The sequence below is a fragment of the Triticum urartu genome, chromosome 2A (assembly GCF_056163025.1).
Source record: "Triticum urartu cultivar PI428250 chromosome 2A, HENAU_Tu73, whole genome shotgun sequence".
NCBI lineage: Eukaryota > Viridiplantae > Streptophyta > Magnoliopsida > Poales > Poaceae > Triticum > Triticum urartu.
This window is the reverse complement of record NC_141874.1, coordinates 458,109,496-458,181,584: the sequence shown is the minus strand read 5'-3', so window position 1 is coordinate 458,181,584 and position 72,089 is coordinate 458,109,496. Positions and strand designations below refer to the sequence as shown.

The 72,089-nt window shown below is 45.5% G+C and overlaps 3 protein-coding genes and 1 pseudogene across 3 annotated transcripts; all 4 read right to left on the bottom strand.

The window, feature by feature from the left end:
• Positions 1–40,988: 40,988 nt before the first annotated feature.
• Positions 40,989–41,964, bottom strand: LOC147985457 (uncharacterized). Its single transcript, XM_087541584.1, has 2 exons — positions 41,730–41,964; positions 40,989–41,455 (listed from the first exon to the last, which is right to left on the bottom strand). Exons 1-2 carry the CDS (start codon positions 41,962–41,964, stop codon positions 40,989–40,991), a joined length of 702 nt encoding a protein of 233 aa, XP_087397710.1.
• Positions 41,965–52,595: 10,631 nt separating this feature from the next.
• VPS11 (vacuolar protein sorting 11) lies at positions 52,596–58,355 on the bottom strand. Its single transcript, XM_048701086.2, has 5 exons — positions 57,956–58,355; positions 57,233–57,406; positions 56,626–56,949; positions 54,207–55,985; positions 52,596–53,310 (listed from the first exon to the last, which is right to left on the bottom strand). Exons 1-5 carry the CDS (start codon positions 58,193–58,195, stop codon positions 52,954–52,956), a joined length of 2,874 nt encoding a protein of 957 aa, XP_048557043.1. The 5' UTR covers positions 58,196–58,355; the 3' UTR covers positions 52,596–52,953.
• A 1,101-nt stretch (positions 58,356–59,456) lies between these two features.
• LOC147985456 (uncharacterized) lies at positions 59,457–61,421 on the bottom strand. The gene is made up of 6 exons (XM_087539886.1): positions 60,596–61,421; positions 60,335–60,522; positions 60,184–60,264; positions 59,954–60,112; positions 59,683–59,880; positions 59,457–59,603 (listed from the first exon to the last, which is right to left on the bottom strand). Exons 1-6 carry the CDS (start codon positions 61,419–61,421, stop codon positions 59,457–59,459), a joined length of 1,599 nt encoding a protein of 532 aa, XP_087396012.1.
• A 3,670-nt stretch (positions 61,422–65,091) lies between these two features.
• LOC147985455 (uncharacterized) lies at positions 65,092–65,809 on the bottom strand (annotated as a pseudogene).
• Between the last annotated feature and the right edge of the window lie 6,280 nt (positions 65,810–72,089).

Here is a 72,089-nt window from a genome sequence, read left to right as displayed (position 1 = left end):
GTTGCATGATGACATGATGCAATGCACATGATGCAAAGATGAAATGCAGCGGACCAAACAAAACACACGACGAAACCCGGAAACCCTGGAAGGCAACTGAAGCTCCGGTCTTGGGGCGTTACACCCCCCCCCCCCCGGCGCGCCCTCCACCCTCGTGGGCCCCCTGTTGCTCCACCGACGTACTCCTTCCTCCTATATATACCTACGTATCCCCAAACGATCAGATATAGAGCCAAAACCCTAAATCCACCACCATAACTTTCTGTATCCACGAGATCCCATCTTGGGGCCTGTTTCGGAGCTCGGTCGGAGGGGGCATCGATCACGGAGGGCTTCTACATCAACACCATAGCCCTTCCGATGAAGTGTGAGTAGTTTACCTCAGACCTTCGGGTCCATAGTTATTAGCTAGATGGCTTCTTCCCTCTTTTTGGATCTCAATACAAAGTTCTCCCCCTCCCTTGTGGAGATCTATTCGATGTAATCTTCTTTTGCGGTGTGTTTGTTGAGACCGATGAATTGTGGGTTTATGATCAAGTTTATCTATGAACAATATTTGAATCTTCTCTGAATTCCTTTATGTATGATTGGTTATCTTTGCAAGTCTCTTCAAATTATCAGTTTGGTTTGGCCTACTAGATTGATCTTTCTTGCAATGGGAGAAGTGCTTAGCTTTGGGTTCAATCTTGCGGTGTCCTTTCCCAGTGATAGTAGGGGCAGCAAGGCACGTATTGTATTGTTGCCATCAAGGATAACAAGATGGGTTTTTTATCATATTGCATGAATTTATCCCTCTACATCATGTCATCTTGCTTAAAGCGTTACTCTGTTCTTATGAACTTAATACTATGGATGCATGCTGGATAGCGGTCGATGTGTGGAGTAATAGTAGTAGATGCAGGCAGGAGTCGGTCTACTTGTCTCAGACGTGATGCCTATATACATGATCATACCTAGATATTCTCATAACTGTGCTCAATTCTGTCAATTGCTCAACAGTAATTTGTTCACCCACCGTAAAATACATATGCTCTTGAGAGAAGCCACTAGTGAAACCTATGGCCTCGGGTCTATCTTCCATCATATTATTCTTCCAACACTTAGTTATTTTCATTGCCTTTTATTTTACTTTGCATCTTTATCATAAAAATACCAAAAATATTATCATATCATATCTATCAGATCTCACTCTTGTAAGTGACCGTGTAGGGATTGACAACCCCTTATCGCGTTGGTTGTGAGGATTTATTTGTTTTGTGTAGGTGTGAGGTACTCGCGTGTAGCCTCCTACTGGATTGATACCTTGGTTCTCAAAAACTGAGGGAAATACTTACGCTACTTTGCTGCATCACCCTTTCCTCTTCAAGGGAAAACCAACGCAGTGCTCAAGAGGTAGCAATTTCCCACGCGCATCGTCACTTCGTCCTTAGCCAATCTTTGTTTAATTCATAGCTCATGTTTCGAGTTGCAAATATGAGCAACAGAACCAGTATCAAATACCCAGGCGCTACTACGAGCATTAGTAAGGTACACATCAATAACATGTATATCCAATATACCTTTCACTTTGCCATCCTTCTTATCCACCAAATACTTGGGGCAATTCCGCTTCCAGTGACCAGTCCCTTTGCAGTAGAAGCACTCAGTCTCAGGCTTAGGTCCAAACTTGGGCTTCTTCACTTGAGCAGCAACTTGCTTGTCGTACTTCTTAAAGTTCCCCTTCTTCCCTTTGCCCTTTTTCTTGAAACTAGTGGTCTTGTTAACCATCAACACTTGATGCTCCTTCTTGATTTCTACCTCCGCAGCCTTTAGCATCGCGAAGAGCTCGGGAATTTTCTTATCCATCCCTTGCATATTATAGTTCATCATGAAGCTTTTGTAGCTTCGTGGCAGTGATTGAAGAACACTGTCAATGACACTATCATCAGGAAGATTAACTCCCAGTTGAGTCAAGTGGTTGTGGTACCCAGACATTCTGAGTATATGTTCACTGACAGAACTATTCTCCTCCATTTTGCAGCTATAGAACTTATGGGAGACTTCATATCTCTCAATCCGGGCATTTGCTTGAAATATTAACTTCAACTCCTGGAACATCGCATATGCTCCATGACGTTCAAAACATCGTTGATGTCCCGGTTCTAAGCTGTAAAGCATGGCACACTGAACTATCGAGTAGTCATCAGCTTTGCTCTGCCAGACGTTCATAACGTTTGGAGTTGCTCCTGCAGCGGGTCTTGCACCTAGCGGTGCTTCTAGGACGTAATTCTTCTGTGCAGCAATGAGGATAATCCTCAAGTTACGGACCCAGTCCGTGTAGTTGCTACCATCATATTTCAACTTAGCTTTCTCTAGGAACGCATTAAAATTCAGGGGAACGGTAGCACGGGCCATTGATCTACAACAACATAGACATGCAAAATACTATCAGGTACAAAGTTCATGATAAATTAAAGTTTAATTAATCATATTACTAAAGAACTCCCACTTAGATAGACATCCCTCTAGTCATCTAAATGATCACGTGATCCATATCAACTAAACCTTGTCCGATCATCACCTGAGATGGAGTAGTTTTCAATGGTGAACATCACTATGTTGATCATATCTACTATATGATTCACGCTCGACCTTTCGGTCTTGGCGTTCCGAGGCCATATCTGCATATGCTAGGCTCGTCAAGTTTAGCCCGAGTATTCCGCGTGTGCAAAACTGGCTTGCACCCATTGTATGTGAACGTAGAGCTTATCACACCCGATCATCACGTGGTGTCTCGGCACGATGAACTGTAGCAATGGTGCATACTCAAGGAGAACACTTATACCTTGAAATTTAGTGAGAGATCATATTATAATGCTACCGCCGTACTAAGCAAAATAAGATGCATAAAGGATAAACATCACATGCAATCAAAATAAGTGATATGATATGGCCATCATCATCTTGTGCCTTTGATCTCCACCTCCAAAGCACCGTCATGATCACCATCGTCACCGGCTTGACTCCTTGATCTCCATCGTAGCATTGTTGTCGTCTCACCAACTATTGCTTCTACGACTATCGCTGCCGCTTAGTGATAAAGTAAAGCAATTACATGGTGATTGCATTTCATACAATAAAGCGACAACCATAAGGCTCCTGCTAGTTGCCGATAACTGTTACAAAACATGATCATCTCATACAATAATTTATATCTCATCATGTCTTGACCATATCACATCACAACATGCCCTGCAAAAACAAGTTAGAAGTCCTCTACTTTGTTGTTGCAAGTTTTATGTGGCTGCTACGGGCTTCTAGCAAGAACCGTTCTTACCTACGCATCAAAACCACAACAATTTTTTGTCAACTGTGCTATTTTAACCTTCAGCAAGGACCAGGCGTAGTCAAACTCGATTCAACTAAAGTTGGAGAAATAGACACCTGCTAGCCACATGTGTGCGAAGCACGTCGGTAGAACCAGTCTCATGAACGCGGTCATGTAATGTCGGTCCGGGCCGCTTCATCCAACAATACCGCCGAATCAAAGTAAGACATTGCTGGTAAGCAGTATGACTATTATCGCCCACAACTCTTTGTGTTCTACTCGTGCATATAACATCTACGCATAGACCTGGCTCTGATGCCACTATTGGGGAACATAGTATTTCAAAAAAATCCTACGATCACGCAAGATCTATCTAGGAGAAGCATAGAAACGAGCGAGGAGAGTGTGTCCACATACCCTTGTAGACCAAAAGCGGAAGAGTTTAGTAACGCAGTTGATGTAGTTGAACGTCTTCGCGATCCAACCGATCCAAGCACCGAACGTACGGCACATCCGCGTTCAGCCCACGTTCAGCTCGATGACGTCCCTCGATCTGTTGATCCAGTTGAGGACGAGGGAGAGTTCCGTCAGCACGATGGCGTGGCGACGATGATGATGACGTTACCGGCGCAGGGCTTCGCCTAAGCACTACGACGATATGACTGAGGTGTGTAACTGTGGAGGGGGGCACCGCACATGGCTAAGAGAAGGCTTGGTGTGTCTTTGGGGTGCCCCCCTCCCACGTATATAAAGGGGGAGGAGATGTGGTTGTCCCAAGGGGGGTGTGCCTTGGTGGGGAGTCCTACTTGGACTCCCGGTCCAAGTAGGATTCGCCCCCCCATTCCTATTCCCACTAGGAGAAGGAGGGAAGGAGGAGGAGGAGAGAAGGAAAGGCCCCCCCCAACCCTAGTCCAATTCGGTTTGGGCTTCGGAGGGTGCACGCCACCACCTGGCCGCCGCCTCCTCTCTCCACTAGGGCCCATGAAGGCCCATTAACTCCCCGAGGGGTTTCCGTAACCCCTAGTACTCCGGAAAATGCCCGAACCTTTCCGAAACCATTCCGGTTTCCAAACATAACCTTCCAATATAACAATCTTTATGTCTCGACCATTTCGAGACTCCTCGTCGTGTCCGTGATCTCATCCGGGACTCCGAACAAACTTCGGTTCATCAAATCACATAACTCATAATACAAATTGTCATCGAATGTTAAGCGTGCGACCCTACGGGTTTGTGAACTATGTAGACATGACCGAGACACATCTCCAGTCAACAACCAATAGCGGAACCAGGATGCTCATATTGGCTGCTACATATTCTACGAAGATCTTTATCGATCAAACCGCATAACAACATACGTTGTTCCCTTTGTCATCGGTATGTTACTTGCCCGAGATTCGATCATCGGTATCATCATACCTAGTTCAATATCGTTACTTGCCCGAGATGCATTACGGATCGAGTAAAGAGACTTGCCGGTAATGATATTGAACTAGGTATTGAGATACCGACGATCGAATCTCGGGCAAGTAACATACTAATGACAAAGGGAACAACATATGTTGTTATGCGGTTTGACCGATAAAGATCTTCGTAGAATATGTGGGAGCCAATATGAGCATCCACGTTCCGCTATTGGTTATTGACCGGAGATGAGTCTCGGTCATGTCTACATAGTTCTCGAACATGTAGGGTCTGCACGCTTAACGTTCGGTGACGATCGGTATAATGAGTTTATGTGTTTTGATGTACCGAAGGTTTTTCGAAGTCCCGGATGAGATCAGGGACATGACGAGGAGCCTAGAAATGTTCGAGACGTAAAGATCGATATATTGGAAGGCTATATTCGGACATCGGAAAGGTTCTGAGTGGTTCGGGTATTTATCGGAGTACCGAATAGTTACGGGAATTCGTCGAGGAGTATATGGGCCTTATTGGGCTTTTGGGAGAGAGAGAGGGGATGCCTAGGGCAGGCCGCCCCCCCCCCACCCCCAAGGCCTAGTCCGAATTGGACTAGGGGAGGGGCGTGTAACGCCCCAAGACCGGAGCTTCAGATGCCTTCCAGGGTTTCCGGGTTTCATCGTGTGAGTTGTTGGTTTATTGCATTCATCTTTGCATTTGTGCATTGCATCATGTCATCATGCCATCATGTCTTTAATCTTTGCAACTCAAATAAATGAACCATATGGATCTTCGGTCCATTTAAACCGAGGGAATTCACATGGTGAGTTCTCTTTATAACATATCCTCCCGATATTAGGGAGCTATATTAAATATTTCATTTTCGGAATCACCCATAACACACGTGCAAAATATTTTCCATGTCTATTCCTCTTCGAGTTTGACCTTCAAACCTTGCCAATATTTCTCATCTCTTTTATCGAGGCTCCTCTAAAAATCTCACCCTTTTAGAGTCCTTTCGAATGGGTTTCAAAATCCAAACATGTTGAATTAAATTCAACATGTGCGAATCTATTGTTCTCCAAAAACCCTCTTGCCATTTTATTTAAATTCCTCACATTTTTGTGAGTCCAAGGAAATTATCCGCATGTCCAACTTCTTCCCCTATCACCTCCTTCCTTTTTCTTCTCTTCTTTGTTTTTTTTCTGTTTTAGAAATGAGAGAAAGGAGTTCAGCCTAGCCCAGCAGCCTGGGCCTCCCTACCTCCTGCGCTGGCCCAAGGCCCAGCCGCACCCACCAACCCTAGCGCTAACCCTAGCCCGTTTCCCTTTCGCTCCATCTCTCCCCTCGCGCTGCCAGAGGGAGACCCGCAGCCCGACTCCCTCTCCCCTCGACCCGATCCCCATTGATCTCCTCTCTCCTCTCGTTCGACCCCAAACGCAAGAACCCTCCGTCGGCCTCTCTTTTCCCCTCGACCAGCGCCGCCCCTTGCGGTCATCGTAGCGCTCCACCGGTCGCCGTCCGTCCCCTCACCCGCGCCCAGGGTCCTCTCCCTGCTTCCTTGTGCTGCAGCTCGCAGGAGGCGCGAGCTCTCGCAGGCATAGCGCAAGGGAGGAGCCCCGACGCCCGCGCACCCCTACGTTCCTCGCGACCCCGCTCCGCGGTTCTTCCTCCTTGCCAGCGTCCAGCCCGAGGAGCTCCGCCCAAGCCTCGGCCCAGTGCCGCCTCGTCTCCTCTGCTACGCCCGCACCTCGCCTGCGACCTCTCCGTGTTGGCGACCTCCATCGAGCCTCCCTGCTTCGTCCGGCCGCCGCGCCACCATGCTCCAGCGCCGCCTCGAGCTCTTCTTCCTCGACCTCCATGCCGTCCCGGAGCCCCTCGCCCGCTGCTGCACGGTCCAGCCTTTTGCCTCTCCTTCCGCTGCCATGGAAATCCACCTCGCCTGCCTCCTCCCGTCGGCCCTCTGCCTGCTGACGATCTGCCATCTCCGGCCGCCTGCTGTGCTCCACTTCCCTGCTCGAGCTTCCTCCTTCGCTGCCTGTTCTCGTTGACGTGAAGACTGCAACTGCAACACCCTTGGTCGCCAAGTTCCTCTTCCGGACCCGTCAAGTGTACGACGACTCGGGTGCGACCACGTGCATTTGTCAAGTACCCTGGAACCGCCGCCGCCGCCTTCAAGACCGGCAAGTCCAACTAGCACCGATGCCCCAAGGACCATGAGTATGACTACGCGGTGATGTGTCAAGTACTTATACTGCGTCTCCGGAATCGCCAAGACCGTCCCGGATATCGCCAACTACCACTCCGGTTCCGGAACGCGACAAGTACCACAACACCCATGCCCCGTCAAGTTCGAACACGTGACGACCCTGGATATGGAATTGCAAAACGCAAGTACCCCTTCGAGTGTACGAGATTGGCGAGTCCGAAGACCCCAAGTACCACGACAACCTCGAAGGGATTCAAATCCGCCAAGCTCCTCTAACGATGACCCGAGAACGTCTATGATCCGTGCACAACTACCGTCGCCAAGACCGGACTGACAAGTTCCCCGACAACGTGTGTACAACTACCGTCGTCTTTGGATTCGCTAAAAACGACAAGTACCTTGACGCCCGATGCATAGAACAACTACCATCGACCCTCGAAGACCCCGTGGATGTCAAGTTCCTCGCCGTGACCCCGAGCATCTACGAACGTGGCGAGAACATTTACTTCCGCTACGAACTTGATCCGTTCCGAAAAATCCAGCCTCGAAGGTATAACCCCGAGACGACGCCCGTGAACGAATGAATGCATGTTGGATGAGATGCTCCCTCTGTCTGCACCATGTCCGGGTTGTCACTCGTTTCCATGCCACTAACCCGTGGGAACCCGGTATCCGGGAGCGCCCCACCATCTTATGCACGCATCCGCACTTTTCCCCTTTGCATTGGTATCTCAATCAAGTACCGGAACCGGAACGTTGCCGTGGCACCGTTACCGTTATCGTGGCTGTGGCACCCTTTTTCGTTTTCGCCACGATGACAAAATGCTTCATAATGCTCTTGTCAACTTTTAATAAAAAATTGCATAAACTTGTTCATGTCATCCGCATCATGATAACAACAATTAAAATGTTTAAATTGTTGTTGCAGTAAATTACTGATGCATATGGGGATTTACCAGATTTGTTGTTTGTTATATCCGGCCCATTTAAACTGTTTAAATGGTATAGTTTTGTTATGCTTCACCTCTTGCCATTTTAACCAACATTTAATATTGTTGAGTACTTAAACGGGAGAGAACTAAATAATTGATGTGGTGTTTTGTCAATATGCATCCCGATGCATATTGAGCTCCACTTAACTTGTAGTTTTGTTTGTGCTCTTGCCATGCCATGCCATGCATATTTAAACCGGACATGCATCATACTTGATTGTGCATCATGCCATGTTTATGTGATGGTTGTTTACTATGTTGTTTGCTCTTTTCCGGTGTTGCTTCTTCGGGTTGGTTCCGGTAACGTCGCGTTTGTGAGGATCCGTTCGACTACGTCCGTTTGTCTTCTTCATGGACTCGTTCTTCTTCCTTGCGGGATCTCAGGCAAGATGACCATACCCTCGAAATCACTTCTATCTTTGCTTGCTAGATGCTCGCTCTTTTGCTATGCCTATGCTGCGATACCTACCACTTGCTTATCATGCCTCCCATATTGTTGAACCAAGCCTCTAACCCACATTGTCGTAGCAAACCGTTGTTTGGCTATGTTACCGCTTTGCTCAGCCCCTCTTATAGCGTTGTTAGTTGCAGGTGAAGATTGAAGTTCGTTCCTTGTTGGAACATGGAGATGTTGTTCCTTGTTGGAACATGTTTACTTGTTGGGATATCACAATATCTCTTATTTAATTAATGCATCTATATACTTGGTAAAGGGTGGAAGGCTCGGCCTTATGCCTGGTGTTTTGTTCCACTCTTGCCGCCCTAGTTTCTATCATATCGGTGTTATGTTCCCGGATTTTGCGTTCCTTACGCGGTTGGGTTATAATGGGAACCCCTTGACAGTTCGCCTTGAATAAAACTCCTCCAGCAATGCCCAACATTGGTTTTACCATTCGCCACCTAGCCTTTTCTTTCCCTTGGGTTCTGCAGACTCAAGGGTAATCATTATTTTAACCCCCCGGGCCAGTGCTCCTCTGAGTGTTGGTCCGACCGAGTAGACTGCGGGGCCACCTTGGGGAAACTTGAGGGTTGGTTGCACTCGTAGGATGTCTCATCTAAGTGTGCCCTGAGAACGAGATATGTGCAGCTCCTATCGGGATTTGTCGGCACATTCAGGCGGTGTTGCTGGACTTGTTTTACCATTGTCGAGGATGTCTTGTAACCTGGATGCCGAGCATGATCGGATTGTCTTGGGAGAAGGAATATCCTTCGTTGACCGTGAGAGCTTGTGATGGGCTAAGTTGGGACACCCCTGCAGGGATTTGAACTTTCGAAAGCCATGCCCGCGGTTATGGGCAGATGGGAATTTGTTAATGTCCGGTTGTAGAAAACCTGAAGTTGACCTTAATTAAAATACATCAACCGTGTGTGTTACCGTGATGGTCTCTTCTCGGCGGGGTCCGGGAAGTGAACACGGTGTTGGAGTAATGCTTGACGTAGGTTGTTCTAGGATCACTTCTTGATCATAGTTGTTCGACCGTGCTTTTGCCTTCTCTTCTCGCTCTCATTTGCCTATGTTAGCCACCATATATGCTAGTCGCTTGCTGCAGCTCCACCTTATACCTTTTACCCTTCCTATAAGCTTAAATAGTCTTGATCGCGAGGGTGTGAGATTGCTGAGTCCCCGTGACTCACAGTTACTTCCAAAACCAGCTTGCAGGTGCCGAGGATACCGTGCAGATGACGCAACCAAGCTCAAGGAGGAGTTCGATGAAGATCTTGTCATTTGTCTTGTTTCGATCTAGTTGATCAGTAGTGGAGCCCAGTCGGGACGATCGGGGATCTGTGTAGCATTTGGGGTAGTCTTCTTTTATTTTGGTTCCGTAGTCGGACCTTGATTGTATCTGGATGATGTAATGCTTTATTCATGTAATTGTGTGAAGTGGTGATTGTAAGCCAACTATGTATCTCTTTCCCTTATGTATTACATGGGTTGTGTGAAGATTACCTCACTTGCGACATTGCTTTCAATGTGGTTATGCCTCTAAGTCGTGCTTCGACACGTGGGAGATATATCCGCATCGAGGGCGTTACAAGTTGGTATCAGAGCCTTCCCCGACCTTAGGAGCCCCCTGCTTGATCGAATCGCTAGCGTTATTTAGTCTAGAAATGTTTTGAGTCATTTAGGAATTATATATATCGGAGAGTTAGGACTTCTTTTTACTCCTCAATCCCTTCGTCGCTCTGGTGAGGCATCCTGACGTAGAGTTTTGACTCTTCTCTTCTCAAATTTCACTAAAAAAATTTAGGATCACGTGGGTATCTTGGAATCGTTCCGATGGTTTTGTGAGGAGATCATTGTTCTTGGTGCCTCCTGTCATTTAGGGGTTGTGGCAGTGTCCCGAGGAGTTGAGCTCCGAGGTGTTGTCGTCACAAGTTTATCGTTGCAGTTCTGGAATACCTGAGATTAGTTTCGCCGACATCGAGAATCTCTTTTATGCAGTTGTTGGTGAGATAACCTCGACGCCACCCAGTACTGGGGCGGGAGTTCAGGAGTATTGCCATAACTCGTATAACGGATGCTTTTCGAAGGTTGAGGTAAGCGATTTCCGAAGGTTTCTTGGTTATGTGTTGAAGGATGGATACAACTGGATGTAGGATTTGCTAGTTTTGGGTGAGATATTATGCTTCCCCTGTATCCCCAACACCTGATTGCATAACCGGAAAATTTCGGGAGTTTATAAGTGGGAATTCAAGTAGCTCTTAGGATATCTTTCCGACAGATGTATGATACGAAATTGGGGTTCGACGTCTAGTGGTCCGCCTATTCACGGTTGGTTTTACAGTGGTCTCATTGTGTCTTAAAGAGTCCTTGTCTATGCCGACTCGGGGACGCTTCTTATGTCATGTGCACTGCCTTGTACATGATGGTGCTGTATGATCGAGCCCGTGTAGGCCCCACCACGAAAACTTCGGACGAAATCTCTATCATTTGTTTGTTCTGGCTTATTCCGCAAGCCAATCCTTTGTTTTGTTTTGAGTTGTGGTATTCGAGTTGCTTCGAAGTCAAGTGTTGATTCCATACCTTTCCTAAATGGTGTTCTTATACTCCGATGTGAATACTAATCCTTCTCGATCATCGAGTTTGTCTTGCCAATCCTTTTCAACCGGCGTGTTTTCTCTTCAAGTGGACCCGATCATTTCAACATCCGCAAGATCAACTCAAGTCTTTGCAACGGTGTTTGTTTCATCCGTCTCCAAGTTGCCTTTGGTTTTCCCACCCTCCCACCCTTGTTTCTTCTAGGACTCGGATTTCTTTATCGGGTATCCATCTTATTGATGTGAAGTCTCTCCATTTTTTTCAATCAATATCCTTATCCGGTGATTCTCATGAAGATTTTTAACGGAGCTTCTAGTTCACCATTATTCATTCTTTTTCTTCTCCGGTGGAACCAAGTCAAGCTTTGTTGATCATACCCTTTTTCCTCGTTTTAAATACCTTCTCATGCCGGTGCACCTCTTAATCATCCACTTCTTTCTATTCTTTTGTTCCAGAGTGCTCAAGATATTTCGAAGATTCATGTTTCTACTCTGCTTTCGTTCAAGATCTTTCGAGGATGTTATCTCATTCAAGCCATTTAAATCAACCGGCGCAATCTATATTTTAAATCATCAATGGTGTTTCTTTTGAGTGGGCCCTAACCCACAGGTCTTTTTCCAGGATCTTACCTGACTCTTCTATTTTCCTGGAGCTACCACCAAATTCTTTTCGAAGTTTGACGTAAGAATGAATTGTCATCAGTCAAATGTCTTTCTCCAAGATCTTTCATTTCTTTTCATCGTTGGTTCAACCTTTCTATTCGTCATCCCGGAGTATCTCAACAATTCATGGTGGTGTTTCTCATCGACATTCTCAACATTTGAAGACCGAAGAAGAGTTTTCTCATAAATCTTGCTCCGTTCTCTCAAAGATTCATGGTTCTAGCTTTGACGCCATCCTCTCTTTATTGTTTTCGATTATCAGAATTCTTTTCACCTATCCAGAACATATTCAGGAGTATTTTCAGTTTGATCATCCGGAGCCCATCATCTCAGATTTATTCTTTCTTAGCTTTCAGTTATCATTCTTCAAATTTTTACCGGTGCATCATTCAAGTGATCTCTAATCAGTTCGTGAGCCCTTTGTTCTCATGTATCTAGATTCACTCAAGCATCTTCGTTCATTTGCAAATTCTTCCGGGTGTTTCGGTATCTTTTATTTGTTCATTTTCAATTCTTACGGTGGTTCGTTCAAGATTTCGCTTCCTTTATTTTTGTATCAATTCATCCGTTATGTCATCCTACCGGTGGATCATCAAAGACATTCTCAAGTTGCGCTATATCTATTCTAATCCTTTCTTCGGGAATAAGTAATATGCCAAATCTGTTTGCTCGTCATCAATTTAAATTGATGAAGGATAAGCATAATGTAATTCTTATTCTTGTTTCATCCAAGTGATTAATTCCTTATTCTGGAGGCTCATAAAATTCTTGGTTTCATTTGTTTCATCTTTCTTTTCCGGAGTTCCAAGCTTTTCCCCATTATCTCGTCGCGAAGCTCCTTCTAAATCATCACAAGGCTTCACCTTGTGTTTTCAACTTCTCTTTCTTTTTGTTTGATCAGTCTTTTATTACCGGAGTTCTTTGAGAGTTTCTTCATGGTGGCTCATCAAGGAGTTAATTCATTCTCGAAGTGTCCATTGAGATTTCTTTTCAAAGGAGCTCAAGCATTCTTCATCTTCCAATCCAGAGTGCTATTATTTCACGCATATGTTTTGAGGTGGTGTTATGTCTTTCTTGATAATTCCCCTTCGTGCTTCGTGATTCACAAGTTATCAAGTATGAGATATTTTAAATCCATCAATCTCGTCATTGGAGTTATCTGGGGTGATATTTCACCTAAAGCTTTCCCTAAGGATTGTTGCTATTAATGGTGATAATATATTATCCAAGTTCTTCATCTATCCTCCCGGTGAAATAAGTTTCTCGTCTCCTTGTTTATGTCAATTCAATATGTTGTTTCCGCTAGTGGCAGAATTTCACCTCAGTTTTGAGATGTTCCCCATAAGCCCACTTAAAGCTTATCCTTTCGTTGTTGTTAATTCAACGACTCCGTTCTAGCATTTGTTGTAAGCGTGCTCTCTCAAGACCTTGTTTTTACCTCCGTTCATGCCATTCCATTCTTTCTTTTTCTTCCGGAAGCATTGTGATGTTGCTCTTTTCAACCCATCATCTTGTTTTGTCAAAGATCATCTTCAATTCCTTCCATTTCCAACCGGAGTGTTGCCGTAATTGATCTTTATCATTCCTTGTACATCTTGTTCCTACCGGAGTGCTTGCATGTACTTCTTGTCCATTGAAACCCTTTTCTTATGTCCGTCAACCTACAAGTTTTCCATAATGATCCTTGTTCCTCTTTTCTGATGGAGTGTTTGCAACTTTGTTCTTCTCCGGGTTTTTTTGACAGAAAGACGATAAGGGAACCCCCTACAGTATAATTGGTGCAACAACCCCAAATTGCAAGTACCATGCCTTGAACCTGGGTGGGTGGGAAGGCATCAACCCCTTCCAACCACTAGGCTATGCCTTAGTCTGCAAATTTGTTCTTCTCCGTTGCTTTCTTTCAATTTTCTTAACCTTTTCAAGGTTCTTTGGTCTTACTCATTTGTCAAAGAAGCAACTTAGTTTTACCTCTTCTCTTTCTCTTCATTTTCCCTCCGGTGCCATTCTAGATCTCGAGACGAGATCCTCTCGTAGTGGTGGAGTGTTGTAACGCCCCAAGACCGGAGCTTCAGATGCCTTCTAGGGTTTCCGGGTTTCGTCATCTGAGTTGTTGGTTTATTGCATTCATCTTTGCATTTGTGCATTGCATCATGTCATCATGCCATCATGTCTTTAATCTTTGCAACTCAAATAAATGAACCGTATGGATCTTCGGTCCATTTAAACCGAGGGAATTCACATGGTGAGTTCTCTTTATAACATATCCTCCCGATATTAGGGAGCTATATTGAATATTTCATTTTCGGAATCACCCATAACACACGTGCAAAATATTTTCCATGTCTATTCCTCTTCGAGTTTGACCTTCAAACCTTGCCAATATTTGTCATCTCTTTTATCGAGGCTCCTCTAAAAATCTCACCCTTTTAGAGTCCTTTCGAATGGGTTTCAAAATCCAAACATGTTGAATTAAATTCAACATGTGCGAATCTATTGTTCTCCAAAAACCCTCTTGCCATTTTATTTAAATTCCTCACATTTTTGTGAGTCCAAGGAAATTATCCGCATGTCCAACTTCTTCCCCTATCACCTCCTTCCTTTTTCTTCTCTTCTTTGTTTTTTTCTGTTTTAGAAATGAGAGAAAGGAGTTCAGCCTAGCCCAGCAGCATGGGCCTCCCTACCTCCTGCACTGGCCCAAGGCCCAGCCGCACCCACCAACCCTAGCGCTAACCCTAGCCCGTTTCCCTTTCAGTCCATCTCTCCCCTCGCGCCGCCAGAGGGAGACCCGCATGTAACGCCCTCGATGCGGCTATAGCTCCCACGTGTCGAGGCACGACTTAGAGACATAACCGCATTGAAAGCAATGTCGCAAGTCAGGCAATCATTACAACATCCCATATAATATATAATTAAAAAGGGGGAGATACATAGTTGGCTTACACTCGCCACGTCACATCAAAGTACATAAATAACATCCATCATACCAACACTCATGGCCCGACTACGGCGCCAAAATAGAAGAAAACCCAACATGCGACAAGGCCCTGAATCGAACCCCAACTAGGCACCACTACTGATCGTCGGGAAAGGAAACATAATAACGCTGAGAGTCCTCATTGAACTCCCACTTGAGCTCGTACTCGTCACCTGGAGCGGAATCACCTCGACCTGCATCTGGAGTTATAGTAATCTGTGAGCCACAGGGACTCAGCAATCTCGCACCCTCGCGATCAAGACTATTCAAGCTTATAGGAAGGGTAAGGCAATTATAAGTGGAGCTGCAGCAAGCGACTAGCATATATGGTGGCTATCTTATTCGCAAAAGAGAGCGAGAAGAGGAGGCAAAGCGCGAGCGAGAAACTAGAAGGCAACCTGCGCAAACATTACTCCAACACCGTGTCCACTTCCCGGACCCTGCCGAGAAGAGGCCATCACGGCAACACACTCAGTTGATTCATTTTAATTAATTAAGGTTCAAGTTATCTACAACCGGACATTAACAAATTCCCATCTGCGCATAACCGCGGGCACGGATTTCGAAAGTTCAATCCCTGCAGGGAGTCCCAACTTAGCCCATGACAAGCTCTCACGGTCAACGAAGGAATAGACCTCCACCCGAGACACACCGATCAGACTCGGTAACCCGGTACAACAAGACAATTCGACAGGTTAAAACAAGACCAGCAACACCGCCCGAATGTGCCGACAAATCCCGATAGGAGCTGCACATATCTCTTTCTCAGGGCATACTCAGATGAGCGCTCCATACAACTAAAACCAAACCTCGAGTTTCCCCGAGGGGGCGCTACACAGGACTCTAGTTTGGACCAACACTCAGAGGAGCACTGGCCTGAGGGGGTTTAAATAAGATGACCCGCGGGCTCCGGAAACCCAAGGGAAAAAGAGGCTAGGTGGAAAATGGTAAGACCAAGGTTGGGCATTGCTGGAAAAGCTTTAATCAAGGCGAACTATCAAGGGTTTCCCATTATAACCCAACCGCGTAAGGAACGCAAAATCCGGGAACATAACACCGATATGACGGAAACTAGGGCGGCAAGAGTGGAACAAAACACTAGGCGAGAGGCCGAGCCTTCCACCCTTTACCAAGTGTATAGATGCATTAAGATAGCAAGATAATATAATGATATCCCAACAAGTAAATAAAAGATGTTCCAACAAGGAACGGCCTCCAATCTTCACCTGCAACTTGCAACGCTATAAGAGGGGCTGGGCAAAGCGGTAACATAGCCAATCAACGGTTTGCTAGGACATGGTGGGTTAGAGTTTCAACATGGAAATTGGGAGGCTGACAAGCAAAAGGTAGGCATCGTAGCATTGGCATAGCAAGAGCGAGCAAACTAGCATAGCAAAGATAGTAGTGATTTCGAGGGTATGATCATCTTGCCTGCACAGTTGTCAGAGTTGACTAGATCCTCACAAGCAAACTCAATGGGCTCCTCGGTAGTGAACTCGTCTCCCGGCTCTACCCAACAAGACAAACAAGCAACAAGGATACAATCAACCACGTGCAAGACCAAGCAATATGATGAAATGATGACATGCTATGCGGGATGCGATGCGGGATGCAAAAATGCAAGATATGACAGGAAATGCATGAACCTGGCCTCAACTTGGAATTCCAAGGGTTCCACCGGAAATATGAGATGAAATCGCTTGAAAACGATATAAAGATCATCGGAATCGGAGTTACGGTTTGGAAATGGCAAGCGTTTTAAGAATGACACCGGTCTGCGATTTACAGCAAGTAGGCATCTAAATGCAATGAGATGAACATGCTACAGCCACCAAACATGACAACAAAATACATGGCAGGGATGCACACAAGATACTTAACAAAATACTAGCACTGAGCCACGGCCAATTCATCCATTATGAGGTTCAAACAAGCACGGCAAAACCGCAAATGCAAAACAGATTCCAGACTTAGTGAAATTAATACTTGTCTGAAATTTCAGATCACGAAGCCCTGTTTGGAGCAGCAAAACAATATGATACATGACCTGATTAAGATAAATAAGAACATGGCATGGAGCTACTCAACAAGCTTAACAAAATACCCAAAGTGACCTAGGGCCAAAAGGGTTCACAAAATATATAAACGAGCACACGAACATAGCTAAAACACAATCAGTTTTCAGACTGTGAAAACTGAGACATGCTGAAATACAACTCACGAAGGCATGTAAACGAGCTCGATGCACTCACCACGGTGCAAGTCATGGCAACACAAGCATACATCCATTAAGAAGGCACAAAATACAAGCTAGACATGGCAAGAACAATGACATGGCATGCACGGATCAACTACAACAACATCGGCAAAATCGCAAATGAGTTGACGATCTGCCCAGATTCACCACGAAGCAAAAGTAGAGCTCGATTGACTCAAGCTAGGGTGCTCCATAATTGCAAACAAAGACATGAATGGATAGATCATAACATGATTGACAAAACTCCTTTACTGATCATCCTCAAAAGAGGCACGGATCACTAGGAAACAAGCTGAACATATGGCATCATGAACTAAATAATCCCAGACTTAGTGAAAACAACTAAGTCTCTGAAAACAGATTTCCCGGGTGCCTCACTTTGCAAGCTTGCACAAGTCACCACACACATCCTAAAAATGCATGGGTTGCACCTCTGGAAAGAAGACAAAATCCTTAACAAAACATATGGAGGGCTCACAGGCATAGCATGCACACAATAATCATGGCAAAAATGACAAAAGTCTAAGATGAACTAGCAGATCTGGCAATTAACTCACGAAGCCCTCTTCTAACAGCATTTTTGGCATCAAGATGAACTCAAATGAAAATGATGCAATGGAATGAAATGATGTACTCGTCGAGACGAACATTGTGATATGCTATATGCCCAAATCGGAGCTACAGATGCAAAGTTACGGCAGGTCAAAGTAGGCATAAAAATTAGGGTTCGAAGGGAAAAAGTCAACCCGAAACTCAGATCTGGATCTGGCACGGATTACGAGGATCGCCGGATTTACTGTAGCTCGCCGGAGTTTGTCGTGGCCGGAGAGGAAGGAGAGGTCCGGGGCGAGGCCGGCCGGATCCGGGGCGGAGGGCGGAGGCGGCGAGGTGGCGCGGTGCGGCGACGGGGTCGGCGTGGAGCGGCCCGGCCGGCGAGGGAGCACGGCGGCGCGGTCCGGCGCGGTGGCGGCGGCGGCTCCGGCCGCCTGAGCCGAGGGAGAAGGCGGCGGGAGGAGGCCGGGAGGCGCGGGGCTCCTCTGGCCCGCGGAGGCGGCGGCGGGGTCGGCGTGGAGCGGCACCACGTGGCGCTTGGGGAGTGGCCGAAGGGGCGCGGCGGACGTGTCCGGCTAGACTCCGGACATGTCCGTCGGCGGCGGGATCCTGTTTTTTTTAGACTAGGGTTTCGGGGAGAGAGAGATCCGAAAACGAAGGGGGTGTATTTATAGGCATAAGTGGAGCTAGGAGAGTCCAAATGAGGTGTGGTTTTCGGCCACGCGATCGTGATCGAACGCTCTAGGACATGGAGCAGAGTTTGGTGGGTTTTGGGCCAAATTGGAGGGGTGTTGGGCTGCAACACACACGAGGCCTTTTCGGTCCCTCGGTTAACCGTTGGAGTATCAAACGAAGTCCAAATGATACGAAACTTGACAGGCGGTCTACCGGTAGTAAACCAAGGCCGCTTGACAAGCCTCGGTCCAATCCGGAAATGTTTAAACCCCACACACGAAAGAAAGCTAGAAATGACCACCGGAGGAGAACGAAGCGCCGGAATGCAAAACGGACAACGGGGAAAATGCTCGAATGCATGAGACGAACATGTATGCAAATGCAATGCTCATGATGACATGATATGAGATGCATGACAACGAAAACAACACACGGAGACAAAGACCCGAACCTGAGAAATAAATATAACTTAACGCCGGAAACAGCAAGAGTTGGAGTACAAATTGGGAAAGTTACATCCGGGGTGTTACAACACTCCACCACTACGAAAAGATCTCGTCCCGAGATCTAGGACTGGAAGAACTCCGGGTACTCAGAACGGAGGTGATCCTCGCGTTCCCAGGTAGCTTCATGGTCGGAATGGTGTGACCACTTGACTTTGAGAAATTTGATTGACTTGTTGCGAGTCTTGCGTTCAAACTCTTCAAGAATAGCAACTGGGTGCTCACGATAGGAGAGATCTTCTTGGAGCTCAATGTCCTCGAAGTTGACGGTGCGGTCAGGAGTCTTGAAGCACTTTCTAAGCTGAGAGACATGGAACACGTCATGAACATTTGCAAAGTTTGAAGGAAGCTCGAGTTGATAGGCGAGGTCGCCTCTCTTGCTGACAATCTTGAAAGGTCCCACGTATCTAGGGGCAAGCTTCCCTTTGATACCGAAGCGACGAGTACCTTTCATAGGAGAGACGCGGAGGTAAACATGATCTCCGATCCCGAAAGCCAAATCACGGTGCTTACTGTCATAGTAGCTCTTCTGGCGGGATTGGGCTTCTTTGAGGTTATCGCGAATGACTTTGCACATTTCTTCTGCTTCTGTGATTAAGTCATTACCCAGCAGCTGACGTTCACCGGTTTCAGACCAGTTGAGAGGGGTACGGCACTTCCTGCCATACAGAATTTCAAAAGGGGCCTTGCCCGAACTTGCTTGAAAACTGTTGTTATAGGAGAATTCAGCATAAGGAAGACAATCCTCCCCATGCCGAAGGAGATCACACAAGCCCTGAGCATATCTTCAAGAACCTGGTTGACACGCTCGACTTGACCGCTTGTTTGAGGATGGAAAGCTGTGCTGAAGCGGATGTTAGTGCCCATGGCCTTCTTAAAAGAATCCCAAAACTTCGAGGTAAAGATGCTGCCACGGTCTGAAGAGATCACTTGAGGAATACCGTGCAGAGAGACAATACGAGAGGTATAGAGTTCCGCCAATTGAGCTGCAGTGATCGACTCCTTGATAGGCAGAAAGTGAGCCACTTTGGTGAGTTTGTCGATGACAACGAATATAGCATCATTGCCACGCTTGGACTTTGGAAACCCAGTCACGAAGTCCATCTCAATGTGGTCAAACTTTCATTCTGGAATGGCAAGAGGTTGGAGGAGACCTGCTGGCCTTTGGTGTTCTGCCTTCACTCTTCTGTAGACATCACATTCATTCACGAATTGAGCGATCTCGCGCTTCATTCGAGTCCACCAATAAGCTTGCTTAAGGTCCTGATACATCTTCGTGCTCCTAGGGTGGATGGAGAGGAGAGAATTGTGAGCCTCGTTCATGATCACTTTACGAAGTTCACCTTTGGGCACAACAATACGATCCTCAAAGAAGAGAGTGTCCTTGTCATCAAGGCGGTAGCACTTGTACTTGGACTGACTCTTGGCAATCCCAATCTTCACCTTTTTCACCATAGCATCAAGAAGCTGGGCTTGGCGAATCTGGTCTTCTAAGGTAGGAGAGACTTGAAGGTTGGCGAGGAAACCTTGAGGAACAACTTGCAGATTAAGTTTGCGGAAAGCTTCACAAAGCTCGGGTTGATAAGGCTTAAGAATCAGACTGTTGCAGTAGGCTAGGCCTTTCTGCTCAAAGCGTCAGCAATCACATTGGCCTTGCCTGGAGTATACTCAATACTCGGATTATACTCTTGAATCGTTTCGACCCATCGAGTTTGCCTTAGGTTGAGATTAGGCTGAGTGAAGATGTACTTGAGACTCTTGTGATTAGTGAAAATGTCCACTTTTCTTCCCAATAGAAGATGTCTCCAAGTCAAAAGAGCATGCACAACTGCCGCCAACTCGAGATCATGAGTGGGGTAGTTCTTCTCATTAGGCTTCAACTGGCGAGATGTATAAGCAACAACTTTCTTCTCTTGCATCAAAACTGCACCAAGACCTTGGAGAGAGGCATCACAAAATACCTCGTACGGTTTGGATTCATCAGGCGGAGTCAGCACTAGAGCAGTGATCAATTTCTCTTTCAAAGTGTTGAAAGCAATATCACACTCCGGAGACCAAACGTACTTGACGTGCTTCTGAAGAAGATTTGAGAGAGGCTTCGCGATCTTAGAAAAGTTCTCAACGAATCTTCGGCAATAGCTTGCGAGACCGAGAAAACTGCGGAGTTGCTTCACGTTCTGAGGAGGTTCCCAATTCACAATTGCAGACACCTTCTCGGGATTCACGGAAATGCCCTTGGCAGAGATGATATGACCAAGATGAAGAACCTCATCGAGCCAAAATTCACACTTGGAGAACTTGGCGTAGAACTGATGTTCCCTGAGCTTGTCAAGAACCAAACGCAAATGCTTGGCATGATCTCCCTTGTTCTTCGAGAAAACCAGAATGTCGTCGAGATGGACCAAAACGAAGTCATTGGTGTAGGCGTTGAAGATGAAATTCATCATGCGAGAGAACGTCGGAGGAGCGTTGGCGAGGCCAAAAGACATGACAGTGTATTCATATGAACCAAAGCTTGTTCTGAATGTTGTCTTGGGAATATCTTCTTCACGAATGTGAATCTGGTGATAACCCATACGGAGATCAAGCTTGGAGAATACTTGGGCACCTTTGAGTTGTTCGAATAGCTCATTGATGTTGGGAAGTGGGTATTTGTTCTTGATGGTCTTCTTGTTCACTGGACGGTAATCAACACAAAGTCGGTCCGTTCTATCCTTCTTCTTCACAAAAAGAACACCACAACCCCATGGAAAAGAACTAGGCCGGATAAGACCCATTCTTTCTTGCTCATCGAGTTGCTTCTTCAACTCCTTCAACTCTTCAGGTCCGAGCTTGTAAGGACGTTTGCACACAGGTTCCGTACCAGGCTCAAGTTCAATAACGAATTCAACTGGCCGGTGCGGAGGCATTCCTGGGAGCTCTTCTGGAAAGACGTCTTGATATTCGCAAACGACTGGAATTTGAGAGATGGCATCCAATTCACCCTTCTCATTGAGAGAAAACAGACGAATGGTATTATCCCGAGCGGCAAAGACAATTACATCCTCAGACGAATGAGTCAATTGAATCTGCCTGGCAGCACAATAAAGATGTGCCTTGTGCTTAGAAGGCCAATCCATTCCGAGAATAAGATCAATATCCGAGTTACCAAGAACAATTGGGGAAGAAAGGAACTTGTAGTCACCCAATGTGATAGTAACCTCAGGGACGCAGGTGTTAGCTGTCATCTGCTTGCCCGGTGACACGATTTGCAAGGAACTTTGCAGATACTGATAATTACACTCATACTTTGATGCAAAAGGTTTGGAAATGAAGCAATGCGATGCACCCGTGTCAAAAAGAACTTTTGCAGGAATATCATTAACAGGAAGGTTACCCATGATCACATCTGACGAGTCCTCTGCCTGAGCTGCATTCATCAAATTGACCTTGGCATGCTTGGGGTTATGCTTGATCATAGCTGTACTTGCCGATCTGACAGGAGGAGGAGGAGGAAGACGCCTCTGGTTGAGACACTTGTTGGCATAGTGACCCTTCTGTTGGCACTTGTTGCACGTGACCTCTGAAAGCTGACGGTGATACGGAGCACTCGATCTTGGAGCTTGAGACGAAGCCTTGTTCTGAAAGCCAGGGTTGGGTGGGTGGGAAGAACCACAGCCACCTTTGCTCTTCTGCTGATACGGCTGACGGAACAGAGGAGGAGGAAGCCAAAACTTCTGCTGCTTGGCCACTTGAGTAGAGGAAGAAGGAGTAACATCTCTGACTCGCTTCCTGGAAGCATCACACCTCAACTGAGTAGCCTCTTGCTTCAGTGCCATGTTGTAGAACTCATCGTATCTCAAGGGCTCGAAGAGAACAAGAGCGAGCTGAATATCTTCTCTGAGACCACCCCTGAACTGGTATATCATGCTCTTCTCATCAGGCACGTCCTGCTTGGCAAAGCGGGCAAGCTTCTGGAACAACTTGTTGTAGTCATAGACAGACAAAGAGCCTTGCTTCAGATTTCGGAATTCCTCACGCTTGCTTTCAACCACGCTCTGCGGAATATGATGAGCTCGGAAATCTCGACGGAAATCATCCCAAGTAATAACACGTCCACCTCTGGAGTCCTTGTACTGCTGGAACCATTCTGCAGCTTGATCTTTCAGTTGGAAGGAAGCGAACTTGACAAAGTCCTCAGGCCTGACATTACTGCACTCGAAATGCTTGCACATATCCACAAGCCAATCGTCAGCATCGGTTGCCTCAACACAATTGCTGAAAGTCTTTGGCCCGTTAGCAAGGAACTGGTTCAGTGTAGCAAAGTGACTCTGATTGCCGCCTTGATTCCCTTGACTGCCTTGATTGCGCTCTTGGAGAATTTGCATGATCAGCTGTGTGTTTGCATTGGTTGCGGCCATCACAGCTTGCCATGCCTCTGGAGGAGGTGGAGGCGGTGGCGGATCAGGATTCGGAGTCGTGCGCGTTGGAGGAGCCATCCTGAAGAGGTTGACCACCATTAGCACATTGACAGACAAATATTGAAGCTGAATCCAACGGAATGAAAATTGCAACATATAGTCTTCACATCCGAACAAAATGAACGAATGCATTCCTCTTCAAATGGTCACATATCCATAAATAAGAAGCCACGTAGAATTAAGGTAGAGAAATAAATCAACAAGGTACGGATCAAGAACGAATAATCGGTAAGAAATCCCAATCTCAAACCAATATCCGTGGAAGAAGAACTAGAGCTACTAGAATTCCCACCTATGAAACTCCCGAACCTTTCCGGTTATGCAATCAGGTGTTGGGGATACAGGGGAAGCATAATATCTCACCCAAACTAGCAAATCCTACATCCAGCTGTATCCATCCTTCAACACATAACCAAGAAAACTTCGGAAACCATCTACCTCAACCTTCGAAAAGCATCCGTTATACAAGTTATGGCGATACTCCCGAACTCCCGCCCCAGTACTGGGTGGCGTCGAGGTTATCTCACCAACAAACTGCATAAAAGAGATTTTCGATGTCGGCGAACATATCTCAAGTATTCCAGAATTGCAACGATAAAATTATGATGACAACACCTCAGAGCTCAACTCCCCGGGCCACTTCCACTAAACCCCTGACAGGAGGCACCAAGTTAATGTTCTCATCATAAGCCATCGGAACGATTCCAAGATACTCGCGTGATCCTAAAAAAAATTTAGTGAAATTTGAGAAGAGAAGAGTCAAAGCTCTACGTTAGGATGCCTTACCAGAGCGATGAGGAGACTGGGAAGTAAAAAAGAATTCCTAAGCTCTCCGATATATAATTCCTAAATGACTCAAAACATTTTTCTAGACACAACTCGGCTGCTAAAAACGATCAAGCAATGGGGCTCCTAAGGTCGAGGAAGGCTCTGATTACCAACTTGTAACGCCCTCGATGCGGCTATAGCTCCCACATGTCGAGGCACGACTTAGAGACATAACCGCATTGAAAGCAATGTCGCAAGTCAGGCAATCATTACAACATCCCATATAATATATAATTAAAAAGGGGGAGATACATAGTTGGCTTACACTCGCCACGTCACATCAAAGTACATAAATAACATCCATCATACCAACACTCATGGCCCGACTACGGTGCCAAAATAGAAGAAAACCCAACATGCGACAAGGCCCTGAATCGAACCCCAACTAGGCACCACTACTGATCGTCGGGAAAGGAAACATAATAACGCTGAGAGTCCTCGTCGAACTCCCACTTGAGCTCGTACTCGTCACCTGGAGCGGAATCACCTCGACCTGCATCTGGAGTTATAGTAATCTGTGAGCCACAGGGACTCAGCAATCTCGCACCCTCACGATCAAGACTATTCAAGCTTATAGGAAGGGTAAGGCAATTATAAGTGGAGCTGCAGCAAGCGACTAGCATATATGGTGGCTATCTTATTCGCAAAAGAGAGCGAGAAGAGGAGGCAAAGCGCGAGCGAGAAACTAGAAGGCAACCTGCGCAAACATTACTCCAACACCGTGTCCACTTCCCGGACCCTGCCGAGAAGAGGCCATCACGGAAACACACTCAGTTGATTCATTTTAATTAATTAAGGTTCAAGTTATCTACAACCGGACATTAACAAATTCCCATCTGCCCATAACCGCAGGCACGGCTTTCGAAAGTTCAATCCCTGCAGGGGAGTCCCAACTTAGCCCATGACAAGCTCTCACGGTCAACGAAGGAATAGACCTCCACCCGAGACACACCGATTAGACTCGGTAACCCGGTACAACAAGACAATTCGACAGGTTAAAACAAGACCAGCAACACCGCCCGAATGTGCCGACAAATCCCGATAGGAGCTGCACATATCTCTTTCTCAGGGCATACTCAGATGAGCGCTCCATACAACTAAAACCAAACCTCGAGTTTCCCCGAGGGGGCGCTGCACAGGACTCTAGTTTGGACCAACACTCAGAGGAGCACTGGCCCGAGGGGGTTTAAATAAGATGACCCGCGGGCTCCGGAAACCCGAGGGAAAAAGAGGCTAGGTGGCAAATGGTAAGACCAAGGTTGGGCATTGCTGGAAAAGCTTTAATCAAGGCGAACTATCAAGGGGTTCCCATTATAACCCAACCGCATAAGGAACGCAAAATCCGGGAACATAACACCGATATGACGGAAACTAGGGCGGCAAGAGTGGAACAAAACACTAGGCGAGAGGCCGAGCCTTCCACCCTTTACCAAGTGTATAGATGCATTAAGATAGCAAGATAATATAATGATATCCTAACAAGTAAATAAAAGATGTTCCAACAAGGAACGGCCTCCAATCTTCACCTGCAACTAGCAACGCTATAAGAGGGGCTGGGCAAAGCGGTAACATAGCCAATCAACGGTTTGCTAGGACATGGTGGGTTAGAGTTTCAACATGGAAATTGGGAGGCTGACAAGCAAAAGGTAGGCATCGTAGCATTGGCATAGCAAGAGCGAGCAAACTAGCATAGCAAAGATAGTAGTGATTTCGAGGGTATGACCATCTTGCCTACACAGTTGTCAGAGTTGACTGGATCCTCACAAGCAAACTCAATGGTCTCCTCGGTAGCGAACTCGTCTCCCGGCTCTACCCAACAAGACAAACAAGCAACAAGGATACAATCAACCACGTGCAAGACCAAGCAATATGATGAAATGATGACATGCGATGCGGGATGCAAAAATGCAGGATATGACAGGAAATGCATGAACCTGGCCTCAACATGGAATTCCAAGGGTGCCACTGGAAAGATGAGATGAAATCGCTTGAAAACGATATAAAGATCATCGGAATCGGAGTTACGGTTTGGAAATGGCAAGCGTTTTAAGAATGACACCGGTCTGCGATTTACAGCAAGTAGGCATCTAAATGCAATGAGATGAACATGCTACAGCCACCAAACATGACAACAAAATACATGTCAGGGATGCACACAATATGCTTAACAAAAGACTAGCACTGAGCCACGGCCAATTCATCCATTATGCGGTTCAAACAAGCACGGCAAAAACGCAAATGCAAAACAGATTCCAGACTTAGTGAAATTAACACTTGTCTGAAATTTCAGATCACGAAGCCCTCTTCGGAGCAGCAAAACAATATGATACATGACCTGATTAAGATAAATAAGAACATGGCATGGAGCTACTCAACAAGCTTAACAAAAGACCCAAAGTGACCTGGGGCCAAAAGGGTTCACAAAATATATAAACGAGCACACGAACATAGCTAAAACACAATCAGTTTTCAGACTGTGAAAACTGAGACATGCTGAAATACAACTCACGAAGGCATGTAAACAAGCTCGATGCACTCACCACGGTGCAAGTCATGGCAACACAAGCATACATACATTAAGAAGGTACAAAATACAAGCTAGACATGGCAAGAACAATGACATGGCATGCACGGATCAACTACAACAACATCGGCAAAATTGCAAACGAGATGACGATCTGCCTAGATTCACCACGAAGCAAAAGTAGAGCTCGATTGACTCAAGCTAGGGTGCTCCATAATTGCAAACAAAGACATGGATGGATAGATCATAACATGATTAACAAAACTCCTTTACTGATCATCCTCAAAAGAGGCACGGATCACTAGGAAACAAGCTGAACATATGGCATCATGAACTAAATAATCCCAGACTTGGTGAAAACAACCAAGTCTCTGAAAACAGATTTCCCGGGTGCCTTACTTTGCAAGCTTGCACAAGTCACCACACACATCCTAAAAATGCATGGGTTGCACCGCTGGAAAGAAGACAAAATCCTTAACAAAACATATGAAGGACTCACAGGCATAGCATGCACACAATAATCATGGCAAAAATGACAAAAGTCTAAGATGAACTAGCAGATCTGGCAATTAACTCATGAAGCCCTCTTCTAATAGCATTTTGGGCATGAAGATGAACTCAAATGAAAATGATACAATGGAATGAAATGATGTACTCGTCGAGACGAACATTTTGATATGCTATATGCCCAAATCGGTGCTACGGATGCAAAGTTACGGCAGGTCAAAGTAGGCATAAAAATTAGGGTTCGGAGGGAAAAAGTCAACCCGAAACTCAGATCTGGATCTGGCACGGATTACGAGGATCGCCGGATTTACTGTAGCTCGCCGGAGTTTGTCGTGGCCGGAGAGGAAGGAGAGGGCCGAGGCGAGGCCGGCCGGATCCGGGGCGGAGGGCGGAGGCGGCGAGGTGGCGCGGTGCGGCGGCGGGGTCGGCGTGGAGCGCCGCGGCCGCCGAGGGAGCACGGCGGCGCGGTCCGGCGCTGTGGCGGCGGCGGCTCCGGCCGCCTGAGCCGAGGGAGAAGGCGGCGGGAGGAGGTCGGGCGGCGCGGGGCTCCTCTGGCCCACGGAGGCGGCGGCAGGGTCGGCGTGGAGCGGTGCCACGTGGCGCTTGGGGAGTGGCCGAAGGGGCGCGGCGGACGTGTCCGGCTAGGCTCCGGACATGTCCGTCGGCGGCGGGATCCTGTTTTTTTTTAGACTAGGGTTTCGGGGAGAGAGAGAGATCCGAAAACGAAGGGGGTGTATTTAAAGGCATAAGTGGAGCTAGGAGAGTCCAAATGAGGTGCGGTTTTCGGCCACGCGATCGTGATCGAACGCTCTAGGACATGGAGCAGAGTTTGGTGGGTTTTGGGCCAAATTGGAGGGGTGTTGGGCTGCAACACACACGAGGCCTTTTTGGTCCCTCGGTTAACCGTTGGAGTATCAAACGAAGTCCAAATGATACGAAACTTGACAGGCGGTCTACCGGTAGTAAACCAAGGCCGCTTGACAAGTCTCGGTCCAATCCGGAAATGTTTAACCCCCACACACGAAAGAAAGCTAGAAATGACCACCGGAGGAGAACGAAGCGCCAGAATGCAAAACGGACAACGGGGAAAATGCTCGAATGCATGAGACGAACATGTATGCAAATGCAATGCTCATGATGACATGATATGAGATGCATGACAACGAAAACAACACACGGAGACAAAGACCCGAACCCGAGAAATAAATATAACTTAACGCCGGAAACGGCAAGAGTTGGAGTACAAATTGGGAAAGTTACATCCGGGGTGTTACACCGCAGCCCGACTCCCTCTCCCCTCGACCCGATCCCCATCAATCTCCTCTCTCCTCTCGTTCGACCCCAAACGCAAGAACCCTCTGTCGGCCTCTCTTTTCCCCTCGACCAGCATCGCCCCTTGCGGTCGTCGTAGCGCTGCACCGGTCGCCGTCCGTCCCCTCACCCACGCCTAGGGTCCTCTCCCTGCTTCCTTGTGCTGCAGCTCGCAGGAGGCGCGAGCTCTCGCAGGCATAGCGCAAGGGAGGAGCCCCGACGCCCGCGCACCCTTGCGTTCCTCGCGACCCCGCTCCGCGGTTCTTCCTCCTTGCCAGCGTCCAGCCCGAGGAGCTCCGCCCAAGCCTCGGCCCAGCGCCGCCTCGTCTCCTCTGCTACGCCCGCACCTCGCCTGCGACCTCTCCGCGCCGGCGACCTCCATCGAGCCTCCCTGCTTCGTCCGGCCGCCGCGCCACCATGCTCCAGCGCTGCCTCGAGCTCATCTTCCTCGACCTCCATGCCGTCTCGGAGCCCCTCGCCCGCTGCTGCACGATCCAGCCTTTTGCCTCTCCTTCCGCTGCCATGGACATCCACCTCGCCTGCCTCCTCCCGTCGGCCCTCTGCCTGCTGACGATCTGCCATCCCCGGCCGCCTGCTGTGCTCCACTTCCCTGCTCGAGCTTCCTCCTTCGCTGCCTGTTCTCGTTGACGTGAAGACTGCAACTGCAACACCCTTGGTCGCCAAGTTCCTCTTCCGGACCCGTCAAGTGTATGACGACTCGGGTGCGACCACGTGCATTTGTCAAGTACCCTGGAACCACCGCCGCCTTCAAGACCGGCAAGTCCAACTAGCACCGATGCCCCAAGGACCATGAGTATGACTACGCGATGATGCGTCAAGTACTTATACTGCGTCTCCGGAATCGCCAAGACCGTCCCGGATATCGCCAAGTACCACTCTGGTTCCGGAACGCGACAAGTACCACAAAACCCATGCCCCGTCAAGTTCGAACACGTGACGACCCTGGATATGGAATTGCAAAACGCAAGTACCCCTTCGAGTGTACGAGATCGGCGAGTCCGAAGACCCGAAGTACCACGACAACCTCGAAGGGATTCAAATCCGCCAAGCTCCTCTAACAATGACCCAAGAACGTCTATGATCCGTGCACAACTACCGCCGCCAAGACCGGACTGACAAGTTCCCCGACAACGTGTGTACAACTACCGTCGTCTTCGGATTCGCTAAAAACGACAAGTACCTTGACGCCCGATGCATAGAACAACTACCGTCGACCCTCGAAGACCCCGTGGATGTCAAGTTCCTCGTCGTGACCCCGAGCATCTACGAACGTGGCGAGAACATTTACTTCCGCTACTAACTTGATCCGTTCCGAAAAATCCAGCCTCGAAGGTATAACCCCGAGACGACGCCCGTGAACGAATGAATGCATGTTGGATGAGATGCCCCCTTTGTCTGCACCATGTCCGGGTTGTCACTCGTTTCCATGCCACTAACCCGTGGGAACCCGGTATCCGGGAGCACCCCACCATCTTATGCACGCATCCGCATTTTTCCCCTTTGCATCGGTATCTCAATCAAGTACCGGAACCGGAATGTTGCCGTGGCACCGTTACCGTTATCGTGGCTGTGGCACCCTTTTTCGTTTCCACCATGATGACAAAATGCTTCATAATGCTCTTGTCAACTTTTAATAAAAAATTGCATAAACTTGTTCATGTCATCCGCATCATGATAACAACAATTAAAATGTTTAAATTGTTGTTGCAATAAATTACTAATGCATATGGGGATTTACCGGATTTGTTGTTTGTTATATCCGGCCCCATTTAAACTGTTTAAATGGTATAGTTTTGTTATGCTTCACCTCTTGCCATTTTAACCAACATTTAATATTGTTGAGTACTTAAACAGGAGAGAACTAAATAATTGATGTGGTGTTTTGTCAATATGCATCCCGATGCATATTGAGCTCCACTTAACTTGTAGTTTTGTTCGTGCTCTTGCCATGCCATGCCATGCATATTTAAACCGGACATGCATCATACTTGATTGTGCATCATGCCATGTTTATGTGATGGTTGTTTACTATGTTGTTTGCTCTTTTCCGGTGTTGCTTCTTCGGGTTGGTTCCGGTAACGTCGCGTTTGTGAGGATCCGTTCGACTACGTCTGTTTGTCTTCTTCATGGACTCATTCTTCTTCCTTGCGGGATCTCAGGCAAGATGACCATACCCTCGAAATCACTTCTATCTTTGCTTGCTAGATGCTCGCTCTTTTGCTATGCCTATGCTGCGATACCTACCACTTGCTTATCATGCCTCCCATATTGTTGAACCAAGCCTCTAACCCACCTTGTCGTAGCAAACCGTTGTTTGGCTATGTTACCACTTTGCTCAGCCCCTCTTATAGCGTTGTTAGTTGAAGGTGAAGATGGAAGTTTGTTCCTTGTTGGAACATGGAGATGTTGTTCCTTGTTGGAACATGTTTACTTGTTGGGATATCACAATATCTCTTATTTAATTAATGCATCTATATACTTGGTAAAGGGTGGAAGGCTCGGCCTTATGCCTGGTGTTTTGTTCCACTCTTGCCGCCCTAGTTTCCGTCATATCGGTGTTATGTTCCCGGATTTTGCGTTCCTTACGCGGTTGGGTTATAATGGGAACCCCTTGACAGTTCACCTTGAATAAAACTCCTCCAGCAATGCCCAACATTGGTTTTACCATTCGCCACCTAGCCTTTTCTTTCCCTTGGGTTTTGCAGACTCAAGGGTAATCATTATTTTAACCCCCCGGGCCAGTGCTCCTCTGAGTGTTGGTCCGACCGAGTAGACTGCGGGGCCACCTTGGGGAAACTTGAGGGTTGGTTGTACTCGTAGGATGTCTCATCTGAGTGTGCCCTGAGAACGAGATATGTGCAGCTCCTATCGGGATTTGTCGGCACATTCGGGCAGTGTTGCTGGACTTGTTTTACCGTTGTCGAGGATGTCTTGTAACCTGGATGCCAAGCATGATCGGATTGTCTTGGGAGAAGGAATATCCTTCGTTGACCATGAGAGCTTGTGATGGGCTAAGTTGGGACACCCCTGTAGGGATTTGAACTTTCGAAAGCCATGCCCGCGGTTATGGTCAGATGGGAATTTGTTAATGTCCGGTTGTAGAAAACCTGAAGTTGACCTTAATTAAAATACATCAACCGTGTGTGTTACCATGATGGTCTCTTCTCGGCGGGGTCCGGGAAGTGAACACGGTGTTGGAGTAATGCTTGACGTAGGTTGTTCTAGGATCACTTCTTGATCATAGTTGTTCGACCGTGCTTTTGCCTTCTCTTCTCGCTCTCATTTGCCTATGTTAGCCACCATATATGCTAGTCGCTTGCTGTAGCTCCACCTTATACCTTTTACCCTTCCTATAAGCTTAAATAGTCTTGATCGCGAGGGTGTGAGATTGCTGAGTCCCCATGACTCACAGTTACTTCCAAAACCAGCTTGCAGGTGCCGAGGATACCGTGCAGATGACGCAACCAAGCTCAAGGAGGAGTTCGATGAAGATCTTGTCCTTTGTCTTGTTTCGATCTAGTTGATCAGTAGTGGAGCCCAGTCGGGATGATCGGGGATCTGTGTAGCATTTGGGGTAGTCTTCTTTTATTTTGGTTCCGTAGTCGGACCTTGATTGTATCTGGATGATGTAATGTTTTATTCATGTAATTGTGTGAAGTGGCGATTGTAAGCCAACTATGTATCTCTTTCCCTTATGTATTACATGGGTTGTGTGAAGATTACCTCACTTGCGACATTGCTTTCAATACGGTTATGCCTCTAAGTCGTGCTTCGACACGTGGGAGATATATCCGCATCTAGGGCGTTACAGGGCGGCGCCCCCTCCTTCCTTCTGTTCTCTCTTCCCCTTCCTTCTCTCCTACTCTTACTTCTTGGAAGGGGGGAATCCTACTCCCGATGGGAGTAGGACTCCCTAGGGCACGCCATAGTAGAGGGCCGGCCCTCCCCCTCCTCCACTCCTTTATATACGGGGGAGGGGCACCCCATGGACACACAAGTTGATCATTGATCTTTTAGCCGTGTGCGGTGCCCCCCTCCACCATAATCCACCTCAGTCATATCATAGCGGTGCTTAGGCGAAGCCCTGCGTCGGTAGCTTCATCAACACTGTCATCATGTCGTCGTGCTGACGGAACTCTCCCTCGAAGCTCTACTGGATCGTGAGTTCATGGGACGTCACTGAGCTGAACGTGTGCAGATCACGGAGGTGACGTACGTTCGGTACTAGGATCGGTCGATCGTGAAGACGTATGATTACATCAACCGCGTTGTCATAACGCTTTCGCTTACTGTCTACGAGGGTACGTGGATGACACTCTCCCCTCTGGTTGCTATGCATCACCATGATCTTGCGTGTGCGTAGGAATTTTTTGAAATTACTGTGTTCCCCAACAGTGGCATCCAAGCCAGGTTTATGCGTAGATGTTATATGCACGAGTAGAACACAAAGGAGCTGTGGGCGTGGGTATATACATATTGCTTGCCGTCATTAGTTGATTCTTAATTCGGCGGTATTGTTGGATGAAGCGGCTCAGACCGACATTATGTGTACTCTTACACGAGACTGGTTCTATCGACGTGCTTCGCACACAGGTGGCTAGTGGGTGTCTGTTTTTCCAACTTTAGTTGAATCGGATTCAATGGACAGGGTTCTTTCTGAAGATCAAAAAGCAATCACTATACCGCGTTGTGGTTTTTGATGCGTAGGTAAGAACGATTCTTGCTCAGCCCGTAGCAGCCACGTAAAACTTGCAACAACAAAGTAGAGGGCATCTAACTTGTTTTTGTAGGGCATGTTGTGATGTGATATGGTCAAGACGTGATGAGATATAAATTATTGTATGAGATGATCATGTTTTGTTAAAGTTATCGGCAACTGAAAGGAGCCTTATGGTTGTCTCTTTATTGCATAAGATGCAAGCGCCATATAATTGCTTTACTTTATCGCTATGCGATAGCAATAGTTGGCGAGACGACCATGTGAAGACACGTTGATAGAGATCAAGATGATGGAGATCATGGTGTCATGCCGGTGATGGTAAAGATCATGACGGTACTTTGGAGATGGAGATCAAAGGCGCAAGATGATCATGGCCATATCATGTCACATATTTTGATTGCATGTGATTTTTATCCTTTATGCATCTTATTTTTCTTAGTTCGGCAGTAGCATTATAAGATGATCTCTCACTAAATTTCAAGGTATAAGTGTTCTCCCTAAGTATGCACCTTGCGACAGTTCTTTGTGCTGAGACACCACGTGATGATCGGGTGTGATAAGCTCTATGTTCACATACAACGGGTGCAAGCCAGTTTTGCACACGCGGAATACTTGGGTTAAACTTGACGAGCCTAGCATATGCAGATATGGCCTCGGAACACTGGAGACTAAAAGGTCGAGCGTGAATCATATAGTAGATATGATCAACATAGTGATGTTCACCATTGAAAACTACTCCATCTCACGTGATGATCGGACATGGTTTAGTTGATTTGGATCACGTGATCATTTAGATGACTAGAGGGATGTCTATCTAAGTGGGAGTTCTTAAGTAATATGATTAACTGAACTTTAATTTATCATGAACTTAGTCTTGATAGTATTAGCATATCTAGGTTGTAGATCAATAGCTTGCGATGTAGCTCCCCATTTATTTTCTGATATGTTCCAAGAGAAAAACTATGTTGAAAGATGATAGTTGCAATGATGCAGACTAGGTCCGTGATCTGAGAATTATCCTCATTGTTGCACAAAGGAATTATGTCCTTGATGCATCGCTAGGTGACAGACCTATTGCAGGAGCAGATGCAGACGTTATGAATGTTTGGCGAGCTTGATATGATGACTACTTGATAGTTTAGTGCACCATGCTTTACGGCTTAGAATCGGGGCTTCAAAGATGTTTTGAACGACACGGAGCATATGAGATGTTCCAAGAGTTGAAATTAGTATTTCAGACTCATGCCCATGTCGAAAGGTATGAGACCTTTGACAAGCACTTTGCCTACAAGATGGAGGAGAATAGCTCAGCTAGTGAGCATGTGCTCAGAATGTCTGAGTACTACAATCACTTGAATCAAGTGGGAGTTAATCTTCCAGATAAGATAGTGATTGACAGAGTTCTCTAGTAACTATCACCAAGTTACTAGAACTTCGTGATGAACTATAATATGCAAGGGATAACGGAAATTATTCCCAAGATCTTCGTGATGCTGAAATCGACGAAGGTAGAAATCAAGAAAAGCATCAAGTGTTGATGGTTGACAAGACCACTAGTTTCAAGAAAAAGGCAAAGGAAGAAGGGGAACTTCAAGAAGAACGGCAAGCAAGTTGCTGCTCAAGTGAAGAAGCCCAAGTCTAGACCTAAGCCTGAGACTAAGTGATTCTACTGCAAAGGGACTGATCACTGGAAGCAGAACCGCCCCAAGTATTTGGCGGATAAGAAGGGTGGCAAAGTGAACAAAGGTATATTTGATATACGTGTTATTGATGTGTACTTTACTAGTGTTTATAGCAACCCCTCAGTATTTGATACTAGTTCAGTTGCTAAGATTAGTAACTCGAAACGGGAGTTGCAGAATGAACAGAGACTAGTTAAGGGTGAAGTGACGATGTGTGTTGGAAGTGGTTCCAAGATTTATATGATCATCATCGCACACTCCCTATACTTTCGGGATTAGTGTTGAACCTAAATAAATGTTATTTGGTGTTTGTGTTAAGCATGAATATGATTTGATCATGTTTATTGCAATACGGTTATTCATTTAAAGTAAGAGAATAATTGTTGTTCTGTTTACATGAATAAAACCTTCAATGGTCATACACCCAAGGTGAATGGTTTATTGAATCTTGATCATAGTGATACACATATTCATAATATTGAAGCCAAAAGATGCAAAGTTAATAATGATAGTGCAACTTATTGTTGGCACTGTCGTTTAGGTCATATTGGTGTAAAGCGCATGAAGAAAATCCATGTTGATGGGCTTTTGGAATCACTTGATTATGAATTAGTTGATGCTTGTGAACCATGCCTCATGGGCAAGATGACTAAGACTCCGTTCTCCGAAACAATGGAGCGAGCAACAGACTTATTGGAAATAATACATACTGATGCATGCAGTCCGGTGAGTGTTGAGGCTCATGGCAGGTATCGTTATTTTCTGACCTTCACAGATGATTTGAGTAAGATATGGGTATATCTTCTTGATGAAACATAAATCTGAAACATTTGAAAAGTTCAAATAATTTCAGAGTGAAGTGGAAAATCATCGTAACAAGAAAATAAAGTTTCTATGATCTGAACGTGGAGGAGAATATTTGAGTTACGAGTTTGGTCTTCATTTGAAACAATGCGAAATAGTTTCGCAACTCACACCACCTAGAACACCACAGCGTAATGGTGTGTCCAAACATCATAACCGTACTTTATTAAATATGGTGCAATCTATGATGTCTCTTACCGATTTACCACTATCATTTTGGGGTTATGCATTAGAGACAGCTGCATTCATGTTAAATAGGGCACCATCTAAATCCATTGAGACGACACCATATGAACTATGGTTTGGCAAGAAACCCAAGTTGTCGTTTCTTAAAGTTTGGGGTTGCGATGCTTATGTGTCCTGATAAGCTCAAACCCAAATCGGAGAAATGTGTCTTCATAGGATACCCAAAGGAGACAGTTGGGTACACCTTTTATCACAGATCCGAAGGCAAGACATTCATTGCTAAGAATGGATCCTTTCTAGAGAAGGAGTTTCTCTCGAAAGAAGTGAGTTGGAGGAAAGTATAACATGATGAGGTAACTGTACCTACTCCCTTATTGGAAAGTAGTTCATCACAGAAATCTGTTCCTGTGACTCCTACACCAATTAGTGAGGAAGCTAATGATGATGATCATGTAACTTCAGATCAAGTTACTACCAAACCTCGTAGGTTAACCAGAGTGAGATCCGCACTAGAGTGGTACGGTAATCCTGTTCTGGAGGTCATGTTACTTGACCATGAGGAACCTACGAACTATGAGGAAGCGATGATGAGCCCAGATTCCGCAAAATGGCTTGAGGCCATGAAATCTGAGATGGGATCCATGTATGAGAACAAAGTATGGACTTTCATTTACTTGCCCGATGATCGGTGAGTCATTAAGAATAAATGGATCTTCAAGAGGAAGACGGACGCTGATAGTAGTGTTACTATCTACAAAGATCGAATTGTCGCAAAATGTTTTCGACAAGTTCAAGGTGTTGACTACGATGAGATTTTCTCACTCATATCGATGCTTAGAAGTCTGTCCAAATCATGTTAGCAGTTGCCGCATTTTATGAAATCTGGCAAATGGATGTCAAAATTGCATTCCTTTATGGATTTCTTAAAGAAGAGCTGTATATGATGCAACCAGAAGGTTTTGATACTAAAGGTGCTAACAAAGTGAGCAAGCTCCAGCGATCCATCTATGGACTGGTGCAAGCATCTAGGAGTTGGAATATACGCTTTGATGAGTTGATCAAAGCATATGTTTTATATAGACTTGCGGTGAAGCCTGTATTTACAAGAAAGTGAGTGGGAGCACTACAGCATTTCTGATAAGTATATGTGAATGACATATTGTTGATTGGAAATAATGTAGAATTTTCTAGAAAGCATAAAGGAGTATTTGAAAGGAGTTTTTCAAAGAAAGACCTCGATGAAGCTGCTTACACATTGGGCATCAAGATCTATAAAGATAGATCAAGATGCTTGATAAGTTTTTTCAATGAGTACATACCTTGACAAGATTTTGAAGTAGTTCAAAATGAAACAGTCAAAGAAGGAGTTCTTGCCTGTGTTGCAAGGTGTGAAGTTGAGTAAAGACTCAAAACCCAACCACGGCAGAGAATAGAAAGAGAATGAAAAGTCATTCCCTATGCCTCAGTCATAGGTTCTATAAATTATGCTATACTGTTTACCAGTCCTATTGTATACCTTAGCATGATTCTGGCAAGGGAGTACAATAGTGATCTAGGAGTAGATCACTGGACAGCGGTCAAAATTATCCTTAGAGGACTAAGGAAATATTTCTCAGTTATGGAGGTGATAAAAGAGTTCGTCGTAAAGAGTTACGTCGATGCAAGCTTTTTACATCGATCTAGATGACTCTAAGTCTCGATCTAGATACATATTGAAAGTGGGAGCAATTAGCTAGAGTAGCTCCGCGCAGAGCATTGTGAACTAGATACGTAGACGAAACTTCTCTCACAAGCAAAACATGATCACCCTTTGGGTGTTAATCACATAATGATCTGAACTAGATTATTGACTCTAGTAAACCCTTTGGGTATTAGTCACATGGAGATGTGAACTAATCACATAAAGATGTGAACTAGATTGTTGACTCTAGTGCAAGTGGGATACTGAAGGAAATATGCCCTAGAGGCAATAATAAAGTTGTTATTTATTTCCTTATATCATGATAAATGTTTATTATTCATGCTAGAATTGTATTAACCGGAAACTTAGTACATGTGTGAATACATAGACAAACAGAGTGTCACTAGTATGCCTCTACTTGACTAGCTCGTTGAATCAAAGATGGTTAAGTTTCCTAGCCATAGACATGAGTTGTCATTTGATTAACGGGATCACATCATTAGAGAATAATGTGATTGACTTGATCCATTCCGTTAGCTTAGCACAATGATCATTTAGTTTGTTGCTACTGCTTTCTTCACGACTTATACATGTTCCACTGACTATGAGATTATGCAACTCCTGAATACCGGAGGAACACTTTGTGTGCTACCAAACATCACAACGTAACTAGGTGATTATAAAGGTGCTCTACAGGTGTCTCCGATGGTACTTGTTGAGTTGGCATATATCAAGATTAGGATTTGTCACTCCGATTGTCGGAGAGGTATCTCTGGGCCCTCTCGGTAATGCACATCACTATAAGCCTTGCAAGCAATGTGACTAATGAGTTAGTTGCGGGATGATGCATTACGGAACGAGTAAAGAGACTTGTCGGTAACGAGATTGAACTAGGTATTGAGATACCGACGATCGAATCTCGGGCAAGTAACATACCAATGACAAAGGGAACAACATATGTTGTTATGCGGTTTGACCGGTAAAGATCTTCGTAGAATATGTGGGAGCCAATATGAGCATCCAGGTTCCGCTATTGGTTATTGACCGGAGATAAGTCTCGGTCATGTCTACATAGTTCTCGAACCCGTAGGGTCCGCACGCTTAACGTTCGGTGACAATCGGTATTATGAGTTTATGTGTTTTGATGTACTGAAGGTTGTTCAGAGTCCCAGATGAGATTAGGGACATGACGAGGAGTCTCAAAATGTTCGAGATGTAAAGATCGATATATTAGAAGGCTATATTCGGATATCGGAAAGGTTCTGAGTGGTTCGGGTATTTATCGGAGTACCGGAGAGTTACGGGAATTCGCTGGGGAGTATATGGGCCTTATTGGGCTTTTGGGACAGAGAGAGGGGTTGCCTAGGGCAGCCCCCCCCCCCCGCCCCAAGGACTAGTCCTAATTGGACTAGGGGGAGGGGCGGCGCCCCCTCCTTCCTTCTCTTCTCTCTTCCCCTTCCTTCTCTCTTACTCTTACTACTTGGAAGGGGGGAATCCTACTCCCGGTGGGAGTAGGACTCCCCAGGGCGCTCCATAGTAGAGGGTCGGCCCTCCCCCTCCTCCACTCCTTTATATATGGGGAGGGGGGCACCCCGTGGACACACAAGTTGATCATTGATCTTTTAGCCGTGTGCGGTGCCCCCCTCCACCATAATCCACCTCGGTCATATCGTAGCGGTGCTTAGGCGAAGCCCTGCATCGATAGCTTTATCAACACCGTCATCACGCCGTCGTGCTGACGGAACTCTCCCTTGAAGCTCTACTGGATCGTGAGTTCGTGGGACGTCACCAAGCTGAACCTGTGCAGATCGCGGAGGTGTCGTACGTTCAGTACTAGGATCGGTCGATCGTGAAGACGTACGACTACATCAACCACATTGTCATAACGCTTCCTCTTATGATCTACGAGGGTACATGGACGACACTCCCCCCTCTCGTTGCTATGCATCACCATGATCTTGCGTGTGCGTAGGAATTTTTTTGAAATCACTGCGTTCCTCAACATATTTCCTTCACTAAATGCAAGCTAGGAGACGACCATGGAATCTCCTTCTAGTTTGACCTCTAGCTGGACTATGGTCTGCTCATGCTATCTTTCCTAACACTCTTCACCTTCTTCACATCCAAGTTATGCACCATCGCCTCCCAATATAGAGATGGCCAGTGGATAGTTCAGTTGCACCCAAATTTGTCTCTCATGGCATCAGAGGAGCTGGAAGCCCTTAATGGATTTTAGGCAACATACACTTAGATGTGGGTACACCGGATACCAGACTGCATATCACAAATGACAAGAACCTGTCTACTGCATACTTCTACAAACTACTCACCTTCAGGGGAAGGAAGTGCATTTTGGCCCATATATCTGGGATAAGATTGTACTGAACAAGCACCGCATCTTTCTGTGGATTGCCTTCAGGGACAAACACAATAAAAGAGATAACATGCTTAGAAAGAGTTGTACAAGAGTTGTGACGCACAATGGATGCGATCAATGCCTAGCTGCTGAAACTATGAACCACATCTTGCTCCAATGCAAGCTCGCGGAAACTGTGTGGACCAAGGTTGGGCTAAAGGAGCTAAGCTCTTCAACAAAAGCCTAGGATTTCTTCAGTTCAGCGCAATCAAGAGATTTACATGGCAAGTTGTGCCACGTGTTCTTCACGACCTATGTTGTTGCCTTTTGGAATGCCAGGAATGTGCAAGTTTTCAATGGAAACTACTGGCGAGAGAGACGCATTTACGGTGAGATAGCCGAGTTGATCAAGCTTTGGAGTATGCGTGCTCTAGGAGAACCTGTCAAAGAAACATTAGTAACCTGGGCTAATGTAATGACTCCCACCTAGCTAACCTAGAGCTCTTTTTATTTAATCCCTTTGTTGTACCACTTATGTAGGTCTGGTGGTGGCTTGCTGCACGTGTTGTGCAGCGGTAACATCACCTTCATGTAAATGAATTTGGTCATTCAGGCGCTTTGCCCATTTAGGATGCATAAGGTAGAAAATGCTCTACCTTTTTATTAAAAACCACTTATAGGAAAATCCAAGCAAAAAGGTGGCAACAAGAAAGGGGAATGCTGCCAAGAGTTGGATGGCTTAGTGTAGTCAGGTGGAAATTCTGGGATTCCTCAGATGTGCCCCACGTCCATCAGTCCAGGGCTCGCCGGCGACATGCTCAAGCTAGCTGACGTGAGTGGAAACTAAGTAAGTCGTCAAGCCAGGTTGACCTGCAGAAGAAACGAGCGACGACACTCAAATCTATAAATGATCGACTTCACAAAGTATTTACCCAATTTTATATTGAGAAACTTGCACGCGTTTACTGCATCTTGCTTGGAAAAATCCACAGAGAGGTATTAGCAAAAGGCCAAGGTATTAGCAATACTATGAAGCATACAGTTTAGCCAAGTACTATCTTTTGTTGGGTCGGGGACGCCATGTCTGGTTTGGCCAATCCCATTACACTGCATGTATCCCATAATTTGTGGTCTATGATGAATAAAACTTGGCTTTTCCCCTAAAAAAGCAAAAGACGGCGTCCGCATGTCCGTGAAGCAAAAATTACACTAATTTTTATCACTTTAGAAGCAACATGTAGGGTAAAAAAGAAATACTATACTAGAGTGTAAGTATCTAGAAGTAGCCAAACATATCTGGCATCTGTTTTTTTCTCATCCATTGTTCCTCATCATTATCCCCTGGTTGTTTGGAACTCTCCCTCGAGCTATCGTCATAGAGCGCTTCTTCCGGATGGTAGAGAGTCAAGTCTGCAACATTCAAAGTGTTGGATATGCCCATGTCGCTTGGAAGATCTATCACATAAGCATTATCATTTATCTTCCTCATGATAGAGATGGGCACATAACTTCGCTCCCTAAGCTTCCCCTTAACACCTAAAGGCAGCCTCTCTTGGAGGTAGACCATCACCTTATCACCAACTTGGAATGATTTTGGCCTCCTTTTGAAATCAGCAAGTTGTTTATATTTCTGATTTTGTGCTTCCAAAACACCATGAATCTCTTCAAATAAATCAGTGTAATTATCACCAAGGGACAATGCTGATTTTGAGTTTCCCCTTAATGGTAGCTTCACCAGGTCGACTGCATGTGTTGGAACTTTAGTGTAGACAATGGAAGAAGGGATCCTTCATGTGGATCTATGCTTGGAATTATTGTAGGAGAAGTCTGCAAGAGATAGAGCCAAATCCCATTGTCCCTTTCTTTCACCACAAATGCAACGGATCATGTTACCCAAAAACTTGTTCACCACTTCCGTTTGTCCATCTGTTTGTGGATGAGCAGTGCTAGAAAATTTCAATTCAGTGTTGAATTGCTTCCACAAAGCGAGCCAAAAATGCAGCAAGAAACTTGCTACCACGGTCTGAGACAATGGACCTTGGAACTCCATGAAGTATGACCTCTTCTCGGAAGAATAGATTTGCCACATGATGAGCATCTGTTGTCTTGCGGCATGGGATGAAATGAGCCATCTTAGATAATCTATCCATGACCACAAACATGACATTGCTCCCTCGTATTGTTTTTGGCAAACCCAAGATGAAGTCCATAGACATGTCCTCCCATGGAGCAACAGGAACAGGCAAAGGCATGTATAACCCTGTGTTCTGGACTTGGCCTTTACAGGTTTGACATATAGGGCATCGCTGGACAAACTTTCTAGCATCTCTCTTTAGTTGTGGCCAAAAGTAGCGAGCTTCCAGGTTAGCAATAGTCTTGTCCCGTCCAACATGGCCACTAAGATCACTTGAATGGAGTTCTCTAATTAGTTTGTCACATAGAGAACTCCTTGGGATGCACAAACGATCATTTTTGAAGAGATAGTCATCTTGCACTAAATAGTCATCACCTAATGGCTGGCCCTTGATGTACTTTACCCAAACATGGCCAAAGTCTTCATCATTCTCATACAACTCCTTTATTTGTGTAACACCCCGTATATGACTTTCCCAATATGTAATCCAACTCTTGCCGTTTCCGGCCTTAAGTTATTTTATTTTCTCGGGTTCAGGTCTTTGTCTCCGTGTGTTGTTATCGTTGTCATGCATCTCATATCATGTCATCATGTGCATTGCATTTGCATACGTGTTCATCTCATGCATTCAAGCATTTTCCCCGTTGTCCGTTTTGCATTCCGGTGCTTCGTTCTCCTCCGATGGTCATTTCTACCTTTCTTTCGTGTGTGGGGATTAAACATTTCCGGATTGGACCGAGACTTGCCAAGCGGCCTTGGTTTACTACCGGTAGACTGTATGTCAAGTTTCGTACCATTTGGACTTCGTTTGATGCTCCAACGGTTAACCGAGGGACCGAAAAGGCCTCGTGTGTGTTGCAGCCCAACACCCTTCCAATTTGGCCCAAAACCCACCAAAACCCTCTCCATCATCTAGAGCGTTCTATCACGATCGCGTGGCCGAAAACCGCACCTCATTTGGACTCTCCTAGCTCCCTCTATACCTATATATACCTCCCCCTTTCCAAATCCGGATCTCTCCCCCGTCCTAACCCTAAAATCGGATCTCCGCCACCGCCGGACACGTCCGGACGGAGCCGGACGCGTCCGGATCCGCCACCGCCAACCGCCGCCTGCCACGTGGCCTGCCGCCGCCTCCCACCGCCATGGCCCGCCCGGCCCGAGGCCGGCCCCCGCGGCCCGAAGAGGCGCGCCGCCCCGCGCCTTCGCCCCGCCGCCGCCTTCCTCAATGCCGGCGCACCCCGCCGCCGCGCGCAGCTCGCCGGCCGCCGCCGCCAAGACGCCGCCTCGTCGCCTCCTCGCACCGGCAGACGCCGCCCACGGCCACCTCGGCGTCTGTGCCCGCCGGCGCCGCCTCCTCGCTGCCCCTCGTCGCCGGCAAGCGCCGCCCGTGCCCCGGCCGGACTCTTCTTCTCCAGCGAGCTCGAGCTCCGACCGTCGAACCTCGTAACCCGCGCGTGAACAGTGCCAGATCTGGATCCGGTTGACCTCTTTTCCCCGAAACCCTAATCTCAGTATTTTTTTTGCATACTTTGACCTGTCGTAACTCCTCATCTGTAGCTCTGTTTTGGGCATATAGCATATCAAAATGTTCGTCTCAGAGAGTACATCATTTCATCTCATTGCATCATTTTCATTTGAGTTCATCTTGATGCCCGAAATGCTGTTGGAAGAGTGCTACTTGAGATAATTGTCAGATCTGCTGCTCCATTTAGATATTTGTCATTTTTGCCATGATTATTGTGTGCATGATATGCCAATGAGCTCTACATATGTTTTGTTAAGGGTTTTGCCATCTTTCCAGAGGTGCAACCCTTGTATTTTTGTGATGTGTTTGGTGACTAGCACAAGCTTGCAAAGTGAGGCACTTGGTAATGCTGATTTCAGGGACTTAGCATTTCCACTAAGTCTTTGAGCTGTTTATCTCATATGGCCATATGTTCATGTTGTTTCCTAGTGATTCGTGCCTCTTTTGAGGATGATCAGTAAGGATGTTTTGTTAATCTTGTAGTGCTCTATCCATCCATGTCTTTGTTTGCAATTATGGAGCACCCTAGCTTGAGTCAATCGAGCTTTACTTTTGCTATTTCGTGAATCTGGGCAGATTGTCTACTTGTTAGCGATTTTGCCGAGGATGTTGTAGTTGATCCGTGCATGTTATGTTATTGTTCTTGCCATGTCTAGCTTGCATTTTGTGTATTCTTGATGGTTGTATGCTTAGATTATCATGACTTGCTATGTAGTGAGTGCATCGAGCTCGTAAATATGCCTACTTGATATCTGTTTCAGCATGCTCCAGTTTTTACTAAGTCTGTGATCTGATTATGTTTTTGCCATGTTCACATGCTTGCAAATGTATTTTCTGATCCCTTTTGGCTCAAGGTCACTCAGGGACTTTTGTTGCGCTCTTTGAGTAGCTCCATGTCATGCTTTACTTTGCCATGTTCAGGTCCTATAGCATGTAGTTTTGTTGCTCCGAAGAGTGCTATCTGATCTGAAATTCCAGACAAGTGTTAATTTCACTAAGTCTGAGATCTGTTTACTATATGCATTTCTGCCATGCTTGTTTGAACCTGTTAATGGATGAATTGGCCATAGCTCAGTGCTAGACTTTTGTTAAGCATCTTGAATTCATCCCTGCCATGTATTTTTATGCCATGTTTGAGTGCTGTAGCATGTTCATCTTGTTGCATTTAGATGGCTACTTGCTGTAAATCGCAGAACATGGTCATATTTGAATTGCTTGCCATTTCCAAATCGTAACTCCGATTCCGGTGTTCTTTATATCATTTTCAAGCGATTTCATCTTATCTTTCCAGTGGCACACTTGGATTTCCAAGCTGAGGCCAGGTTCTTGCATCCCTTGTCAAATCTTGCATATGCATCCCTCATCGCATCCCGCATAGCATACCATCCTTACATCATATTGTTTGATCCTTGCACGTGGTTGATTGTGTCCTTGTTGCTTGTTTGTCTTGTTTGGGTAGAGCTGGGAGACGAGTTTGCTAACGAGGAGCCTATTGGGTTTGCTTTCGAGGATCCAGTCAACTCTGACAACTTTGCAGGCAAGATGATCATACCCTCGAAATCACTACTATCTTTGCTTTGCTAGATGCTCACTCTTTTGCTATGCCATGCTACGATGCCTACCACTTGCTTTCAAGCCTCCCAAATTGCCATGTCAAACCTCTAACCCACCATGTCCTAGTAAACCGTTGATTGGCTATGTTACCGCTTTGCTCAGCCCCTCTTATAGCGTTGCTAGTTGCTGGTGAAGATTGGAGACCGTTCCTTGTTGGAACATTTATTTACTTGTTGGGATATCATTATATTATCTTGTTATCTTAATGCATCTATATACTTGGTAAAGGGTGGAAGGCTCGGCCTCTCTCCTAGTGTTTTGTTCCACTCTTGCCGCCCTAGTTTCCGTCATATCGGTGTTATGTTCCCGGATTTTGCGTTCCTTACGCGGTTGGGTTATAATGGGAACCCCTTGATAGTTCGCCTTGATTAAAGCTTTTCCAGCAATGCCCAACCTTGGTTTTACCATTTGCCACCTAGCCTCTTTTCCCTTGGGTTTCCGGAGCCCGAGGGTCATCTTATTTAAACCCCCCCGGGCCAGTGCTCCTCTGAGTGTTGGTCCGAACCGAGTAGACTGCGGGGCCACCTCGGGGCAACTTGAGGGTTGGTTTTACTCGTAGGATGTCTCATCTGAGTGTGCCCTGAGAACGAGATATGTGCAGCTCCTATGTCGGCACATTCGGGCAGTGTTGCTGGACTTGTTTTAACCTGTCGAAGTGTCTTGAAGAACCGAGATACCGAGTCTGATCGGAACGTCTCGGGAGGAGGTCTATTCCTTCGTTGACCGTGAGAGCTTGTCATGGGCTAAGTTGGGACTCCCCTGCAGGGATTTGAACTTTCGAAAGCCGTGCCCGCGGTTATGGGCAGATGGGAATTTGTTAATGTCCGGTTGTAGATAACTTGAACCTTAACTTAATTAAAATGAATCAACTGTGTGAGTTACCGTGATGGTCTCTTCTCGGCGGAGTCCGGGAAGTGAACACGGTGTTGGAGTAATGCTTGCCGCAGGATGCCCTCTAGTTATTCGTTTGCGCTTTGCCTCCTCTTCTCGCTCTCTTTTGCGAACAGGATAGCCACCATATATGCTAGTCGCTTGCTGCAGCTCCACATATATTTACCTTGCCATACCTTTTAAGCTTAAATAGTCTTGATCGCGAGGGTGCGAGATTGCTGAGTCCCTGTGGCTCACAGATTACTATTACACCAGATGCAGGCCCTGATGATTCCGCTCCAGGTGACGCGCTTGAGCTCAAGTGGGAGTTCGACGAGGACTCTCAACGATACTATGTTTCCTTTCCTGATGATCAGTAGTGGTGCCCAGTTGGGGGTGATCGGGACCGTGTCGCATGTTGGGTTATCTTTTATTTTGGCGCCATAGTCGGGCCATGAGTGTTTGAATGATGTAATGTTATTTATGTACTTGATTGATGTGGCGAGTGTAAGACAACTATGTTATCTCCCCTTTTTATTATCTATATATTACATGGGATGTTGTGATGATTGCCTAACTTGCGACATATGCCTTCAATGCGATTATGTCTCTAAGTCGTGCCTCGACACGTGGGAGCTATAGTCGCATCGAGGGTGTTACAATTTGATCCATGCCTAAAATTTCAGCCTCAAAAGAAGTCAAGTGTCATGCACGACAACTCAAAGCATCGGCCACTCGGTTAGTTGTTCCAGATTTATGCACGATGAGATAGTTAAATCTCTCCAGATATGCTGCCCATCTTGCTAGCATGCGTTCAACATGCTTTTTATTTCTAAAATGCTTCAAGGATTGATGGTCACTATGAACAATGAACTCTTTAGGCAGCAAATAGACTTCCCAAGTTTTCAACGCTCTGAAAACGACATACAATTCTTGCTGATAGATACTACATTTCTGTCTAGCTTCAACTAACTTCTCACTAAAGAAAGCAATGGGCTTCCTTTCTTGAGATAGAACAGCTCCAATGCCTACTCCACTTGCATCACACTCTAACTCAAAAGTCTTGTTGAAATCAGGTAGCACCAAGACAAGAGCTTGTGATAGTTTTTGTTTAATCTCATTGAAACTAGCTTCAGCTGCTTCTGTCCATTGGAACTTTCCTTTCTTCAAACACTCGGTAATTGGTGCCATGATAGTGCTGAAATTATTCACAAATCACCTATACAAAGTTACAAGGCCATGAAAACTTCTTATCTCAGAAATGGTCTTCGGAGTTGGCCATTCTCGGATTGCTTCAACCTTAGAATCATCAATATGAATACTATCGCATGTTATGACGAATCCTAGGAAAACAAGTTGTGTTTGTAGGAAAACACATTTCTTCAAGTTGACGTAGAACTTATTTTCCCTTAGTACTTCTAGCACCTTCCGAATGTGATCAAAGTGTTCATCCTCATCCTTGCTATAGATCAAGATGTCATCGAAATAGACCACAACAAAGCGGGATAAGAAGGGTCGAAGGACTTGATTCATTAAGCACATAAAGGTACTTGGTGCATTTGAGAGTCCAAATGGCATGACTAGCCATTCAAACAACCCTTCCCTTGTCTTGAAGGCGGTTTTCCATTCATCCCCGGGTCTAATACGAATTTGATGATATTTGCTTCTTAAATCTAGCTTTATGAACACTCTTGCTCCATTAAGTTGATCCAACATATCATCCAGACGGGGAATCGGGAATCTATACCTTACAATGATCTTTTTAATAGCTCTACTATCCATACACATGCGCCGAGATCCATCTTCCTTTGGCGCGAGTAGGGCTGGTACAACACATGGGCTAATACTCCCTCGAATGTGCCCCTTTTGTAGCAATTCCTCCAATTTCTCCTTCAATATAGCATGCTCCTTTGGGCTCATTCGATAGTGTGGAAGATTAGGAAGACTTGCTCCCGGAATTATGTCAATTCTATGTTGAATTCCTCTCATCACTGCCAGGCCTTGTGGCTCTCCAAGTATGTTCTGAAATTCTGCCAATAAACCACGTACCTTTGCTGGAATTTCAGCAACCAGGTGCTCTTCTCCTTTTACAACAAGTGCAGCACACAAATCTGCCTCCTTCAAGTCTTCCATAAACTCATGAGAGGTATGGGAGATAGTTAACATAGTTTTCCCCTCCTCCTTAGAGGTATTACCTTTAGTTTTGTTTGGTAAAATAATGATCTTTCTCTTGTTCCAAATGAAAGAGTAAGGATTTAGTTGCCCTTGTGTGTAGTATCTACATCAAATTGCCAAGGTCTCCCAAGAAGAACACGGCTAGCATCCATATCAACTACGTCACACAACATATTTGAGCGATAATGCTTGCCCAAAGAAAGTGGTAGGTTGCATTGTTTGGTGATCCTCATATTCACTCCTTTCTCGATCCACCCAATAGTGTAGGGGTTTGAATGATCATGAGTATCAAGCTTTAAATGGTTTACCAACTTCTGGGAGATAGATTCTCGCAACTACAACTATCAATCACTAATTTGCATACCTTGCCATTCACTGTCATTTGCTCTCAAATATTTTCTTCCTTTGTGTGTCATTAGGTTGTGGTGTGGAACATAGGAGACGCTAAGTCACACATACCACCTCTTCACCTTCTTCTTGACAAACCTCTTGTCCATCGACATCTTCAGATTCATATTCTTCCTCATCGCCTTCACCATCATGGATAGTTGTGTTAACAAATTTCCTTAGTGGGCAACCGCTGGATATGTGTCCCTCTTCACCACATTTATAGTATTTTCGGCCTTCATTGGACTTACCCTTGCCTCTAGTTTGCTTCTAGATGGGTTGTTTTGCCTTTCGTGGAGCGGTCTTTTCTTCCACTCTATTAGGCTGACTCCTAGATGAGCCTTCGGCATGAGGATATGGAGGATATGGAGCCTTAGTTGCCTTTCTTGTCCTCACAAACCTCTCGGCCTTTAAGGCTGAGCTTGTGCTTGATCAATGGACCAGATTTGTTGCATCATCAATCGATCTTGAATAGCATCGTTGAGACCATTGATGTACCTTGCAACTTGTTGATCTTCATTTTCAGCAAGGTTGCACCTCACTTGTAGCCTTAGAAACTCCTCCGTGTAATCTGAAACAATCCTATTTCCTTGAGCACAATTTTGAAATTGGATAAATAGGATCTTGTCATAATCAACGAGCAAAAATCTCCCTTTCAAGAGACTTTTCATTTGCTGCTAAGTTCTCACACGAGGTTCTCCTCTCAGTATGCGCTCTTCTTGAATGCGATGCGACCATGCATCGGCTCCTCCTTTCAGCTTGTATGCTACCAAAGGGAACTCTACGATCTTCCGAAACCTCCATGACCTCAAAGAAATTCTCCACTTCATATAACCAATCTAGGCACCCTTCAATATCAACATTTCCATTAAAAGTTGGGATATCAGCTTTCACCGTGTATGTATCTCTTACATATGTAGGGTTGCGTACTCTACGATATGCGTAGAGATCTTGTTCTTCAAGGGTGTCATCATATTCTTCACCTTCAGAAGCTTCAACATAAATTGGCCTTGAAGCACGTTGAACGACATGTTGTTGTGGTGGTCTTGCTCCAAGATTACCTCTCCTTATTCTTTGATGAACATCTTCTTCTTCTTCTTCTTTAGATGAATCTCCTTCATTGGTAGAAAGGGGGCACCTTTTCGTATCACCTCAACCAGCTGGTCAAATCTCCGATTAAGATCTTCACGCAGCTCTTTGATTTGTTGTTTTGCAGCATCCATCCTCTTCTCCAATTGCTCCATTACTTGCAGCTTGCTCTCGAAGAGGACAACAAGAACTAGTATGGGTCAATGAGGCTCTGATACCACCTGAAGTAGCACAAAGGTTGTGGAGGAGCAACTCCACCTTGCCGCTACAATGTGTACAGCACACAAGTGTTCAAGGAACAACTTCAACGTGTTTCACTAGATATCGCTCTAGAGACAAATGTAGGTCGATATGGCAGCAAGATCTAGAACTCCTAGAGCACAAGATCTACTCCAAGATCTTAGATAAGAATAACAAGTTCTATTATAGGTAGCGGGTACATAGTCCGGGTTCCAAAGTAGAGGTGAGGACCTCTATTTATAGGGCTTTGGGAAGCATTCACATACTTCTACTTATAGCTGGAACACTCTAGAAAATATTATTTAGGATTCACCTCTCTACTCACAGCTACTTAGAGCATCTACAGCCGGACTTCTCAAACCCGCCTCATACACCCGGGCGGGCCGCCCAGTCACTGCCCGGTCACGATTTTTTTACCCAGACAAGCCTTTCAAACGGCCCTCAAACGCCCAGGCTGACCGGCACCCCCCATATCCAGCCCAAATATTCGGCCCGCCACGTCAAACTGACGAAGGGGTCCCAGCCGGAAACGCCCTCAAACCCGGTGGTCCGAAGCTCGTCTCCTCCATCGGACCGGTAGCGCCGCGTGGCGCAGCTCCGGCGGGCCCGTAGTGCATTGCCCGGCTATTTAAGTCGGTCGGCAGCACAGAAACCATACCATCCATCCATATTTTCCTCCTCCTGTCCGTCGCCGCCACTTTCCACTCCACCCGTCCGCCTAGTAGCCATGCCCCCACGCCGCCGGGTGAGGAGCGAGCCCTTTCCGATGCTGGAGCGCCGGCTCGAGCTCCTTGAGCAGATCCGAGCTAGGAGCGAAGCCTGAATCGCCACGGGGCTAATCCGGAGGAGGAGTTGGAGGAGGAGGAGGAGGATGAGCCGGAGGAGGATGTGGGGGACGCTGGCGACGGGGATCTGCAAGCGGAGCAACATGCCATCGTCGATTCCCTCTGGTCGGAGTCGGCTGCGGAGGCAAGACTCCGTCGCCGACAGGATATGGAGGCGCAAGAGGCCGCGGAGGAGGCGAAAATGTTCGCCTACATGGATGAGGTCGAGCAGGAGGAGGATGAGCCGAAGCCCTCCTACCCGCCCGTCCAGCCGGCACCGTCGTCGTGGACATCTCCGACGACGAAGAATAGCTAGGGTATTACATAGATGTAGCACGTAGGATGCTTTGTATGGACCTAGAGGATGAAATTTAAGGGAGGCAGATGCAAAGTGGCTAATTTGAGGTGCCCGGTCAGTGCCTGCTGACGCGGGGCGCGTCCATGGGCATTTGAGGGGTCGGATTTGCAAAATCCGGCTGTAGATGCTCTTATAACTAGAGAACTCAGTAGGTAGGGTAAAGAAAAGAAAAGAAATACTACACTAAAGTGGAAGTATCTGAAAATAGCCAAACAGATCTGGCATCTATTCTTTTTTCTCACCTATTGTTCATCATCATTTTTGGAGCGCCGATGCTATTACCTCTTTATTAACTATCCAAGTTACAGTCTAGTGTAAGCTTGAATGTTTACGCTGAAGATGTTGTGCATGCATATGATTGTCCACTCTACCTACTAGTATAGACACGTGATCCTAGATCTCCCTGCCATTCTCTCTTTCTGTGGATGCAATGTATCCATTCCGGTGCAACATCTCCACGTTCTCTCTGGGGCCAGCAGTAGCTCAAACTTGCAGGTGGTTCACATGAGGCTAAATTTCATGTTTTGACCTTTTTTTAAACCTACTCGGGATTTGACCTTAGTTTGAAAAAATTTCGAGATGACCCTTTTGCTACCGCCAGGGACCATGACGATAGGGTATAACAGCCTACCGCCAAGGTCACTGGCGGTAGGGTTGCATGCCCTATCGCCAAAAACCTCCTAAGTATTGAACACAGTGCGTGTTCGTGCCTACCGCCAAGCACCTTGACGGTAGGGTTGTGCAGGCTACCGCTAACCCGGTTGACGGTAACGATGTTTCCTACCGCCAAAATCCTTGGCGGTAGGCTGTTAGACCCTACCGCCATGGACTCTGGCGATAGCAAAAGGGTCAGATCTCGAAAAAAATTTAAACTAGGGTCAAATCTCGAATAGGTTTCAGAAAAGGGTTAAAACACGAAAATTTGCCTTCAGATGAATCATGCAAGAAACGAACTATTACCTCCTTATCAAAATGTAAGACGCTAGCCTACAAGAATTTCTTATATTTTAGTACAGAGGTACTTCCTCCGTTTCTAAATGTAAGTATTTGTAAAGATTTCACTATGGAGCACAAACAGATGTATATAGATGCATTTTAGAGTGTAGATTCAATCATTTTGCTCTGTACGTGATTCATCATAGTGAAATCTCTCCAAAGTGAAATCTCTCCAAAGACTTATATTTAGAAAAGGAGGGAGTAGTACATTTCTACGAGGCGCCACCTGCAAATGAATGAATGCCCAAATTTCACATGGCAATCAGCTCAAATGAAGGCAAATCCAGAAAGGTAAAAAAAAGGAAAGGAGGGAGTAGTACATTTCTACGAGGCGCCACCTGCAAATGAATGAATGCCCAAATTTCACATGGCAATCAGCTCAAATGAAGACAAATCCAGAAAGGTAAAAAAAAAAAGGAAAAGAGGGAGTAGTACATTTCTACGAGGCGCCACCTGCAAATGAATGAATGCCCAAATTTCACATGGCAATCAGCTCAAATGAAGACAAATCCAGAAAGGTAAAAAAAACTGAAAGCGATATCTAACGTAAAACGGCCAAACACGCGAGAAGAAAGCTACTCCCTTCGTTCGGAATTACTTGTCGCAGAAATGGGAGTATAATTCTATCTAATTTAATAAAGTACCACAAGATGGTGTGCATTCAAACAGAAAATAAAATCCGGCTTTAACAATTAAAAATGCAATCCATAAGAAACTTATGCAGTCCAACATAAGGGCACATACCGAATAACCAAAACTCAAATGCTGGAAGAAGCTCACTCCGAGCAACCTATTTCCAGCACCCAGCAAAAAAGGGCGGCTGGAACAAAGTAGTTACAACGCCATTGTACACCAAAAACATCAGAGCATGGATCAAATAGGCTAGTGAGCACAACTGAGTACATGGGAAAGGCTCGGTATCATGGCCCGCACATGCTAGTGACTGATGGAAACCGTAAGCACACTTGAATCACAATAAACATGATGTATAAGCTGTACAATGCAAAACAGTGGCTGAACTCTTCACTATGGGGCATTTTCAGGTGGAATCGTCGTTTTGCTCACTACGCCCTTGCTGAAGTAGTCTGCTACCACAGAAAAGCCATCCTTCGAACCCCTTAACTGCCTGAAGAAGAGATCATGATCCCTGGCATTTAGTTCTAGCTTCTGCTTTGCCTCCATAACAGATCTGTATTCAGGTGCACATTCCGGGCACTCCTTCTCATTGTCCCCAAGGCAGCGAAGATGGAACGAGTGCATGCACATGAAATGGACAGCAGGAAGATCAAGGGTGAAGGTGCATGCTGTGCACTTGCTTAGTTGAAAAACCTTTGCGTTTGTCTTGAGGTCTTCTATCTCCCTTTTCATCAATTCTGTCTCTTCCTGTATAAACAAAAAATCTCGTTTCATTATGCGTTCCCTGTTTTGATCACTGAAGAGTGTTAATGTACTCCAGCTAAAGTTTCGAATATTTGCTCAGATCTTGCTACGTCAGAGAAATCTTTTATAACAATCGTTCCCTTTAGCAAGAATCTGAAAATTGCCGTCATCACTAAATATGACTGGGTCACCAATTTTATTGGAATGATCAAACTTAATGTATCAAAAGCATGTCATTCTGTTAGACATGTCTGCAGTATGAAAGACTGAACTTTTGATAACTGCCAGCTTCAAGCACTTTATTGCTAGCGTGGAAGCAAAGTTTCTTACATGTTACCCTCCCAAGTCCCAAAGAAAAACATCACTATAATTATTAACCACTCCAATTATGTAGTGTGCATGATAATTATGTTTATGCCAATAAACATATTAACTCTAAAGTGAGTTCGAGCTTCACTTGTGGCATGGTATGCAGAAGTCAATTGTCGAACATCAGCATACTAGGACAAAATGGCATGCTACACATCCTCCTCTTCGCAAAGAAAACTTGATACCGATTTAGATGTAAAAAAAAACTTGATTTCTACTGAACCATGGGTTTTAGGTACATAGGTTCATCGAACGAAAGCCAGCTTCTAAGAGCTGCTGCTGCGCACTATACAACCTCAAATAACAAATTTCAGTCAAAGCTTCAGAGTTGTTGGCACAAACAGCTGAACAAAAAATTCCCTAATATCTAGCTTGAGCCTATAACAGCACATTTAGTTATCCTTTACATAGTAATATACCGACACCAAACTATGATACACTAAGTGATTGCCTAAAGATTGTAAAAGATGTTGAGAATAGCAATAGAGAAAAGAAATGCTGCAGAGTATCACATTCAAACTACTACTAACCTGGTACTTGTCAACAGATTTTCTGTCATCTTCGATTAGCTTTGATTCTTGCTCAAGTTTGCGAGCAATGTAATCCTTGACAACTGAGAGAGTCAGGCATGGGTTTTTTGATAGTGTCTGTAGGACAACAATTGGAGGCAAAACATCCGCCTTCTCAACGTAGGTCAAGACCTCTTTAACTTCCTTAGAGCAATCTTCCCCAAGCTCACCAAAATAATTCAACAGGTCACCCCAGAGAGATGGATCCCCTCCTTGAGTTGAGTCCCCTAGCTTCTTACAGCATGCAATTAAACCTTCATGGTCATGAGCTTGCTTGTAGCAACTGATAACCTCTTTGTAGAGTTTTAATTTCTCATACAGAAATAACAAGCCATCTTTAAATGCATTTGCATTACAAATGATAAGAGCAAGATCAACAGAATACAAAGGTTCTTCCATCTCAGGTGTCCAGGCAGACTTCAGCAAAGCAAGTCCTTTCCTTTGTCTGTCAACAATATCCTTTGCTGTTTTATTTTCTTCTTTTCCAAGTTTCGCTTTCTCCCTTGTGCCTGATTTATAGCCGTTTGTAATTTCCTTCCCTTTTCTTTCTTTACTATTGTGATCATCAAAGCCATTTTCTTGTGACATAGATGGGAAGCTTAAATCTTTTGATATATACAGCTCCAGAAGGGTGTTATGGATTTCTGTCTGAGCAGGTGAGTCCTTGACTGCTTTGATATAGTTTTCTAGAAATTCCATGAGATATTGTGGGCTGTGCACAAATATATTTACAAAGTCCATTGGTGAAGGTATCATAAGCAAGCGCATGCTATTTGAACCTCTCCTTGTCGTAGGATCTCCCCCATCAGTACAAAGCCTCAACAGTATTTTAACAGTTTCAGCAGGTCTATGGTCCACAAGAATTTTTCCATATTCTTTTACAGTAAGACCAGCTTGGTTTGCCTCAAGGCCAGATATATACTGCAGCGCCTCATCATATCTAGCAAGATCCTCAAGTAAAATCTTCAAATACAGCTCATGTCTCCCAGCCTTTTTGGCCACAAACATAGCATGTTCATGATATCCAGCTGCACGACATACTCTTATGGCAGTTTCCACATCAAACTTAATTTCACCTACCCCATCTTCATCTTTGATGAAATGGTTCAGCTTCTCAACATCTTTCAATTTGGTATAGCAGTTCAACAGAAGGGTTGTGTGGTCTTTGGATGCTAATCCTCTATCATGTAACTTTTCTAGATAATTTGTCAGGTTGTGGATACGCTTTGCATCAAGAAACTTCTGTATAACATATGACGGTTCAAGATGACCAATGGTGTGGATATATTGAGACATGGCCTCATCATATTCTTGTTTTCCATACAGATGGTCACCATACTTACGTAGAACCTCGGCAGTTGAAGCAGGATCAGCCTGCTGACTTTGTACAAGATTGATTGCGACTGTATAAAGATTTTTCTTAAATAACATGTCGAGCTTACTTTCCATGTCTTTCTCCCCAATGCAGAGTATCCTTTTATCACTCATTATGAGAATAATATAGCCCCACTCAGTGACCAAATGTGAAACATCCCCCACAGGCATGCTATGCGCAATTAACCGATTCTTAAGATCGTAAACATTAAGAGTATTCTTTCGGCTTCTCTGATCTTCAATTATGCAAAGTAAATAACCCCGAAACCAACCCACAAACTTCTTCTCACCATCAAAAGCCCAACAAGGGCCTCTACCATCAACTTCGTAGAAATACACTGCTTCTGGTCTACCAACAATCAGATCCTGCACAGATACAAATAAAAACAAATAAGGTTTGCAGTAGAGCAAGATAAAATTGGACTGTTTATAAAAGCGCTAGGCGTTAATCGTGCATTTTGCCACTGCCTTGTGCTTTTCTGACCAAAGCGTGCACTTATGCGCAGATTAAGCGCAATTAAACGCTGGGCATTTTGCTATGACCTAAAGCCTATGCGTGCCTTTTTTAACTAAAAATCTTAACAGCAAAACACAGGTAGGAATGTAATAAATTGAGTAATTGACTGAGTAGCTCCAGGTCAAAAATACTAGCTAACTCTTTCCAAATTTTGCAGCACGAATTGTTTATGTGGACTTAGTTAGTTTCAGTGATCACGTGGAGATCTGGTAGACTGGTACAGCTTTTTTTAGTAGCGGCTGTGCAGAACAACTATACTGACCAAGGGCCTATGAGACTAACAGGTGGCCTAACCAAACTTGCCATGTTATTCCTTGTACCCTGCTGTCTTGGGGCAACTACCAAATAGGTCCCAAGACATAATTACCAGCACATTTGAAGAAATAAATGCACAAACAGATGAACAAGCACAATGATTTGAAGTTTGTATAGTTATGATTTGAAGAATAACAAATGAACAAGCACAAAAACAGAACATATCACACTAACCATGCGGTCACTCATTGCTACGGCATTGGTCTCACAACCAATTTGGTCAAGTGTTTGCCTCCTTGGTGGTTGATGATGCAAGCTGAACAAGGTTATGGAACTAGGAGTAATGGCAAAGAGCTGATGTGCCTGCCCTTCAACTCGGAACCCAAGACCAGTAATAGGTGAACTTGTGCCGTCTGAAACAGGTTCAACTTGCAATGTGAAGCGTGTGATACGCTCACGTGCAATATCACCTTTGATGCAATAAATGCAACCATTGTCCAATCCGATAGCAATAAACAGGATGGGAGGAGCTTCTTCTAAAACCAAAAATGATGTAATCTGCAGAATTAAAAAGAGTATTACAAGTAGAATAGGATGTTATTGCGTGCAATCAACATCTGCCATGCTAAAGTTATATAATATGAAACTTAAATCATGACACATCTAGTGGTATTGATTTCAGATTGTGAATGTTGGCACTTTTTTCTACAAAGTTGGTCAAACTTTACAAGGCTTGACTTCAGTCAAATCTTATATGCGAACTAAAAAGGACCGGAGGGAGTATATTCAAATTTTCTTAGCAGAAGAACACAGAAGGTAAGCTGCAAAGGGGAGGATTTACCTTGGCCTCAGGAAATTGATTCGTGAAGACCCGCAAAATTTGAACACAGAAAGGGGTTGTCGTACTTGAACCCTCTTCTTGTACTTTATCAAGGTCGAAAACTTTTAGACAGACTGCCGATGACTGTGAAGATGCTTGATCATCATCTCCAACCGTGACAAGAACATTTCTTTGCTAATCATACAAAGGCATTAAGTTGTAAATATCACTTTTAGCTGTTATTATCATGATAAAAACAACACAAACGAAAAAACATAAGAGGAAATGCATTACGAACAGCGAGAGAAACCGAGGTAGAGTACGTAAGAAATTAGTGACAAAAAGGTAAGCACCATATTGTCAGTAAGAAATAGTAGCAGATTAGCATATATATAATCAATGTTGTTGGATATATAGGTAACCCAATTTACTTGAAATTCATCCCTTCCAACAATAAACAAAAAGATGTGGTCCGAACTCTGAAGCCTTAAGCAAGTTTTGTTGCCGAATCTTATACTAGTAAGTTTCTGGAATTGTTCAGAGCTGTGCGACAGAGCAATGATTATCATCCCATCTTGGGTTGACGAACTATGTTCACTACACATAATTAGAAGTTCATTCGGAATAATAAAACAATAGCATTGTTTATTCTGTCTCCTGATTGTACAGGACCAATATTGAATACTCGAATACATATGGCGAGCAAGTCCAGAGTTCCAGATGCGTTTCCATGGGTGTACGTACCTTGAGCTGCTGGAGGAAGAGGACGGATGAGGCGTAGGCCTGGAACCCGTAGGAGAGGCGGAAGCCGCGGTCGAGGAGCCCCACGGTGCCGTCGTCGCAGCCGATCGCGACGCGGCCGCGGCCGCCCGAGGAGCAGGTCACTCGGCCCGCGATCTCGGCTGGCACGGCCGGGGCGCCGCCTCCCCCGCCGCGCCCTGCCCCCTTCTCCTCGAAGAACTCGAACTTGCGCCACTGGTACATGCTGGGCGCAAGGGGAGGCAGATCGGGAGCGCGCTGCCGGTCAGCTCGGGTGGGAAGGGATCGACCTCCGCGCCGGCCCGTGGAAGGGAGGGGGAGGAGAAGCGGCCTGCGGTCGGGCCCGGGCACGACTGGACGGATGCGGCTTGCTTGCGGCCGCTGCGTGCGACCATCCATGTGGCGCACCGATCGCACGGCCCTGGCTCCACGCACGCCCCGCTTCAGAATTTGTGTGAAAAAAAATACACATCGTAATACAGATTCCCTTCTTCAATACACTTCTATCCACATCTTTCCCTTTCTCTCTGAACAGAGCTCGAGCTGAAGCTTTTGCTCCTCCAAATTCCAGGTCCTTGCGGCTGCCTAGATCTTGTTGTACCTCCGTCCGGCGTGCACCTAGATGTTTCGTGGACCCGTTCTCCTCCGGCCGCCCGTTCCCACAAAGCTTACAATCTACCATATGTCATCCCGTCCCCGCTCGGCTGGTCGCCGACCGCGTGCGCGTGCGCTTGCCGGACCTAGCCGTGCAGCAGCTTGGCCGGCACCGGAGCCCCCATCGGGGTCGGCCAGACCTGCGTCGCTTGGCTGGGCGCGGCCCATGTGCGCTTGCCGGACTTAGCCGTGCTGTAGTTTGGCCAGAACTGGCGCCTAAATCGGCGTCATGCGGACGGCGGACCAGCGTCGCCACCAAGTTGCGCGGAGGTTGGCGAGCCAGCACGGGGCGACTACACAAGAGGGCGGTGCCTCGGGCTTGTGGATGAGCTTGGAGGAGGGGTCGAGGGAGCGAGATGAAGGACGTCGGGGACCGCAGCTAGAGCGTCATGGATTTGATATGCCCTTGGAGAGGAAGAAAGGGGACGGGGATGCTTGGAGGGGGGAGAGGGACTGCAATCTTTGGCTCCAGCTCGGGTCGTCACTTCCGTCCTCAAGAAAGTCGTCGGGCTGCAGTTCGTGGAATCAACATCACCTACACAGGACAGGACACAGGTAAATCTCGTTTTCTTCTTGTGTTGTTCCTATCTCTAATTTTGAGTCCTGTCTTGTGCAAATCCATTCTGTGAACGAGTATATTTGGCTGTAGTTCGGTCAGATGAGCATGATGCCTGCGGACATTGTGCATAGATAATTCTATGAACGAGTATATTTGACTAGGGATATGGAGTAGCATTCAAAAAAAACTGGTACATACATGTTTGAATAAAAATCACTTGTAGCTTGGAAGTCTAATACACATGCGATAAAACTATTCCTTTTACAGAATAGATTAGGTTGGCTTCGGTTGATTCAGAAAGAATTGATTTTGTCCTGTCATCAAACTAGAGTCAGAGGTCCCAATGCTCCCTTGCGGTGAGGGATTCAGCGTGGAAAGTTGCCGTTGTAAATATGTATACATGTGATTTGTTGGATGACCCTGTGCACAAAATTAGAGAAGTTTAGTTTCATTGAAGTTCTGAAACTATACTTGAAATGAAAGTGTGGACTTCTTATACCACTGGAGTATTGCCGTATTCTTGGATGTGCGGTGGCATTGGGATGGTATGACCACTTGATTGCAGCATTGAAGCATTTAGGATAGATGCTGGATTCGGTTGATGGAGGAAGTCTTGATTTTCTCCTGTCATCAAACCAGAGTTAGAGGCCCCAATGGTACCCTGCAGCGAGGTGTACATGTTATTTGTCGGATGACCCTGTAGAGAAAGCAAAGTTCAGTGGCACTGAAGTTTAAAAAATAGGAAAAATGAAAGTGTGGAATGCTTCTACCATTGTTGTATTGTATGGTTGGAATCCAACCAATAGTTGTTGGTTCTGTGGTGGCATAGGGATGGCATTACCAATTGATGGTTGCATTGAAGCACTTTGCATAGCATTATAGTGTAATTGATATGCAGTCATTTGATTCGTGAAAAATTCCAAAGGACCCTATATAAAATGATAGAGAAATGTCAGTACAGTTGATGTTTTATAAGAAACAAGCAACATTGTATTATTACCGTCGGCAGGTCATGAGGCTGTAGTTGTATAATATCATTTGTGTTCTTTTTCTTCTTTAAAGTTGCTTTCTTCAAAGGACCCTATCGAAAATGATAGAGAAAGGTCAACACATTGAATATTTTATACGAATTGAGTAACTAAATATTATACCGTTGAGGGGCCACGAGGCTCTAGATGCACAATATCATTTGTGTTCTTTTTCTTCTTTGAAGTTGCTTTCTCAAATCCACCAATAGGTCTTTTTGATCCTTTCACAGTCTTCTCCTTAACCTTCATACCTTTTGGTTTTGCAAGTCCCTCACCGTGTTTTGAAATTCTACTAGAGGCGATGTTCGTTCCTGCCAGTATAATGCCAAATATCAGTCTTTGTTCAACAATAGTGTAGGCAATTATTGTTAGTATAGTTTGTACCTTCTTTAGTACTAGAGTTACCCAAATCTGGATCAGCACTGACCAAATCTTGATTAGCGCTAACCAAATCTGGATCACCGTGAACCAAATTTGGATCAACATGAACCAAATGTGGATCGACGCTAACCAAATCTGGGTCAGCTCTAATTTTCAAGCATTTCTCCACATCTTGTGCTAATTGCGCCTTATAGTATGATTCTTCTGACTCAGCGGCACGAGCAGCTATTTTCACAAATATTATGCATAGTTCCTTGTAGCAGTTAGACATTCTTGCTTTTAGGTTATCATGTGGGTTGCATTTGCTTGTTATATCTAGAACTTTGGCATCAATTGTCCATCTTTTCAAGATATATTCCCCAGGGATATGCTTGATATTGTTAATATCAAGTACCTTTAAGCAATGAGAGCAAAGAATTCCAGCAAACTCAAACCTTTTGCAACTGCAGCTAACCTTTTCTTCTTTTGGAATGAATCTAACAACATGTTCACGTTGTGTGCCATGAAATTTTACTACATAAATCTTCACCTCTGTGTCACTTTCATCACAAAGGATCATGTCATAGTTCAGAGTTCGAAGCACTTGATCTTGAACCATCTTGAATATTGCTGGAGTATATGTAGCTGCAGCTTGTTTTAACATATAGCTAGATTCAGCCTTCAACTTGGGAGTAGTCTGTGTTGCTTTAAAGTCATACTTCACCTCTTCACATCTTTTATCCGAAACTAGCCGTTCAAAATGCTCAAAGAAAGTAAGCATGTCATATTTAATACTAATGTATCTCTTCAGTTCATTGTTCATGCTTTCACTTCTTTGGGTAGTGCTCATGTGGGCAGAGAACGTATTTTTACCATACACTAGTGCCTAGTGTTCCTTTTTCTCAAATAGCCTTTGCACCAATTAATTGTCACGCAGTCCATACTTGTCAATCATTTTATCCCACGCACCTACAAATTCATCCTCCTCTTCTATATCATATATACAGTGCTGAAAATCAACATTGAACTTCTTATATTCGTCAACAACTCCGGCGAGGTGCTTGCAAGTATTTTGATTCATATGCCACACACAAAGTCTATGGTGAGAATGAGGGAAGACTTCACGAATTGCCTTCGCCATTGCCGCATCTTCATCGGTGAGAATTGTACGTGGATGTTTTCCTGACATAACTTTTAGGAAAGTTCTGAAAAGCCAAGCAAAACTAGCAGCGGTTTCATCATAGAGAAGTGCAGCACCAAAGACAATAGTTTTCTTATGATTATTCACCCCGACAATCAAACCAAATGGACGTCCATCATCTAGTTTTCTGTATGTGGTGTCAAAGCATATAACATCGCCGAACATTGCATAGTCCGAAACCATTTTGGAGTCGGCCCAAAAAATATTGGTTATCAACTCATCCTCATCCACTTGAATTGAATAGAAGAAGTTGACATCTTCTGAGACCTTTTTCTCCATGTATTCTAATACTCCCCCTGTGTCACCTACTTTTGCTTTTATTGTTCTCTTTGAGTACAAACAATTTTTCATATCTTGAGGTGTAAAGCCAAGGTTTTCACTTCCACCTGCTTCTTTAGCCATCAAATCGATTGTTGCTTTATTTGAAATGCCAACTGACTTTGTGACCTCTACGTTTGCTATCTGTGCTTCTGTCACTTTTCTCTGGGATCTCAAGTATTGGGCCATGAGTCCATTAGCAAGAGTGTGGTTATGCGACGCCTCGAATTCATACACATAATAAAATCCATCTCTAAGGCTAATCTTCATACGGGCATCACAACCACATCGTGTTTCAGGCCTACTGTAAGTGAATGTCTCCTCTCTTTTATCTTCCCGGCGATGGCCTATAAGTTGTTGTAATTGTCTTAGAGCATAAAGAAGTGATTATAATTTTAAAAAAATGAAAATAACCCATACCTTGACGAGAGCATGTAAATGTCCGTTCCTGCATTGTAGAAGAGTTCGTCACTTTATGACCACTGTATCTTCTGATGCTAAAACCAATGGTTTTAGCATATTTGTTATAAAATAAATAAGCTTCCTCTTCAGATAAAAATTTCATGCCAAGCTTTGGTACCCTTTCATCCATGTGATCTACTGTAGTTTCTTGATCCTATATCAGTTAGGATTCAATTTAGTTAATACACACATATAGCAACCATATTTGCCTATCATGAGTTTTTATGAACTGCATCATAAATCAGATTTACTCTTGCAATCGTATTTAGAAACATGGAGTGCATTGAGACATCAGAAGTCTTAAGTTTTAGAAGAGAAATCATGATGCACTCTAGAATCCTTGTTCTGTTTATATGTCATATCAATACACGGTTTGTGCAAGTATATTCAACTATCTCTTATGTTTGTCGATGAACTATATGTATTGTAAAAGGAATAGAAAAAACTGTAGTGCATGTTTTCCAAAAACTGAAATCAGAGATGGTACAAGAACGTCTGAAATTGGCTACTGTACATGACACTGCTATGTTTTTCTAAATAAAAAAAACTAACTTTCCGTTGTTCTTTGGCTTTTGCAGAATGCGGTCACAGATTCCTATAGAAGTTCTACAAGGGTGCAGCACACTGCTTTTTCCTGGCCAACACTCTGGATCGTGTCACAGTTGATGGAAAGTGGATCTTCTAGGCAAACATATCTGTGTGCACTGCTGGATGCGAAGTCTCCCGCAATGGTTCAAAACAAAGAAATTATAAAATTTGCCGTCGATTCATCGTCAGAACCAAGTGAGATTTCTTACTTTTGGTGCATGAGATTGTTCGTAAGTGTCCTGGTTCCATGGAACACTCCTCGGAGAAGTCGTCAGGGATGCAAGACTCGGAGAAGCCATCAGGGACGCTCAATTGAAGAGAAGAATTTCCTGATTCCTGGTTAAGCCTCTATTGATAATTGTGCGCTTTAAGGCTCTAGGTCACTTCCGCCTCAAATGAGATGTAGATCTTGAATTTTGGAGCCCTTTTGTGTATTCTGTGGTTCTTTTGGCGGGTGATTGGATTATTTCCGCAAGGCTTGTGTTGAATTTTAGTGATGAGAGTATTACAGAAACGAATCAGTATTACGATGTGTAGTTCGTTTTTCTTTTTGCACTTAAAATCAGGATCGATCGTTGTGTGCGTGGAGCGGGGCGTGTGTGGAGCCAGGGCCGTGCGATCGGTGTGCCGCATGGATGGTCGCACGCAGCGGCCGCAGGCAAGCTACGTCCCGACTGGACAGATCGGGTCGGCTTCCGTTGCGGCCTTGGGTCGGGTGCGGCCTCGCGCTCGCGGGGAGGTGCGCGGCGCGACGCGACCACAGCAGGTTAGGATCGGACTCGAACGCAACACGGGAGCATTGGGTCTATAGGACAGCAGTCCATGTCCTCAGCCGTCCGATCTTCTAACTTAAACAGTCCGGATTCCACTGTTTTATATATCTGAAAAAATCCTGCCACATACTCCACTCTAGCTTCGCCGCCTTGTGCTATATTTTTTTCGAAAAGATCAGATGTATTATAAATATCCATCAGAGGTTAAAAAAACCTTGAATATAATAAAAATTACATCGAGGTTCATGGACCACTGAATGACCATTGTCGTCGTCAGAACGAGCAGCCGACGCGCCGTTGTCGCTACTCCCGTACCGGAGCCGGCCTGACTTGTCGGTAATAACAAGGAAGTATTCGTGCATGTGCCCCGAAGGACCAACGTCCCGCAGCCGCAGTCGTTACCGTTGAATGTTTAAATCGATCTGGAGAATTTGACACCAAATATCGCATTGCGTACAAACAGCAAGAAACCTTAACCTCGTTGCCCCAAGGAGTTGGCAGGAATCTACGCCGAAGCTCCATCTAGTCCGTCCCAACGAACGAACTTGAGGAGGATAGGAATCCGAAAGACTGACTCGAAGAAGAAGCATCGCCATCTGTCCAAACACCGCCCCTACGAGAACTAAAGCTCTACCTATCTACTAGCTAGAGACGAGGCACCCGAAATCTCCTCCTCACCACCGGCTGCCAGAGCAGCAAGCGGAGGGGAGGCGAATCCACAGGTACGCTGGCGGAGATCGAGGGGAGGAAGGTTTTTCCTTATCGTCTTGTGCTTCACTTGCTGAAGAAAAAAACAAAGAAACAGGCAGTACACAACATACTTGCAGAGTGTTGGCGGATAATGGGACCCAAAGTTTCTAAACTTGAGCTCGAGTGAACAGAAAAGTCTGGAAAAAAATAAAAGTTTGAAATTTTTCTAACATAAATATTGACAAATGTTTCCAGTGCTCAAAAAATTCATCAAAGAATGACATTTCTGTAAGTCGTGGCAAAAAAAATTGATGCACCAAGAATGTTATTCTAGAAAGCATTTTTTCGCGAATACGCAATGTTGCGTATTTTTGTATTGATAGGTAGAAGAGAAGGTTACAGGGTGCGGCCCCAGAGGACGTGCGCTATCAGGCGTCCCATGAGGTGCAAGTGATCAGGGGGAGGTTGCTCAGCCTCGCTACAAGCTATTACAATGCGGGGATAATTGATTCTAAGCCTTTGGCACCTGCGCGAGCCCAAAGCCGAGCTTCATCGCGGATGATGCGCTGTAGATCATCGCATGAAGGTCGGGCATTGTCGAACACCGCGGCGGTGCTTCCAAAGGGACCAGGCCACAAGGGCAATGAGGGAGTTTGCACCCTTGCGGAGGCTGGCCGGGGCGGCGTTGGAGGTGGCAGGCCATCAGGCATAGAAGCTCGCCGAGGCAGCGGGGGTGGAGGCCGGCAGCCTGCACCATGAGAGGATCTCATGCCATGTGATTCGAGAGAAGGCGCATTGGACCAAGATGTGGTCGATGATCTCAGGCTCCTCACAGCAGAACTTGCATAGTGGGTCATGCGGGAGTCCATGGCGAGCGCGTCGCTCGGCGGTCCAGCAACGGTCCATGGAGGCGAGCCAGAGAAAGAATTTGGCATTGGCGGGAGCCCAGCATCGCCAGATGAGGCGCCGGAACAGAGAGCCTGTCGATCCGGCAAACAAGGCTTTGTAGGCCGAACCGGCGCTGTAGGTGTCGTTGGACGTCCACCTCCAGGTGATCTTATCGGGGTCGGTGGTCAGTTGCACACGCTGGAGTCGTCGCCACAGATCAACATATTCGACAACAGCGGCAGGGCTTAGGGAGCCCTGGATGTCGCGGATCGACATATTCTCGAAAGCATTTTCAAGTGTCTTTTTTGTTTTTGCCATAACTTCCACGAATGTCATTTCATCATGGAATTTTGCAAACACTAAAACAATTGTCAGAATTCATCACAAAAGATTCAAATTTTTTGATTTTGTTTTCAATTTTTATATTTTTGGCAATTTTACTGTCCATCATCAGCTCAAATGAGCTCCCGAGCAAAAGATGACTTTCGTAGATTATGTTCTATCTCTTTTCAGCATTGTTTATGAAAAACAAAAAAGATGGCACATAATTTAGCTTATTTTACTTTTGATTCTGTAATGCTTTGCGTTGGGATGGTTCTCCTCCCAGATGTATCTTTGATGATGTATTGAACGGGGTAAGATGCACGATAAGCACACCATAAGAGCAGCTTCAACGCGCCGATGCATTTTGTTCGCGCGCGTCTGTTTGGGTTGGTCCGGACAGAAAAGTCGGCCCAACGCGACGAGCCAAACGGACGCGCGTCCGCTTTTCGTCCGCCTATCGACCCATTTCCGGCCTATTTTTAAGCCGGATTTGCGTCGGCGCGGACACGAGACGGACGTGTGCGCACCCTCCTACTCCTCCCCCTGGCCCGCTGGTCGGTGGCAGCCTTCATCATTTTCCCAAAAAAACCTCCCGCCGGCGCGCGCTCCCGTCGCTCGCCATGGATGCCGACCTCAATGCCTCCGGCGGCCTCGCCTCGTCCGGCATCACGTCTGCCCCCTATGGCAAAGGCAAGCCTCGCGCCCCCCCACAAAACCGCCGTCGCGCCCAAGCCGAAGAAGAAACTGACAGCCGACGAGCGGGCAAGGGAGTCGGCGAAGAGAAAGGGCCGAAGGCACACGGCGGACGTGAGGGAGGAAGCCATCGTGGCGGCTACCATCGTCGCCGTCGTGCAGCAGGAGGCCACCAATGCCCGCGTCGCGGTGGCAACGAGGGAGGCACTAATTTACCTATGGTTAAACCCTGGCCAGCATGGCCTCGTCAACGTCGCCGTGGCTGCGGCCAGCACCGGCTCATTTGCGTTTCCTCGGATGGTGCTGCCCGACTTGCCCCACACGTCGGCGACGTAGCTGATGCCCGGCTTCCACGTCTACCCGCAGGCCTCCCGATTCTCCGGGGAGTGCTTGCCTGAGGTGAGCGTGGTGGCGCCTTCCACGCCCGCGCCTGCGCCCATCAACCTCAACGCCACAGCGGTGGCCGGTGGCTCGTCATCTGGAGGGCGAGGAAACGCGCGCGGCACATGCCAGCCGACATGCTGTCGGGCGCACGCAACCTGTTAGACGGAATGCCGGCCTCTGGCGACGACGACGACATGCAAAACATCATCTTCAAGGGTGGTGCGGCAGCCGCTAGCGGTGCCACCAGGGCCGGCTATGACCCCAAAGAGACACAAAGCTAGGACGTCTGAGGGCCGTTCACGCTGTCTGTCGGTGTCAAAACCGGCGGATCTCAGGTAGGGGGTCCCGAACTGTGCGTCTAAGGTCGATGGTAACAGGAGACAAGGGAAACAGTGTTTACCCAGTCTGGCCCTCTCTATGGAGGTAATACCCTACTTCCTGCTTGATTGATCTTGATGAATATGAGTATTACAAGAGTTGATCTACCACGAGATCGTAATGGCTAAACCCTAAAAGTCTAGCCTGTCTGACTATGATTATGAGGAGATATGTCTACGGACCTAGCCCTCCGGTTTATATAGACACCGGAGGGATCTAGGGTTACATAAGGTCGGTTACAGAGAAAGGAATATTTATATTTGGACGCCAAGCTTGCCTTCCACGCCAAGGACAGTCCCATCCGGACACGGGTAAAGTCTTCGGTCTTTGTATCTTCACAGCCCATCAGTCTGGCCCATGTCTAATAGGTCGGACGCCCGAGGACCCCTTAGTCCAGGACTCCTCACCGTCCACCTCTGATCAAGATCAGGTCGCCTTCATGCATGATCAGGTCGGCCTGGACCTGGACGGCTTCCCACTCGATCACGAGTTTTCGGAGGACTGCGAACAAGAGGAAGAGGATGAGTTGGACATCAAAGGGGAGCCTTTGTTCATGGACGAGCTCGCCAACCAAGCCACCGGGGGGAAGCCGAAGCGCAGGAGCAGGTGGACCAAGGCGTACACGGTGGCCGAGGACAAACTTCTTTGTGAGTGTTGGAGGGACAATGGGCAAGACCCCAAGACCGACGTCGAACAAAAGGCATCAACCTTTTGGACTCGTTTCCATCGTGAGTTCCATGGGCGCAAGAAGTTTCCACCGTACCAAATGCAAAGCACGCGCGGATGGGTGTCCATTTCGAAGCGTTGGAAGGTGATCCAACAAGAGTGCAACAAGTTTTGTGCCACTCTTGAGAGCGTCAAGGCACGCCCCGTGAGTGGCATCGGCATGCAAGACATGGTATGCTAGCAAGCGGCCCTCTTTTGTGTCATTCCATTTATGCTTGCATGTCATTCCATTTCCATATCCATTTGCCAATATGGTTGCATGCAATTCATTTGTAGGCATTCCAAGCTTTGGAGGCATTCAAGATCCAACACCATGGCAACTGCTTCAACCTCTCCCATTGTTGGAGGGTTATTAAATACAAGGAAAAGTTCAAGGCGCAATATGCCGCCCTCAAGTCGCGTGGGGGGAAGAAGGCCGTGGAGGAGTGATAACCCACAAGTATAGGGGATTGCAACAGTTTTCGAGGGTAGAGTATTCAACCCAAATTTATTGATTCGACACAAGGGGAGTCAAAGAATATTCTCAAGTATTAGCAGCTGAGTTGTCAATTCAACCACACCTACATAACTTAATATCTGCAGCAAAGTGTTTACTAGCAAAGTAATATGATAGTAGCAGTAACGGTAGCAAAAGGTAATCAGAGCAAAAGTAATATTTTTGGTGTTTTGTAGTGATGATAACAATAGCAACGGAAAAGTAAATAAGCGAAGAACAATATATGGAAAGCTCGTAGGCAATGGATTGGTGATAGAGAATTATGCCAGATGTGGTTCATCATGTAACAGTCATAACCTAGGGTGATACAGAACTAGCTCCAATTCATCAATCTAATGTGATAGAGAATTATGCCAGATGTGGTTCATCGTGTAACAGTCATAACCTAGGGTGACACAGAACTAGCTCCAATTCATCAATGTAATGTAGGCATGTATTCCGAATATAGTCATACGTGCTTATGGAAAAGTACTTGCATGACATCTTTTGTCCTACCCTCCCATGGCAGCGGGGTCCTAGTGGAAACTAAGGGATATTAAGGCCTCCTTTTAATAGAGTACCGGACCAAAGCATTAACACATAGTGAATACATGAACTCCTCAAATTACGGTCATCACCAGGAGTGGTCCCGATTATTGTCACTTCGAGGTTGCCGGATCATAACACATAGTAGGTGACTATAGATTTGCAAGATAGGATCAAGAACTCTCATATATTGATGAAAACATAATAGGTTCATATCTGAAATCATGACACTCGGGCCCTAGTGACAAGCATTAAGCATAGCAAAGTCATAGCAACATCAATCTCAGAACATAGTGGATACTAGGGATCAAACCCTAACAAAACTAACTTGATTACATGATAAATCTCATCCAACCCATCACCGTCCAGCAAGCCTACGATGGAATTACTCACGCGCAGTGGTGGGCATCATGAAATTGGTGATGGAGGATGGTTGATGATGAGGATGGTGACAGATTCCCCTCTCCGGAGCCCCGAATGGACTCCAGATCAGCCCTCCCAAGAGAGTTTAGGGCTTGGCGGCGGCTCCGTATCGTAAAACGCGATGAATCCTTCTTCCTTATTTTTTCTCTCCGAACACGAATATATAGAGTTGGAGTTGAGGTCGGAGGAGCTCTAGGGGGCCCACGAGGTAGGGGGCGAACCCAGGGGGCAGGCGCGCCCCCACCCTCGTGGCTAGGGTGTGGGCCCCTGGCCTTGATTCTTTGCCAGTATTTTTATTATTTCCAAAAATAATCTCCGTGAAGTTTCAGGTCATTCTGAGAACTTTTGTTTCTGCACATAAATAACACCATGGCAATTCTGCTGAAAACAGCGTCAGTCCAGGTTAGTTCCATTCAAATCATGCAAGTTAGAGTCCAAAACAAGGGCAAAAGTGTTTGGAAAAGTAGATACGACGGAGACGTATCAACTCCCCCAAGCTTAAACCTTTACTTGTCCTCAAGCAATTCAGTTGACAAACTGAAAGCGATAAAGAAAAACTTTTACAAACTCTGTTTGCTCTTGTTGGTATAAAATATGTAAAGCCAGCATTCAACTTTTCGGCAGAGATTATGAACTAACCATATTCACAATAACTCTTAGGCCTCATGTTTACTCATATCAATGGCATAATCAACTAGCGAGCAATAATAATAAATCTCGGATGACAACACTTTCTCAAAAGAATCATAATATGATATAACAAGATGGTATCTCACTAACCCTTTATGAGACCGCAAAACATAAATGCAGAGCACCTTTAAAGATCAAGGACTGACTAGACATTGTAATTCATGGTAAAAGAGATCCAGTCAAGTCATACTCAATGTAAACTAATAGTAATGAATGCAAATGACAGTGGTGCTCTCCAACTGGTGCTTTTTAATAAGAGGATGATGACTCAACATAAAAGTAAATAGATAGACCCTTCGCAGAGGGAAGCAGGGATTTGTAGAGGTGCCAGAGCTCGGTTTTGAAATAGAGATGAATAATATTTTGAGCGGTATACTTTCATTGTCAACATAACAACCAAGAGATGACGATATCTTCCATGCTACACACATTATAGGCGGTTCCCAAACAGAATGGTAAAGTTTATACTCCCCCTCCACCAACAAGCATCAATTCATGGCTTGCTTGAAACAACGAGTGCCTCCAACTAACAACAATCCCGGGGGAGTTTTGTTTGTAGTTATTTTGATTTCATTTGCATAAAGCATGGGACTGGGCATCCTGGTGACCAGCCATTTCCTCGTGAGTGAGGAGCGGAGTCCACTCCTCTTGAGAATAACCTGCCTAACATGGAAGATACGGACAACCCTAGTTGATACATGAGATATTAGAGCATACAAAACAGAATGTTTATTTAAAGGTTTAGAGTTTGGCACATACAAATTTACTTGGAACGGCAGGTAGATACCGTATATAGGTAGGTATGGTGGACTCATATGGAATAACTTGGGGTTTATGGAATTGGATGCACAAGCAGTTTTCCCGCTTAGTACATGTGAAGGCTAGAAAAAGACTGGGAAGCGACCAGCTAGAGAGCGACAACAGTCATGAACATGCATTAAAATTAATCAACACCGAATGCAAGCATGAGTAGGATATAATGCACAATGACCATAAATATCGTAGAGGCTATGTTGATTTTGTTTCAACTAGATGCGTGAACATGTGCCAAGTCAAGCCACTCGAATCGTTCAAAAGAGGATATCACCCTATCATACCACATCACGACCATTTTAATAGCATGTTGGCACGCAAGGTAAACCATTACAAGCTCCTAGCTAATTAAGCATGGCATAAGCAACTATAATCTCTAATTGTCATTGCAAACATGTTTATTCATAATAGGCTGAATCAGGAACGATGAACTAATCATATTTACAAAAACAAGAGAGGTCAAGTTCATACCAGCTTCTCCCATCTCAATCAGTCCATCATATATAGTCATAATTGCCTTTCACTTGCACGACCGAATGATGTGAATAATAATAACAGTGCACGTGCATTAGACTAAGCTGGAATCTGCAAGCATTCAATAAACAGGAGAAGACAAGGCAATATGGACTCTTGGTTAAATCAACAATAATGCATATAGGAGTCACTTCAACAATTTAATTATGGTCTTCTCCTATCGACCCCCAAAGAAAAGAAAAGAAATAAAACTATTTACACGGGAAAGCTCCCAACAAGTAAAAGAAGAACAGGAAATCTTTTTGGGTTTTCTTTTTAATTACTACTACAGGCATAGAAATTAAAGCTAGCTAAAAGCTACAACTAATTTTTTTGGTTTTTCTTAAGGTTTATCAAACACACAAGAAGAAGGCATAAAAAGGAAATAAACTAGCATGGATGATACAATGAAAAAGTATGAGCACCGACATCTAGCAATGAGTGTGTGAACATGAATGTAATGTCGGTGAGAAATACATACTCCCCCAAGCTTAGGCTTTTGGCCTAAGTTGGTCTAATGCCATGGATGGCCTGGCGGATATCCAAAGTTGTAGTTGGGGTCGTACTGAGATGTAGCAGTCATTGCATCGTGGGCTGCAGCTTGGAGGCGAGCTATCTCAGCCCTCCTCTTAT

Excerpts from the sequence above, each read along its gene's own strand:
- LOC147985457 (XM_087541584.1), bottom strand. The coding sequence starts at position 41,964 with ATGCCTTTGCCTGTTCCTGTTGCTCCATGGGAGGACATGTCTATGGAC. Across the intron at positions 41,456-41,729 it reads GTCCATTGTCTCAGACCGTG|TCGACCTGGTGAAGCTACCA; the intron begins GTAGCAAGTTTC and ends CAACACATGCAG.
- VPS11 (XM_048701086.2), bottom strand. The coding sequence starts at position 58,195 with ATGTACCAGTGGCGCAAGTTCGAGTTCTTCGAGGAGAAGGGGGCAGGG. Across the intron at positions 57,407-57,955 it reads TCTTCCTCCAGCAGCTCAAG|CAAAGAAATGTTCTTGTCAC; the intron begins GTACGTACACCC and ends TTGTATGATTAG. Across the intron at positions 53,311-54,206 it reads AATCTGTTGACAAGTACCAG|GAAGAGACAGAATTGATGAA; the intron begins GTTAGTAGTAGT and ends TTGTTTATACAG.
- LOC147985456 (XM_087539886.1), bottom strand. The coding sequence starts at position 61,421 with ATGAGCACTACCCAAAGAAGTGAAAGCATGAACAATGAACTGAAGAGA. Across the intron at positions 60,113-60,183 it reads AGCCTCATGACCTGCCGACG|GGTCCTTTGGAATTTTTCAC; the intron begins GTAATAATACAA and ends CATTTTATATAG. Across the intron at positions 59,604-59,682 it reads AATACGGCAATACTCCAGTG|GGTCATCCAACAAATCACAT; the intron begins GTATAAGAAGTC and ends TTTTGTGCACAG.